The 72,089-nt window shown below is 44.6% G+C and overlaps 2 protein-coding genes across 3 annotated transcripts; one reads left to right on the plus strand and one right to left on the minus strand.

The window, feature by feature from the left end:
• Positions 1 to 27,318: 27,318 nt before the first annotated feature.
• On the minus strand, positions 27,319 to 39,417 carry HNRNPUL2 (heterogeneous nuclear ribonucleoprotein U like 2). 2 transcript variants are annotated; one of them, XM_040409625.1, is made up of 14 exons: positions 38,807 to 39,417; positions 38,386 to 38,518; positions 37,869 to 37,939; positions 36,410 to 36,549; positions 34,774 to 34,864; positions 34,578 to 34,690; positions 33,161 to 33,424; positions 32,295 to 32,417; positions 31,820 to 31,948; positions 31,569 to 31,737; positions 31,300 to 31,485; positions 31,115 to 31,227; positions 30,851 to 30,937; positions 27,319 to 27,777 (listed from the first exon to the last, which is right to left on the minus strand). In XM_040409625.1, exons 1-14 carry the CDS (start codon positions 39,207 to 39,209, stop codon positions 27,709 to 27,711), a joined length of 2,091 nt encoding a protein of 696 aa, XP_040265559.1. In that variant the 5' UTR covers positions 39,210 to 39,417; the 3' UTR covers positions 27,319 to 27,708. The 2 variants fall into 2 exon arrangements, with proteins under 2 accessions (XP_040265559.1, XP_040265561.1); XM_040409627.1 differs by having other exon boundaries at positions 30,851 to 30,938; positions 31,119 to 31,227; positions 38,807 to 39,411.
• Positions 39,418 to 39,944: 527 nt separating this feature from the next.
• On the plus strand, positions 39,945 to 57,313 carry TTC9C (tetratricopeptide repeat domain 9C). The gene is made up of 4 exons (XM_040409657.1): positions 39,945 to 40,027; positions 53,243 to 53,489; positions 53,574 to 53,756; positions 56,936 to 57,313. The coding sequence occupies exons 1-4, from the start codon at positions 40,016 to 40,018 to the stop codon at positions 57,028 to 57,030; spliced, it is 537 nt and encodes a 178-aa protein (XP_040265591.1). The 5' UTR covers positions 39,945 to 40,015; the 3' UTR covers positions 57,031 to 57,313.
• Positions 57,314 to 72,089: the final 14,776 nt, after the last annotated feature.

Here is a 72,089-nt window from a genome sequence, read left to right on the forward strand (position 1 = left end):
AAAGAGCTTAGTGGTGAGCTGGCAAAACCGTTAACAGATTTATTTAACCAATCATTAGTAACAGGAGTCGTCCCGGAAGATTGGAAATTGGCAAATGTCGTGCCCATTCACAAGAAAGGTAGTAGGGAGGAATCGAGCAACTATAGACCAGTGAGTCTGACATCAATAGTAGGCAAATTAATGGAAACCCTATTAAAGGATAGGATTGTGGAACATCTAAAATCCCATGGATTGCAAGATGAAAAACAACATGGGTTTACTTCAGGGAGATCATGTCAAACAAATCTTATAGATTTTTTTTTGACTGGGTGAATAAAATAATAGACGGTGGAGGTGCAGTAGACATCGCATATCTAGATTTTAGTAAGGCTTTTGACACTGTCCCACATAGAAGACTTATCAATAAACTGCAGTCATTGAGCATGGACTCCCATATTGTTGAGTGGATTAGGCAGTGGCTGAGTGACAGACAACAGAGGGTTGTAGTCAATGGAGAACATTCAAAACAAGGTAATGTTACCAGTGGGGTTCCACAGGGATCTGTACTGGGACCGATTTTGTTTAATATCTTCATAAGTGATATTGCAAAAGGCCTCGCTGGTAAGGTTTGTCTTTTTGCTGATGACACAAAGATATGTAACAGGGTTGATGTTCCTGGAGGGAAACGCCAAATGGAAAAGGATTTAGGAAAACTAGAAGAATGGTCAGAACTCTGGAAACTGAAATTTAATGTGGATAAGTGCAAGATAATGCACCTGGGGCGTAAAAACCCAAGGGCAGAATATAGAATATTTGACACAGTCCTGACCTCAGTATCTGAGGAAAGGGATTTAGGAGTAATTATTTCAGAAGACTTAAAGGTGGGAAGACAATGTAATAGAGCAGCACGAAATGCCAGCAGAATGCTTGGATGTATAGGGAGAGGTATAAGCAGTAGAAAGAGTGAAGTGCTTATGCCGCTGTACAGAACACTGGTGAGACCTCACTTGGAGTATTGTGCGCAGTACTGGAGGCCATATCTCCAGAAGGATATAGATACTCTAGAGAGAGTTCAGAGAAGAGCTACTAAACTAGTACATGGATTGCAGGATAAAACTTACCAGGAAAGGTTAAAGGACCTTAATATGTATAGCTTGGAAGAAAGAAGAGACAGAGGGGATATGATAGAAACTTTTAAATACATAAAGGGAATCAACTTGGTAAAGGAAGAGAGCATATTTAAAAGAAGAAAAACTACCACAAGAGGACACAGTTTTAAATTAGAGGGGCAAAGGTTTAAAAGTAATATAAGGAAGTATTACTTTACTGAGAGAGTAGTGGATGCATGGAATAGCCTTCCTGCAGAAGTGGTAGCTGCAAATACAGTGAAGGGGTTTAAGCACGCATGGGATAGGCATAAGGCCATCCTTCATATAAGATAGGGCCGGGGGCTATCCATAGTATTCAGTATATTGAGCAGACTAGATGGGCCAAATGGTTCTTATCTGCCGACACATTCTATGTTTCTATGTTTCTATGTTTGAAGAACCTAGATATCAGGGGATGAGAGATTAATTTGTTCTCTGTCATGATATTGATGGCAGTCATCTGGGATTTCAAGGTATTTGGTTTCAAGCCCTTGTCAAATCCTTTCTGAAGGAACTGAAGAATTATAGATGTATCGACTTCATCATAATTATTTTCAGACAACCACGCTCTAAATTTCTTTAAAACTTTGGCATATCTCAAATTGGTAGAATGCTTGCGGGAATTCAGTAGCGTATCAATAACTGCATCAGGAAAACCCCTTCCTTCTAATCTAGTTCTCTCAACATCCAGGCCGTGAGATGAAGCCTGTCCAGATTCTGATGATATAGTCCCCACTAGAGGAGCAAATCGGGGGCTTTCAGAAGTTTCCAAAAATTCCCTCTGGATAGCTGAAGAAGAAGAGGAAACCAAGACCTCCGGGGCCAAAATGGTGCGATCAGTATAGCTCTCGGCTTCTCTACTACAATCTTTTGTAGGATCTTCAAGATGAGAGGAACTGGTGGAAATATGTACACAAACTGATGACTCCAAGACATTGAAAATGCATCCACCACTGTCGGCCGGTCGCACCTGTTCAGGGAACAGAACTTCTGCAGCTTCCTGTTTTGTCTGGATGCCATCAAGTCCCAGGTTGGAGAGCCCCATCTGGTTATTACTTAATTGAAGTAGAGTGAATTCAGTTCCCATTCTGCTGGATTCATCGTTGTCCGATGCAACAGCCTCTTATATGAATCGCTCTCAACTCCAAAAGATGTGATTCGGCCCAGATGAATATTTGCTTGCATAATCTTATCAAGGATAGGCTCCGCGTTCCTCCTTGTTTGTTTAGATAAAACACAGTGGCGAGATTGTCTGACCGAATTAATACAGATCTCCCCTCTAGGAGAGGTTGAAAATGGCACAGCGACTTCAGTACTGTCTTCATTTCTTTGAAGTTTGAAGACTGCTGCAGATCCTGGTGCGACCACTTCCCTTGGATTCATTTGTTCTGCACATAGGCCCCCAGCCTTTGGCTGACGCATCGGTTGTTATCATTATCGGGGGAACATATTGAAATGACCTTCCGTTGGTCAGATTTTTGGTTTGTAACCACCAGTTCAGACTGAGGATTACTGCCGGTTTCAGGCTGAATCTTCCCTCCAGGTTGTGATGATTGGCACGCTTCGCTTGAATCATACTTAACTGGAGGTCTCGCATGCGGTTTTTCGCCCCATGGCACTGCATCTATAGTAGAAGTCAGATGGCCCACGATTTTCATTACTCTGCGGACAGATGGCTTGTGTATGGACATTAAAGACCTTACTTCCTGTCTCAGAGTCTGAATCTTCTCTGGTGGAAGAAAAATTTTCATGCAACGGGTGTCTATTAACAACCCCAGGAACTTCTTTGACATCGTCGGAGAGAGCTGGGATTTTCCCCCAATTCACCAGGAAACCGAGGGACTGGAGAAGAGCTATGACTGTGTGGAGATGAGCTTCCAGCTGCCCCTGCGAAGCTGCCACAATTAGCCAGTCGTCCAAATACGGATATACTTGAATGGCTTGAAGACGTAGATTCACTGCTGCCACCACAGAAATCTTGGTAAATATCCGGGGTGCGGACGTTAGGCCGAAAGGCAATGCTTTGAATTGTAGGTGCATAATTCTTCCTGCTTTGCAAACTGCCACCCTCAGGAACCGTCTTTAGGTAGCTTTTATGGGCACATGTAGGTAGGCATCTTCTAAATCCAGGGAGGCCATAACCTGGTTTTGTTGGAGTGTAGATGTGACGGATCTTATGGACTCCATTTTGAAATGGATCTTCTTTAGATAGTGGTTTAGGTATCTGAGGTCTATAATAAGGCGCCACCTTCCGTCTGCTTTTGGGACCGGAAACAATCGGGAGTAGACTCCTTGTTTTTCCTGACCCCTTGGTACTAGTTCCAAGGCTCCTTTTTTCAGGAATTGTTCCACAAAGTGACTGATTCGAGGATCTTCTTTTTGATAAAGAAATCTGTCTCTTGGGTAATGTTGAAACTCTAGAGAATATCCGTCTCTTATTACGTCCAGAGTCCACTTGTCCGTGGTGATCTTTTCACAGTTCTCATAGAAGTGAGACAGACGTCCTCCTACTGACTTACTTCTGGCGTCAGAAACCTGATTTAGGGTTCTTATTGATGTCTCCTTTCCCTCTTGTTCCTTCAGATGAACCAGGACGGACTTTTCTATCTGTTCTGCCTCTACCGGATCGTCCGCGAAAACTTCCGCTATGACAGGATTGTCTTCTAATGGGGCGAAATTTTTTAGCACGATCCTTAGTCTTGAACTGAGGAAAATTCAAGGCTTTTTCTTCCGAATTTGTTTCCAACAGTTTGTCCAGTTGTAAACCGAACAGCTTCCCTGGTTCAAAGGGTAAGGAGCAGAGATTACTCTTTGATGCGGCATCTCCTGCCCATAATTTCAGCCACAAGGTTCTTCTTATAGAATTTGAGAGCGCCATGTCCTTAGCCAGGAGTCTCAGCGAGTCCACCAGGAAGTCACACAAAAATTCAGCTGCCAGCTTAAGGGATGGTTGCTGCTGCAGTAGGTCTTCTCTGGAGACTCCTTCTTCCATGTCTCTTCCCAAATGACTCAGCCAGACTCTGAGTGCTCGAGCTACCGGAACTGCGGCCATTGCTGCTTTATTTAAGGCGGCTAGGTAAGTATGAAGTCTTTTTAGCAGATTATCTGCTTTTTTTATCCATAGGATCTTTTAGTATCGTGGACCTCTTAGCTAACCTGGTTACAGCAGGATCAACCCTGGCCGGGGATTCCCAGCTTGAAGACTCGGTGGGATCAATTCTATAGACGGAACGGAATCTAGAACCCAGGTCCATTTTCTTCAGAGGATATTTGCATTCTTTTATTGGAATATGGATTCCAGGACTGGGTGGCTTGGGACTACACAGGCTTTTTTCTTTGGAAAATAAAAAAGACTCTCTTTGTCTTGCTCTGCAACTGGGTCTTTTTTAGTTTCCATAACACCTTTAACGTCCTTGATTAGGCGGTTAGCATCTCTTTTATCAAAAAGGAAATTCTCTTCTATATTAGAAACTTCCTAATCAGACTCTGATGAAAGTTCTCCTTCAGATCGTAGTGAGTCGTCAGAGGTGGACGAGGGAGAAGGATCATGCCTTCTTTTTGACGTTTTCTCTTTCCTTTTTGTCTGTCTCAAAAAATACTTAACCACTTAAGGACCACAGGTTTATACCCCCCTAAAGACCAGGTCCTTTTTTACAAATCGGCACTCCACAACTTTAGCGGTTTATTGCTCGGTCATGCAACTTACCACTCAAATGAATTTTACCTCCTTTTCTTCTCACTAATAGAGCTTTCATTTGGTGGTATTTCATTGCTGCTGACATTTTTACTTTTTTTGTTATTAATCGAAATTTAACGATTTTTTTGCAAAAAAATGACATTTTTCACTTTCAGTTGTAAAATTTTGCAAAAAAAACGACATCCATATATAAATTTTGCTCTAAATTTATTGTTCTAAATGTCTTTGATAAAAAAAAAATGTTTGGGTAAAAAAAAAATGGTTTGGGTAAAAGTTATAGCGTTTACAAACTATAGTACAAAAATGTGAATTTCCGCTTTTTGAAGCAGCTCTGACTTTCTGAGCACCTGTCATGTTTCCTGAGGTCCTACAATGCCCAGACAGTACAAACACCCCACAAATGACCCCATTTCGGAAAGTAGACACCCTAAGGTATTCGCTGATTGGCATAGTGAGTTCATAGAACTTTTTATTTTTTGTCACAAGTTAGCGGAAAATGATGATTTTTTATTTTTATTTTTTTCTTACAAAGTCTCATATTCCACTAACTTGTGACAAAAAATAAAAACTTCCATGAACTCACTATTCCCATCAGCGAATACCTTGGGATGTCTTCTTTCCAAAATGGGGTCACTTGTGGGGTAGTTATACTGCCCTGGCATTCTAGGGGCCCAAATGTGTGGTAAGGAGTTTGAAATCAAATTCTGTAAAAAATGACCAGTGAAATCCGAAAGGTGCTCTTTGGAATATGGGCCCCTTTGCCCACCTAGGCTGCAAAAAAGTGTCACACATCTGGTATCTCCGTATTCAGGAGAAGTTGGGGAATGTGTTTTGGGGTGTCATTTTACATATACCCATGCTGGGTGAGAGAAATATCTTGGCAAAAGACAACTTTTCCCATTTTTTTATACAAAGTTGGCATTTGACCAAGATATTTCTCTCACCCAGCATGGGTATATGTAAAATGACACCCCAAAACACATTCCCCAACTTCTCCTGAGTACGACGATACCAGATGTGTGACACTTTTTTGCAGCCTAGATGCGCAAAGGTGCCCAAATTCCTTTTAGGAGGGCATTTTTAGACATTTGGATACCAGACTTCTTCTCACGCTTTGGGGCCCCTAGAATGCCAGGGCAGTATAAATACCCCACATGTGACCCCATTTTGGAAAGAAGACACCCCAAGGTATTCAATGAGGGGCATGGCGAGTTCATAGAAATTTTTTTTTTTTGGCACAAGTTAGCGGAAATTGATATTTTTTATTTTTTTCTCACAAAGTCTCCCTTTCCGCTAACTTGGGACAAAAATTTCAATCTTTCATGGACTCAATATGCCCCTCACGGAATACCTTGGGGTGTCTTCTTTCCGAAATGGGGTCACATGTGGGGTATTTATACTGCCCTGGCATTCTAGGGGCCCTAAAGCGTGAGAAGAAGTCTGGAATATAAATGTCTAAAAATTTTTACGCATTTGGATTCCGTGAGGGGTATGGTGAGTTCATGTGAGATTTAATTTTTTGACACAAGTTAGTGGAATATGAGACTTTGTAAGAAAAAAAAATTATAATTCCGCTAACTTGGGCCAAAAAAATGTCTGAATGGAGCCCTACAGGGGGGTGATCAATGACAGGGGGGGTGATCAATGACAGGGGGGTGATCAGAGAGTCTATATGGGGTGATCACCCCCCTGTAAGGCTCCATTCAGATGTCCGTATGTGTTTTGCGGATCCGATCCATGTATCCGTGGATCCGTAAAAATCATACGGACATCTGAATGCAGCCTGACAGGGGGGTGATCAATGACAGGGGAGTGATCAGGGAGTCTATATGGGGTGATCTCCAGGGAGACGCCTGTATGTGTTTTGCGGATCCGATCCATCTATCAGTGGATCCGTAAAAATCATGTGGACATCTGAATGGAGCTTTACAGGGGGTTGATCAATGACAGGGGTGTAATCAATGACAGGGGGGTGATCAGGGAGTCTATATGGGGTGATCACCACAGTCATTGATCCCGCCCCTGTAAGGCTCCATTCAGACGTCCGTATGCGTTTTGCGGATCAGATCCTTCTATCAGTGGATCCGTAAAAATCATGCGGACATCTGAATGGAGCTTTACAGGGGGTTGATCAATGACAGGGGTGTAATCAATGACAGGGGGGTGATCAGGGAGTCTATATGGGGTGATCACCACAGTCATTGATCACGCCCCTGTAAGGCTCCATTCAGACGTCTGTATGCGTTTTGCGGATCCGATCCATCTATCAGTGGATCCGTAAAAATCATGCGGACATCTGAATGGAGCTTTACAGGGGGTTGATCAATGACAGGGGTCTAATCAATGACAGGGGGGTGATCAGGGAGTCTATATGGGGTGATCACCACAGTCATTGATCACGCCCCTGTAAGGCTCCATTCAGACGTCCGTATGCGTTTTGCGGATCCGATCCATCTATCAGTGGATCCGTAAAAATCATGCGGACGTCTGAATGGAGCTTTACAGGGGTGTGATCAATGACAGGGGGGTGATGAGGGAGTCTATATGGGGTGATCACCACAGTCATTGATCACGCCCCTGTAAGGCTCCATTCAGACGTCTGTATGCGTTTTGCGGATCCGATCCATCTATCAGTGGATCCGTAAAAATCATGCGGACATCTGAATGGAGCTTTACAGGGGGTTGATCAATGACAGGGGTGTAATCAATGACAAGGGGGTGATCAGGGAGTCTATATGGGGTGATCACCACAGTCCTTGATCACGCCCCTGTAAGGCTCCATTCAGACGTCTGTATGCGTTTTGCGGATCCGATCCATCTATCAGTGGATCCGTAAAAATCATGCGGACATCTGAATGGAGCTTTACAGGGGGTTGATCAATGACAGGGGTCTAATCAATGACAGGGGGGTGATCAGGGAGTCTATATGGGGTGATCACCACAGTCATTGATCACGCCCCTGTAAGGCTCCATTCAGACGTCTGTATGCTTTTTGCGGATCCGATCCATCTATCAGTGGATCCGTAAAAATCATGCGGACATCTGAATGGAGCTTTACAGGGGGTTGATCAATGACGGGTGTAATCAATGACAGGGGGGTGATCAGGGAGTCTATATGGGGTGATCACCACAGTCATTGATCACGCCCCTGTAAGGCTCCATTCAGACGTCTGTATGCGTTTTGCGGATCCGATCCATCTATCAGTGGATCCGTAAAAATCATGCGGACATCTGAATGGAGCTTTACAGGGGGTTGATCAATGACAGGGGTCTAATCAATGACAGGGGGGTGATCAGGGAGTCTATATGGGGTGATCACCACAGTCATTGATCACGCCCCTGTAAGGCTCCATTCAGACGTCCGTATGCGTTTTGCGGATCCGATCCATCTATCAGTGGATCCGTAAAAATCATGCGGACATCTGAATGGAGCTTTACAGGGGGTTGATCAATGACAGGGGGGGGGTAATCAATGACAGGGGGGTGATCAGGGAGTCTATATGGGGTGATCACCACAGTCATTGATCACGCCCTGTAAGGCTCCATTCAGACGTCCGTATGCGTTTTGCGGATCCGATCCATCTATCAGTGGATCCGTAAAAATCATGCGGACATCTGAATGGAGCTTTACAGGGGGTTGATCAATGACAGGGGTGTAATCAATGACAGGGGGGTGATCAGGGAGTCTATATGGGGTGATCACCACAGTCATTGATCACGCCCCTGTAAGGCTCCATTCAGACGTCCGTATGCGTTTTGCGGATCCGATCCATCTATCAGTGGATCCGTAAAAATCATGCGGACATCTGAATGGAGCTTGACAGGGGGGTAATCAATGACAGGGGGGTGATCAGGGAGTCTATATGGGGTGATCAGGGGTGATCAAGGGTGAATAAGGGGTTAATAAGTGACAGGGGGGGGGTGTAATGTAGTGGTGCTTGGTGCAACATATTACTGAGCTGCCTGTGTCCTCTGGTGGTCGATCCAAACAAAGGGGACCACCAGAGGACCAGGTAGCAGGTATATTAGACGCTGTTATCAAAACAGCGTCTAATATACCTGTTAGGGGTTAAAAAAATCACATCTCCAGCCTGCCAGCGAACGATCGCCGCTGGCAGGCTGGAGATTCACTCTCTTACCTTCCGTTCCTGTGAGCGCGCGCGCCTGTGTGCGCGCGTTCACAGGAAATCTCGGCTCACGCGAGATGACGCCAATCGGCGTTAGTGTGACCTGGGAGCGCCGCAGAAATGACGCCTTTCGGCGTTAGCGCGGCGGGAAGTGGTTAAAAAGTCCCATTAACCTCTTAGTTTCTGCGTCAGATAACTCTTCAGGCTGAGTACAGGAGACACAGACATTAGATTGCGAGTCGTCTGGCAAGGGCTGAATACATTCCTCTTTGATCCCGCAGAAGACCTCTGAGAATGGATAGAACCAGCAGCATTACAGCTCTCACACTGGTCATCTGGATGTTCATCGGACAGGGGCTGTTCACAGGATAGGCAGAATCTGTGCTTGTGCTTTTTAGATTTTTTCCCCCCTGAGCTAGACCTAGTGGACATCTGAAAACATCAAGAGGCATAATTAGTAAATAAAATGGTGACCCAAATAACACAGGAGCCCCCTGACACAATACCTTTAAGACTGCAGGAGCTCGGCTGCCAGGCACTACAAGGCACCCTGCTCCAGCCTGCATCCACATTTAAATACCTGGATTTGGCGCCAAACGCTGTCCGGTCCCAGGTTGATGACGTCAGACGCTCCTGCGTCTGCGCTACATGCGGAAGTGCGGCGGCGGCGGCCTCTTGTATTGCAGGAGCGGCATGGAGAATAATCCGGCTTGTGGCGCATGAAGATGACGTCAGAAGCTCCTGCGTCTGCGTTCCACTTGCGTGTCACCCTCGGAATCTGGCCCTCCATGCCTGCCCGCACACCGAGGATGCAGGAGAGTGTCAGCGCCAAGGAAACACCACATGGCACCGCTGAACACTTGGCCTGGAGCCTGGGAAACCCCACGGCATATGTGGCCATCCACTTGATAAGGTGGGCAACTTCTCAGAATGAGGACAAATAAAAAATACAAGGAGCAGTTGTATTTAGTACCTATTTATAGCCATGTTTATCAGCTAGTTGTTAATTGTTTAATCTAGGTGGGCGGTCCTACAGACTGATGAGGCCAACATTTAACCCATTCTGTGCTGCCGAGGACGAAAAGTAATACTTCCTGATATTACTTTTAAACCTTTGCCCCTCTAATTTAAAACTATGTCCTCTTGTAGCAGTTTTTCTTCTTTTAAATATTCTCTCCTCTTTTACCTTGTTGATTCCCTTTATGTACACTGCTCAAAAAAACAAAGGGAACACTTAAACAACACAATGTAACTCCAAGTCAATCACACTTCTGTGAAATCAAACTGTCCACTTAGGAAGCAACACTGAGTGACAATCAATTTCACATGCTGTTGTGCAAATGGGATAGTCAACAGGTGGAAATTATAGGCAATTAGCAAGACACCCCCAATAAAGGAGTGGTTCTGCAGGTGGTGACCACAGACCACTTCTCAGTTCCTATGCTTCCTGGCTGATGTTTTGGTCACTTTTGAATGCTGGCGGTGCTTTCACTCTAGTGGTAGCATGAGGCGGAGTCTACAACCCACACAAGTGGCTCAGGTAGTGCAGCTTATCCAGGATGGCACATCAATGCGAGCTGTGGCAAGAAGGTTTGCTGTGTCTGTCAGCGTAGTGTCCAGAGCATGGAGGCGCTACCAGGAGACAGGCCAGTACATCAGGAGACGTGGAGGAGGCCGTAGGAGGGCAACAACCCAGCAGCAGGACTGCTACCTCTGCCTTTGTGCAAGGAGGAACAGGAGGAGCACTGCCAGAGCCCTGCAAAATGACCTCCAGCAGGCCACAAATGTGCATATGTCTGCTCAAACAGTCAGAAACAGACTCCATGAGGGTGATATGAGGGCCCGACGTCCACAGGTGGGGGTTGTGCTTACAGCCCAACACCGTGCAGGACGTTTGGCATTTGCCAGAGAACACCAAGATTGGCAAATTCGCCACTGGTGCCCTGTGCTCTTCACAGATGAAAGCAGGTTCACACTGAGCACATGTGACAGACTTGACAGAGTCTGGAGACGCTGTGGAGAACGTTCTGCTGCCTGCAACATCCTCCAGCATGACCGGTTTGGCATTGGGTCAGTAATGGTGTGGGGTGGCATTTCTTTGGAGGGCCGCACAGCCCTCCATGTGCTCGCCAGAGGTAGCCTGACTGCCATTAGGTACCGAGATGAGATCCTCAGACCCCTTGTGAGACCATATGCTGGTGCGGTTGGCCCTGGGTTCCTCCTAATGCAAGACAATGCTAGACCTCATGTGGCTGAGTGTGTCAGCAGTTCCTGGAAGACGAAGGCATTGATGCTATGGACTGGCCCGCCCGTTCCCCAGACCTGAATCCAATTGAGCACATCTGGGACATCATGTCTCGCTCTATCCACCAACGTCACGTTGCACCACAGACTGTCCAGGAGTTGGCAGATGCTTTAGTCCAGGTCTGGGAGGAGATCCCTCAGGAGACCCTCCGCCACCTCATCAGGAGCATGCACAGGCGTTGTAGGGAGGTCATACAGGCACGTGGAGGCTACACAGAGTGGAGTCAGACCAGCAACGGAAGTCTGCGGCCAAGAGGAAACACCTGGCCTGTTATGATTGCAACACGCCTCTTGACGAGAGTTGCCCCTATTCCAGGTGCGACAGCTGCCGTTCTGGCACCGCTACAGAACCGTCTATGCAGGATATGTACCAGTGGGCTAAGACGTACGTGGACGACTCCATCAAGGGTGTCGTACGCCTTCTAAATGAGAGGTTACCGGTTCCCTCTCAGACTCCAATGGAAGTTGTTGCCCCCACTGACAGACCTATGCCCCTTTCTGTGGGGTCATCTTCCTCGGATGAGGAGGAATCAACTTCATGTTTCTTTCCACCCGAAAAGACACAGAAGCTACTAAAGTCCATCAGGTCGGGGGACCATGATGTCGACATAGGGGAGTCTTCCGATCCCGCCTGCCGGACTCAGCGGGTCTTTAAGGCAGATGAGACCCTTCTTTCTGTGATGCGCAAGAATGGAAAAAGCCAGAAATAGGCCCAGTCCTCACCCGGAAATTTAAGTTAATGTTTCCGATGGCTAAACCCTTAGTGGAATTATGGGGTTCCATACCTAAGGTGGACATGGCGATAGCCAAACTGTCCAGGCGCACTCTGGTTCCTGCAGACGATGGGTCTAGTCTGCAGGACCCTCTAGATAGGAGGGCAGAGTGCACCCTAAGAAGGGGTTACTCGGCGGCCGCAGCTTCGGCCTCAACCTCCATTGCGGCCACAGAGGTCTCTTCTTTCCTTAGAGCCAGGCTGAACCAAATCCAAACGGATGTCGACCAGAGTGTCTCCCGAGACGACATCCTGGCCGCTTTCAAATCCGTCAATCTGGCCATGGATTTCCTGTGCGACACGTCCCAGCTACAGCTGAAATTGGCAGCCAAAACAATGGCTCTGGTGTCAGCTGCTAGGAGACCTCTGTGGCTAAAGCCCTGGAATGCCGACAATGCTTCCAAATATAACCTCTGTGGGCTTCCTTTCGAACCAAACCGCTTATTCGGTTCAGAACTAGACTCCATTATGGAGGGTCTCTCGGATAAAAAGGGAAAAAGTCTCCCCCAACAGCCCTTTCGGGGCAGGGGTAGACAAGCTCGCAGGGGCCGACCAGGACAGCAGGCTGGACGTAGAGACTGGGGGGGGGGGGCAGTCTAGAAAGTTCTCTAAAACCCACCAGGGAGGCAAAGCCCTCCTGACTATGGGCCTCTCAGAGGCTCTTGGATAAACCCTGCTACCCCTGTTGTTACGCCTCTAGATTTTCCCGTACCCCTCCCTGTAGGGGGCGTCTTTCCTTTTTCAAACACGTATGGGCCCAGGAAATCTCAGATCCCTGGGTCCAAAGCATAGTAGCTACGGGCTATTTCATAGACCTCGTTTCTCTCACCCCAGAAAAATTCATCGCCACGCGCAGTTTTTTGCTGGCCAGACAAAGAATCCTAGAGTCCTATATCCAGGACTACATTTCCAAGGGAGCCCTGGAGGAGGTACCGGCAGGGGAGAGGGGTCTAGGGATTTATTCTCCAGTATTCCTGGTACCCAAAAAGACAGGAGAGCTCCGGATGATCATAGATTTGAGATTCCTCAATCGTTTCGTAAGGAGAACCAGGTTCCGTATGGAAACCATAAGGTCAGTCAGCCACCTCCTCAGTCCTGGGGACGTGATGTCTACTCTGGACCTCAAGGATGCTTACCTCCACATCCCGATCCATCCCTTCTCACGGAAATTTCTCAGGATCGCGGTCCAGATTTCAGGAGTGCGCAGGCACTATCAATTTGCCGCCCTCCCCTTCGGAATCTCATCTGCTCTCCTTATCTTCACCAAGGTGGTAGTATCGGTGGTAGCAGCTCTGAGACTCCAGGGACTGACCATTGTCCCTTACCTGGACGATTGGCTCCATCTAGCCTCTTCAGTCCCTTTACTTTCCCATCATCTTCGTGTCGCAATTTCCTTTCTGCTCCGCTTAGGCTGGATTATCAACTGGCAGAAGTCGAACGTGAGCCCTTCAACTTCTATCCATTATCTAGGATTCGTAGTCGACTCTCTGGAGATGTCCTTCCAGTTGACACCAGAAAGAGGAGCGCGGATTCAGGACCTGGCAAGGTTCCTTTACGTACCACGACGAGTCTCCATACGGACCCTCATGAAGATGTTGGGGCTCATGTCAGCGGCTGCGGATGCAGTCCCTTGGGCTTTATGGCACCTCCGACCTCTTCAGTCGGAGGTCTTAAACAAATGGAACGGCAGCCCGGCAGGGCTAGATTCCCTGTGCTCCCTATCCAACCAAACCCGGAATTCCCTCAGATGGTGGTTCCATCTACCAGCAGGGAAGTCTATGACCCAACCAGTTTGGCTCATATTGACTATGGACGTGTCCCTTGTAGGCTGGGGCGCCCATTTAGACGGATCCCCAGTTCGGGGATCTTGGTCTCCTCGGGAGCGGCATCTTTCCTCAAATCTCCGCGAGATGCGTGCTATCCGGCTAGCCCTCCTTCACTTCGCCCCTCAGATTCGGGGCAAAGCTGTGAAAGTCCAGTCAGACAACATAACTGCCGTGCTTTACATAAACAAGCAGGGAGGCACAAGATCCTTACCCCTTCTTTCAGAAATTGGGGTAATTCTACGGTGGGCAGAGCTGAACCTATCCCATCTATCTGCCACTCATATTCAAGGCTCCCTCAACTTCATTTCGGATCGCCTAAGTCGCGGCTTACCGACCATGGAGTGGTCACTGCACCCGGAGATCTTCAAGCAGCTAGTCCTCAAATGGGGTATGCCAGAAGTGGATCTTATGGCAACCAGGTTCAATGCCAAGGTACAGAGGTTCTGTTCCCTATACAGGGAGGACAACCCCCTGGCGATAGATGCTCTGACAATACTGTGGAGGTTCAGGCTGGCTTACATCTTCCCTCCCTTTTCCATGATTCCGAGGGTATTGATGAAAATCCGTCAGGATCAGGCCTCGGTAATAGCCATCATACCATTTTGGCCCAGGAGATCCTGGTTTACCCAGCTCATTCAGATGAGTCGGGGACAATATTGGAAACTCCCCCCGGAGCAGACCCTGGTGTCGTGGGACACGCATCTCTGCCCAGATTCAGCCTGGAGGTTGATCAGTCCCTTCCCAGAGTGGATGGGCTCTCTGAGTCGGTCCTGAGAACTTTGTCGCATTCTAGAGCAGAGTCTACCAAAAAGGCCTACTCCCGGATCATGAGGATCTTCACCTCATGGTGTAGTTCCAACCAGGTGGCGTCTGCAGATCCGCCCCTCTCTGCGATCTTACAATTCCTCCAGGATGGGTTGGAAAGAGGTCTCTCCCCTTCTACCCTGAAGGTCCAAGTTTTTGCCATCTCGGCCTGTCTCAACAGGCCATATTCTCGGGACCCGCTCATCAAACGCTTCCTTAAGGGAGCAGAAAGATTGAAGCCTACGATACTGAAACCCATTCCCCAATGGGACTTATCAGTAGTTCTCAAGGGGTTAGCATCTCCCCCCTTTGAACCTTTGGAGGAGGCAAGCTTTAAATTTCTAACACTCAAGGTGGTCTTTCTTCTGGCTATTACCTCAGCCAAAAGAATTTCGGAGCTACAAGCTTTCTCTGCTTTAGATCATTTTCTTACAGGACAGAGTCCTTTTAAAATTTCTACCTTATTTTAGACCTAAGGTTCCATCTTTTCAAAATATCAATCCGGTAATTTCTCTACCTGTATTATTCTCTGCCTCCTCCTCTGATGTTCCAGTCCGACATCCACTGGACATATCGAGATGCCTCCAGATCTATGTGGATAGATCCAGAGAATTCAGGATAGATGAGAACCTCTTCATCCTGTTTGCCGGTAAGTCTAAAGGCTGCAAGGCGTCTAAAACTACTATTAGTCGCTGGATCAAGGAAGCCATTAGGGAAGCTTTCACCTCCCAATTCTTAGATCCTCCGGAGTTTGTGAGGGCCCATTCTACTAGGGCCGTAGCTACCTCTGTCGCGGAGAGAAGTCTTCTCCCCCTAGAGTTGATCTGTAAGGCGGCTTTCTGGAGCTCTGAATCAACCTTCATCTCTCATTATAGAATAGATGCTAAGGTAGCAGAGTTTTCGGCTTTTGGGCAGACAGTTCTTACTTCTGTCGGGCATGAGGACCCTCCCTAGGGGATTCTTCTTGCTATCTCCCCATCTGTGCTGCTGGTGGGACGTAAGGGAATCGTTAATTTCTAACGATAATTTGTTTTCCCTTAGTCCCAACAGCAGCACACAAATTTTCCCGCCCTAAGTACCTTTTCTTGGTATATTAAGGTTCAGATAGCCATACGGCTAATGAGTTCCCGTTTAAGGTCTATTTTAAAATATAACATTTATTAAATATTCATTTAAAATTAACGGGAAAAAGAAAAGAAAAGTATTTAAAAGTTCAAATGCTCTGGTGCTTGGTAACAGTAATTGCTCTATTTTCTTATGTCCACTGCTTGTATTGGCAGTCTCAATCTTTGATATATATACAAATCTATCCTGAGGAGTTGATCTAGCTGCATTTCCCTGCTTCAGTTAAGCAGGAGTATGGCGAGATAGATCACTCTCAGTCCCGCATCATTATGGATAGAGTATAGGTAACTCTATCCCTTGTTCCTCTTGAGGATAGAATGTAACTATTTGTCACGGCTAACCCAGTGTCTGCAGCTCACCGGGGCCGGACTACAAGCACACCGCACTGATCTAAAACCTAAGATTGCAGCTCCCCCGACATGTTTCACCACAGATGTGGCGTCTTCAGGGGCTATGGAGCTACTAACAACACGATCGTCCTCTGATTTGCCCTTTATATATCACATGGGTGGGTCGTTAACTTACCCTATCACCAGTGATTCGCCGGGGATCTGTTGTTAGTCACAATGGTTGGCCAATAGGAGTCCAAATGATACACCGTCAGTGTCAAACTGACCAGTGCCTGTCAACAGTGTGCGCTTGCGTGTCGACTTGTAGCCTTAAATCCTCTTTTCATTCCAGGACCTGTCTCGCTGGGGTAGGCTCTCCGTACGGCTGCTAAGTATAGGCGCATGCGCAGCACTCACAACATCGCCTCCCCGATTACCAAGTATAGGCGCAAGCACATTACTGTCAGATCGCTTCGCCACAGGTTATCCCTACTGCGCATGCCCACACACTTTGTTCGTGAGTTGCTAGGATCCACGATACGAGTGTCTATGCGCATGCGTCCACACTGTCATTTCCAAGACCTCCCCATCCTCTCCACTTATTTCGTCAGGTTAGAGTTGAGGCGCATGCGTGTATACTCCAATTATTTTCTGAGGTGTTCCTCCTACGCATGCTCAACCAGTTAGTCTATCAGTTTGCCAGATTCTCTCAAGACCATATTTTGGGTGCATTCAGTGTCTCTATTATAAGGAATTGACAAGGTTAATCTCACCTTCTATATTCTTATTCCATATCATAACCTTCTAATTCTCTCCACATTATATTGGAGGGATACGATTATTGGCACTTATTATCCATTTTATTAGCATAGGGACTTGGGAGAATTTCGGCATATAGATGTAAATTTATGCAGCTTTTCCTAAATTATTGCCTTATTATCCATTTGTTTCTGAAGGATTAGGAGGGCTGCAACATATAGATATAGACTGGTACTATTTTCCTGGATAGGGAAATGGAGGGTGGAGGAGAGGTGCCCGGGTGGAGGACATGGGGATATTATATACTATATTAGAATGTTATATATTCATAAAGGATATGACAATCATCCTGTTCAATAGATCTATTATCACTGTTATTTTGACTGTTGCGTTTTATGTCCTTCAAGGTATACTAATCCCCTCAGTCTTCAAAACTATTCTTGCTGCCGTACTTAGGAAAATACACCTACTCCGAATCCAGATCCTAGATCTATCTATTTACTATATACTTTATTTATGGTAAGTGCACACTGTACTCTGAGATCCTAGAAATAATATTAACCATTATGGTAATTGGCCTAACTGTTTTTCTCTAAAACTTCCTTTTATTCCCTGTATTTAATTTATTCATATGTATATACAGGTACTTTAGTCTACTAGGTTTCCTTTTTCTATACAAATATAATTTTAATGCTAGATAAATGCCGTGAATGAAAACCCCTCATTCGGACCGTGAGGACTCATCGTATTTAATCTGTCAATCCAACAGGCCTCACATTGTAGCAGTTTTTTATCTAAGTTCCCTCCTCTTGGTCCCATGGATACCTTTTCTATTCCCCAGAATCTTAGTATCGAACTCTGGTTTCCATGTATGTATTTAACATGTCTGGCCAGAGGGGTGTCTTTATCTGTTTCAATGGTACTTAGATGTCCTGAGATTCTGCGTCTCAGCTCTTGTATGGTTTAACCCACATACAATTTCGGGCATGGGCAGGCAGCTATGTAGACAACTCCTTGTGTTCTGCATGTTATGAATTGTCTAATTTCATATTCTTTCTTGTCTCCAGGGTTAATGAACTTCTTAATACGAGGTATATATTTACAAAAGGAGCAGTTCCCACATGGTGATGACCCCTTATACTTCTCCTGTTTACTGGTAAGTTGAGTTTTTTCTTCCATTAGGTGACTATGGACCAACTGGTCCTTTAAATTCGGACCTCTTCTATATGTTATAGATGGATACGGGGTGAGAACCATCCCTAGATCTCTATCAGATCGTATTATATGCCAATATTTTTTTATTATACGGCATATCTCATCATTATACCCATCATAGGTTCCAATGCACCTAATTACCTCACTTTTTTTATGGATTGTTGTTTTCAATAGATCTTCCCTATTTAGGCTTTTAGCTCTGTTATAAGCTTTTTTCAGGGGTCTAGTCGGGTAACCTCTCCTTTTAAACCTCTGGAATAATTGCTCACTCTCTCTCCCAAAGGCCATTTCATCCGAGCAGTTCCTGCGTGCCCTCAGATATTGGCCAGTTGGTATTCCTCTTTTCAAGGGGAGTGGGTGGCAACTATTCCAATGCAGATAACTGTTTGTTGCAGTTACTTTCCTATGGACCTCAGTGACAAGATGACCATCTTCTGATTTTTTTATTTTGAGATCAAGAAATACTATCTCCTCATTCTGAACCTCAAAAGTGTACCTCATCCCTATATTATTTGTATTAAGTCTCTGAGTGAATTCCTGAAACAGAACGTGACCGCCATCCCATAATATGAGAATGTCGTCAATATATCTGCCCCAAAATAAAATGTGGCAGACATATGACGACATTTCATCCGTGAATACAAAATTATTTTCCCACCACCCTAAAAATAAATTTGCATACGTCGGGGCACATGACGTCCCCATCGCAGTCCCATTTATTTGGTGATAGAAGTGTTCCTGAAACATAAAATAATTGTGCTCCAAAATAAATCTAAGTGCTAATAAAACAAACTCATTATGTTTTTGGAAATTTTTACTTTTTGTATTGAGATAATATTCCACCGCGTGTATTCCTAAGGAGTGCTGAATATTACTATAAAGTGATTCAACATCTAGACTAGCTAGAATGGTGTTAGGGGTAACCGTGATATCATTGATTTTTAAAAATAAATCTTTGGTGTCCCTAATATATGAGGGCAAGGCGGTCACAAAAGGTCTCATTATTTGATCAACGTATTCACTCAGAGCTTGTGTCAGGTTTTCGTTCCCTGAAACTATCGGTCTCCCAGGGATGGGTTTCTTATTCTTGTGCACCTTTGGTAAGGCATAGAATGTGGAGATAGTAGGATTTTTATTAAACAGGTACTGGTATTCATCTTTGGAGATAATATTTGCCTGCAGTGCCTCTGTGAGGAGATTTTTTAATTCACTCGTATATTCTTTTGTAGGATCATGAGGCAAAACTTTATAAGTTTTTCTATCTCTCAGAAGTCTCAAGACCATCTCGACATAGTCATTTTTGTCTTGTATGACTATGTTACCCCCCTTATCACTCGGTTTTATTATTATGTTTCCACTTTTCTTAAGGGTCTCCAAGGCTTCATGTTCCTGATTACTCAAATTTGAGTTTATATGACCCTTCCTCATTTTTAGGGATTTTATATCTTGGGTCACCAGATGTACAAAAGTTTCTATCTCTTGGAATTGTGTAAAATTTGGAGTGATCCTCGATTTTGGTTTTAGAGTCGAGAAAGGGGGATCCGGGAAAATCTGATACCCTTCACTCTCTTTCAATAAATCTTCTAAGGTCTCTACACATCTTCTTTCATTCTCAAAAGTCTTACGTACATCATTTTGTTCTTGTTTATGTACTTTGTGTAGGGCTAACTTCCGGGCGAAAAGGTTTATGTCCTTGATCCAAAGAAACTTGTCGCACTGGGGGACTGGCGCAAAGGTAAGACCCCTACTTAAGAGTGTCTGTTGTGAGGTTGTAATCATATGGGTTGATAGATTTATAATCTGTTTTTCGTCTGAACCCATTTCAGATATTGTTTCAGTTACTTGCTGTAACCCCATTTTTCCCTGTCCCTCAGCTGAACCCCTTGTTGTCCTAAAAAAAAGGGGGGCAATAGGGGGGGGGTTTTCTCCCTCGCACCCATATTGATCTGAGGCAAAGAGGTAGTGGTCTGGCATGGTATACCAAGGGGTTGATAGACCGTCTGGTTCTGACCCATGTTCACCCCCTGAGACAAACCAAAGGAAAATGGTTGTGAAGATAGTGATGGGTAGGTTAGCATGGGATTTGTATTTGTGTTGACCATTGAGGTACTCGGATTTGCTGTAGTCTGTTTCCTTATTGCTCCTTCCAAACATGGTTGGAAGGATTCTCGTCTCTCTAAAGGTTGTTTTTTTGGCGGATATTGTCTTTTTTTAGTTTTACGTTTGATACCCTTAGCTCGATTTCCCTGTGTGCTTGAGCTATAGTTTGAACCCTCTGTACCTGAGGTCTCTGTTTCAGAGTTCTCAAAATATCTGCGTTGTGGGATCCTACTTGTCCCCCTATTTCTCCAGATGTATACTCTGTCCGTCTCAAAATCGGTACGGTCCCTGATGTATTTCCTATGCTTTCTTTCTTTAATTTCGTGTTGTAATTGTTCTATATTTTTCTTTATTTTCTGTTCAAGATCCTGAGTATTCTGATTCATTTATTTTGGAGCACAATTATTTTATATTTCAGGAACACTTCTATCACCAAATAAATGGGACTGCGATGGGGACGTCATGTGCCCCGACGTATGCAAATTTATTTTTAGGGTGGTGGGAAAATAATTTTGTATTCACGGATGAAATGTCGTCATATGTCTGCCACATTTTATTTTGGGGCAGATATATTGACGACATTCTCATATTATGGGATGGCGGTCACGTTCTGTTTCAGGAATTCACTCAGAGACTTAATACAAATAATATAGGGATGAGGAACACGTTTGAGGTTCAGAATGAGGAGATAGTATTTCTTGATCTCAAAATAAAAAAAATCAGAAGATGGTCATCTTGTCACTGAGGTCCATAGGAAAGTAACTGCAACAAACAGTTATCTGCATTGGAATAGTTGCCACCCACTCCCCTTGAAAAGAGGAATACCAACTGGCCAATATCTGAGGGCACGCAGGAACTGCTCGGATGAAATGGCCTTTGGGAGAGAGAGTGAGCAATTATTCCAGAGGTTTAAAAGGAGAGGTTACCCGACTAGACCCCTGAAAAAAGCTTATAACAGAGCTAAAAGCCTAAATAGGGAAGATCTATTGAAAACAACAATCCATAAAAAAGTGAGGTAATTAGGTGCATTGGAACCTATGATGGGTATAATGATGAGATATGCCGTATAATAAAAAAATATTGGCATATAATACGATCTGATAGAGATCTAGGGATGGTTCTCACCCCGTATCCATCTATAACATATAGAAGAGGTCCGAATTTAAAGGACCAGTTGGTCCATAGTCACCTAATGGAAGAAAAAACTCAACTTACCAGTAAACAGGAGAAGTATAAGGGGTCATCACCATGTGGGAACTGCTCCTTTTGTAAATATATACCTCGTATTAAGAAGTTCATTAACCCTGGAGACAAGAAAGAATATGAAATTAGACAATTCATAGCATGCAGAACACAAGGAGTTGTCTACATAGCTGCCTGCCCATGCCCGAAATTGTATGTGGGTTAAACCATACAAGAGCTGAGACGCAGAATCTCAGGACATCTAAGTACCATTGAAACAGATAAAGACACCCCTCTGGCCAGACATGTTAAATACATACATGGAAACCAGAGTTCGATACTAAGATTCTGGGGAATAGAAAGGGTATCCATGGGACCAAGAGGAGGGAACTTAGATAAAAAACTGCTACAATGTGAGGCCCGTTGGATTGACAGATTAAATACGATGAGTCCTCACGGACTGAATGAGGGGTTTTCATTCACGGCATTCATCTAGCATTAAAATTATATTTGTATAGAAAAAGGAAACCTAGTAGACTAAAGTACCTGTATATACATATGAATAAATTAAATACAGGGAATAAAAGGAAGTTTTAGAGAAAAACAGTTAGGCCAATTACCATAATGGTTAATATTATTTCTAGGATCTCAGAGTACAGTGTGCACTTACCATAAATAAAGTATATAGTAAATAGATAGATCTAGGATCTGGATTCGGAGTAGGTGTATTTTCCTAAGTACGGCAGCAAGAATAGTTTTGAAGACTGAGGGGATTAGTATACCTTGAAGGACATAAAACGCAACAGTCAAAATAACAGTGATAATAGATCCCTTGAACAGGATGATTGTGATATCCTTTATGAATATATAACATTCTAATATAGTATATAATATCCCCATGTCCTCCACCCGGGCACCTCTCCTCCACCCTCCATTTCCCTATCCAGGAAAATAGTACCAGTCTATATCTATATGTTGCAGCCCTCCTAATCCTTCAGAAACAAATGGATAATAAGGCAATAATTTAGGAAAAGCTGCATAAATTTACATCTATATGCCGAAATTCTCCCAAGTCCCTATGCTAATAAAATGGATAATAAGTGCCAATAATCGTATCCCTCCAATATAATGTGGAGAGAATTAGAAGGTGATGATATGGAATAAGAATATAGAAGGTGAGATTAACCTTGTCAATTCCTTATAATAGAGACACTGAATGCACCCAAAATATGGTCTTGAGAGAATCTGGCAAACTGATAGACTAACTGGTTGAGCATGCGTAGGAGGAACACCTCAGAAAATAATTGGAGTATACACGCATGCGCCTCAACTCTAACCTGACAAAATAAGTGGAGAGGATGGGGAGGTCTTGGAAATGACAGTGTGGACGCATGCGCATAGACACTCGTATCGTGGATCCTAGCAACTCACGAACAAAGTGTGTGGGCATGCGCAGTAGGGATAACCTGTGGCGAAGCGATCTGACAGTAATGCGCTTGCGCCTATACTTGGTAATCGGGGAGGCGATGTTGTGAGTGCTGCGCATGCGCCTATACTTAGCAGCCGTACGGAGAGCCTACCCCAGCGAGACAGGTCCTGGAATGAAAAGAGGATTTAAGGCTACAAGTCGACACGCAAGCGCACACTGTAGACAGGCACTGGTCAGTTTGACACTGACGGTGTATCATTTGGACTCCTATTGGCCAACCATTGTGACTAACAACAGATCCCCGGCGAATCACTGGTGATAGGGTAAGTTAACGACCCACCCATGTGATATATAAAGGGCAAATCAGAGGACGATCGTGTTGTTAGTAGCTCCATAGCCCCTGAAGACGCCACATCTGTGGTGAAACATGTCGGGGGAGCTGCAATCTTAGGTTTTAGATCAGTGCGGTGTGCTTGTAGTCCGGCCCCGGTGAGCTGCAGACACTGGGTTAGCCGTGACAAATAGTTACATTCTATCCTCAAGAGGAACAAGGGATAGAGTTACCTATACTCTATCCATAATGATGCGGGACTGAGAGTGATCTATCTCGCCATACTCCTGCTTAACTGAAGCAGGGAAATTCAGCTAGATCAACTCCTCATGATAGATTTGTATATATATCAAAGATTGAGACTGCCAATACAAGCAGTGGACATAAGAAAATAGAGCAATTACTGTTACCAAGCACCAGAGCATTTGAACTTTTAAATACTTTTCTTTTTCCCGTTAATTTTAAATGAATATTTAATAAATGTTATATTTTAAAATAGACCTTAAACGGGAACTCATTAGCCGTATGGCTATCTGAACCTTAATAATTTAAATCCCGGGTCCGAAGGGTCCCTGAAAGGAAATTTTCTTGGTATAAACACGGTGGGCTGGGGGGCGAACCCCTCCCTTTAAGGGAGCTGGAGTTCTTCTATTGGTTATTCTTTGGGCTCATTAAAAATTCCGCAGTTAACCCCATCTGTGCTGCTGTTGGGACTAAGGGAAAACAAATTATCGTTAGAAATTTACGATTACTAAAGTCAAGATAAGCTATTATTTTAAAGTCTAGATAAGCTATTATTTTAGTTTAAAGGGTTTCTGTCATGAGAAATAACGTTATGTAGCTGACTGACATTAGCGATGTGCTAATGTCAGCAGTACATAACAGTATGCTTTATAACTCCCTGCCTGCCGCCGTTCTCTTAAAATAAAGACTTTTAAAATATGCTAATGAGCCTCTAGGTGCTATTAGGGCGTTGCTTCAGCACCTAGAGGCTGGGTCTACGCACCGTTTGGCACGCCCAGGTCCAGTTGATTGACTTTCGAGTTCTCCTCAGTGTCCCGTACATCCCGCGCCGTCCCTTTTAGTAGGAAGCCAGCAGCAGGAGCGCGTCCTTCACTCACTGCGCCTGCACCGAATACTAAAAGGGACGGCGCAGGCGCAGGATTTACAGGACTCGAAAGTCAATTAACTGGACCTGGGCGTGCCAAATGGTGCGTAGACCGAGCCTCTAGGTGCTGAAGCAACGCCCTAATAGCACCTAGAGGCTCATAAGCATATTTTAAAAGTCTTTATTTTAAGAGAACGGCGGCAGGCAGGGAGTTATAAAGCATACTGTTATGTACTGCTGACAATAGCACATCGCTAATGTCAGTCAGCTACATAACATTATATCTTATGACAGAAACCCTTTAAAGAAAGTGTTTGGGTTTGCCCACGTAGCTGCTCTGCATATCTGCTCCACTGATGCAGAGGAATTTTCTGCCCAGGAGGCTGATACTGCTCAAGTAGAGTGAGCCTACAGACCTGCGGGGGAGTTAAGTTCTTTTGAGAATAACAAAATTCAATAGTACTTCTTATCCATCATGCGATAGTAATCTTACTTGCTGCTGACCCTTTATGATGACCCTTGTTTTAAAGAAGGTGATCAGAGTTTCTGAATTTTTCCGAGGTTTCCAGGTAAGCCAAAATGCATCGTCTAACACCCAGATTGTGGAACTTCTGAAGAAGGATTTGGGCAAAAAGATGAAAAGGATACCTCCTGTTGATGGTGAAACTTGAATACCAGTTTTGGAAGAAACAAAAGGAGTGTGTCGTAGAATAATTCTATCATCCAGAAACCTGAGGTTTACAAGAAAAAGGAAGGTGGTTTTGAAAGTTAGAAGTTTCAGTGGGATATCCTTTAATGATCCGAATGGAGAATCCATAATTGGGCGCCGGAGCGCTATTAAAAAAAAAAACAAAATAAAAAACAGGCAGGGTACCCCGCAGGTACAGATATTTCTCACTACAAACCCATGAAAAGGTCCTCTTTAAGGCACATACCTGGCCTTTGAGGGTGCTTGGTCTGAGCCCCTTATCAAGTCCCAAAAGGAGACATTCTAATAAAAAAAGGCATAACGATCCGTCTTCTGATACCACTTATCACCTGCAAACTCTAAAAAGCCCTTCAAGTTCTTAGATAGATTCTGGAGGTAGGGTCTATTTTTTAGTGGAAATCACAAGTTCACCATATGTAAAGTGCCTCAAGCACATTAAGGTTTATAAAAAAATAAATAAAAAAAACAGCAGGCAAAAGTATGGGAGGAGGCTTACTAGGCTGAATCAGGATCCACAGGTTTGCAGAGCATGTCACTGGAGTCAGAAGTAGCTGACATGATCCACGCGTCAGGTAGAAGACACCTCCCTGATTAATATCCACCCGGCCTCAGATGTCATCTAAATGGCAGAAGTGATGTATCGGAGGCTGGGGAACGGCATTCTTGTGTCAAGAGAATCCAGGCCTGTATGGATATATGTGTACCAGATCCGTTAGGCGCAACAGCTTTGAATACAGAGCAGATGCTCGGGGCTGCTTTCACTGAAGGGCTTATGCCAAAGGAACGGGGCAGAGACCTCCTAAACTCCCGTCCTCCCAAATAGGAGCAGATGACAGGCGATAGTGAAGAACATTCCTGGAACAAGCAGGAGCAGCTTACACGTGATCCCGAGGACAGGAAACAACTGAAGCAGGTAAAAGGAAGGGGGCCTTTTAAACTTATGCTTCCATGTTGTTTCCTGTCCCAGGGAGGCGGGGACACCCTCTTGTGAGTGCCATTGTGGAAGTGCCAGGAAAAAGGAACATTTTGGTGACTTACACCTGTATTACACCAGGCAATTGGTGTGCCGATCATCGCCAACAAGCGTTCGTAGGACTGTTCGTTATCGATGATCTGCCTGTGTTACACAGCTTCCAATTACCCGATGAACTCCTTCATCAATCACAATCTTTAAGCAGGTTTAGAAGTAGTTCGTCGGCAGATTGTGCTGTCTAATCACAGTCTGCACACAATGATTCAGTATGGAGACGAGCGATGGTATTGGCAATCACTCATCCCCATACTGTGGAGTAGATCGATGCATGTAATAGCAGCATTCTCCTCCACTAACCAGCAGGTGATTGTTAGGGAGAAATGCTTCCTTCCTGACAATTGTCTGCCTGATCACAATGTAATCCAGCCCTAAATTTAAAAACCTTGGCCTCAACACCTCCCCCATGTCAGAGATAAGGAACAGATGTCCTTTTCCGAAAATGTAATGAAATAACTCCTAAGATAACAATCTGCCATGGACAATCAATTAACAGAATAGGAATGCAAATCCACACCATATAAACATGCAAGTTGCTCCACTGAAGTGGTGTTTGGTACTGTATGTTCTGCTGGAAACCTGTTTCAACCTGGTTTTCCTAATGATGCAGTTTTACTTTAGGTACAAAAATTCACACAACTAGTTGTACAGAGGTTTCATAAAGCTCCATATAAAATGGATCTAAATGAGATCCATTGGGGGAAGTCTATACAGTGGTATATGGACTATGTGTCATATATATATATAAAAATAAAAAAAAGTGCGCAAAACTAAGTACCACAAGGAAGTAGTAAATGCTGTAAGTCAAGCACAAGGATTCTGTACCAGATATGAACAGTATATGCAGTGTAGAAGCCATTCAGGCAGTGGCAGATCAGTCCACACCAAATTAAAAGGGTTTTCCCAGATTTTTTTAAAGTTTGGCAACTATGTTAAAAGAAATACCCTTATGCCATTTTTAAAATGTCCGGTGCCCACTGGTCCTACTGTGAGTCACATTCAATGTCCACATGACCACTCTTGACGACTGGCCTCAGTGGTCATACGCCGCTATGCAGGCAAGACTGTTTTTGTGCACCAAGTTTTTAAAATCTTGGAAATCCCCCTTAACTAGAGCACTGAAGAGCCATAGTGTTAAAGCAAGAAGAACCAGTTATAAAAATGCAAACAGCACATCTGACTCCATAGGGGCACACAGACAATGGTTATCAACAAATTACAGTGGGTTTATTTTCTAGTTATACTACATTAATAACATTGAATCCAGAGCAGTGTGAAAAGAGCAGGTGTTGGGCAGCATACAGATGTGGGTACCCCCTACCCCACAACAAAACTGAGCAGAAATGACATCACACAAATTTTATTTCTTAAAAATGTTTCTTGGCATAAAAATTAAAAAGGTTACAGGGTTATAATGAGACGGAAGTAAAAATTACTGCATATTACTCCCAGCTAAGCAGGAGGATGCAGGGCAGGACGGAGCCCTCTGTTTGGACATTCACACAGGTGTCTGTCACAAGATGTCCTAGGAGGGACATTTCTGCAACACCTCACAAGGTTTTCTAAGCTTGACAAAAAACACACACACGTTGAAAGGAGATCAAGTTCATGACCCTTTACATGCGCTGCACTTTCTTCACAAAAGGTTTTTTGCTTTTTGTTTTAATGTAGAAAAAAAAAAGAAAAATATACAATCCAAGCCCCCCGTGCTGCCTTCCCCTGCGTCATGAATTTTCACCGATATCCACGATATCCGCCATAGTAATCCCAGTATTGTGATCTGTCATTGTAGTTCTGCCACTGCTGAAAGAGGAACATTAACATAATGTTAAGACATCATACCCAAAAAGGTAAGCTGAAGTATACCACAGTGATTGTATACAGGCAATGCAAAACACATTTGTGGTGAAACCAACCAATATATAAAAGCCTACAGAAATCCAAGTGATGATATACAGATGCCAAATGGCAGCCATCAGAATTGGGATCATGGAGTACAGCCACTAGATCTCAAGCTAACTGGTGTTAAATAGATTTTAGATTGGTGGAGATCAAGCTGCTACAGAAATTAAGAGCAAAACCATACAAGCTACCATCAAATCAAAGTTTTCCTCTGTTTAAAGGGAATGGGTCAATGAATTTTCTTTTGACAGTTAAAACCAGATAGTGACACACACCATTTTTCCAATTTATTTTCTGATTGTGGAATTTTTTTCTATTTCTTGAACATGATTAGAGACCACCATCTTGCCCGAGGATGGCTTTACAGCAGTCACATGGGCCATTGACAATGGGCGGGAGTGAACCTCATTGACTTTATGGGAAAGTTTTTGTTTGGTTTTTAGACATGATCCATCTGTGCAGAGGTCATTGTACACGGAAAGAATAGATAAGCTTTGACAATCACCTATTGTGAATGGTGGAACCTGTGACGGATTCTATTCCTGCCTGTGATGAGCAGATAACTGCTGTAAAGTGATCTGTACAGACCAAGAAATGGCACCTATTAGACTTAGTGGCCACTCCCAACACACCTGTTTAATAACTTCATGCATTCCCCATGTAATAACTCTAACATCTATTCTTATGTCTGCATATTGTGACACTTATTATTTCTACTAGAAGTTATGAATTATAGTTATTACATGGGGAATGCATAATGCTAATAAAAACACACGTCAGGAGGTCCTCTAAGGTTTTCGTTTAAAAGTTTTCACATGGAAAGTTAAAAATTACTTTAAAAACGAATTAATCTAAAAATGTGATTTAAATAAGTAGTTTTCTGATAACACATTCCCTTTAACACCTTAAGGACCAGGCCATTTTTTGCAAATCTGACATGTGTCACTTTATGGGTGAATAACTTTAAAACGCTTTTACTTATCCAGGTCATTCGTCACATATTGTACTTCACGATAGTGGTAAAAAATAATTACCAAATTTGGAAAAATTTGCAAACTTCAATTTCTCTACTTTTATAATAGATACTAATGCCTCAAAAAATTTTTATATATATATATATATATAATATATATATATATATATATATATATATATATATATATATACACATACACATACACATACATACATACATTCCCCACATGTCTACTTCATGTTTGGATCATTTTTGGGAATGCCATTTTATTTTTTGGGGACGTTACAAGGTTTAGAAGCAAATCTTGAAATTTCAGAAAAATTTCTAAAAACCCACTTTTTCAGGACCAGTTCAGGTCTGAAGTCACTTTGTGAGGCTTACATAAAAGAAACCACCCAAAAATTACCCCATTTTACAAACTACACCCTCAAGGTATTCAAAACTGATTTTACTAACTTTGTTAACCCTTTAGGTGTTCCACAAGAATTAATGGAAAAGAGAATTTCAAAATTTCACTTTTTTGGCAGATTTTCCATTTGAAATAAATTTTTTCCAGTTACAAAGCAAGGGTTAACAGCCAAATAAAACTATTTATGGCCATGATTCTGTAGTTTACAGAAACACCCCATATGTGGTCGTAAACTGCTGTACGGGCACACGGCAGGGCACAGAAGGAAAGGAATGCCATATGGTTTTTGGAAGGCAGATTTTGCTGGACTGGTTTTTTGACACCATGTCCCATTTGAAGCCCCCCTGATGCACCCCTAGAGTAGAAACTCCCAAAAAAAAAAAAAAAGTGACCCCATTTTGGAAACTACAGGATAGGGTGGCAGTTTTGTTGGTATTTTAGGGTACATATGATTTATAAATGATAAATGTTTGTGTCTTTATATTCTGAGCCATAGTTTTTTTTTTTTTTGGGCGATTGGCTTAGGGGCTAATTTTTTTGCTGGATGAGGTGACGGTTAGATTGGTACTATTTTGGGGGGGGGGGGGCACACGCTTTTCTGATCACTTGGTGTTGCACTTTGTGATGTAAGGTGACAAAAATAGCTTTTTTTACAGTTTATTTTTTATGGTATTTATCGGACAGGGTGGATCATGTGATATATTTATAGAGCCGGTCATTACGGACGCGGCAATACCTATATGTGTGTTTGTTTCAGTTTTTTATTATAAAATAAGGGGAAAGGGGTGGGTTTTTTTTTCTTTACTTTATTTTTGATGTTCACTTTTGGGGGTCTGATCCACTCTGCAATGCATTACAATACATTTGTAGTACACAAACAGGTTGCCAAGGCATTGGGCAGCCTCTGCACGGCATCGGACTGCCTTCTGAGACAGAGTCCCCGTCACAGCAGTGCGGGGACTCGATGGGCTCCCTTAATCACAAACCCCTTGTATGCTGCGGTAGGGGGGAGGGGAGTGTCACAGGACCCTCCTCGGCATTGACCCAGGGTGCCTGCTGATTGATTTCAGCAGGCACCCAGTTCTGATCACACGCCCTGTGTCCATAAGTACCATGACCTCAGGGTGTACCTGTGTCCGTAAATGGTTAAGACCGATTTCTACAACCGTATAAAATTATGCAAAATATTTGCATTACTTCTCCTCTACTTTCCACTTTAAGCACACAAACGTAACTTACATCTGTGTACAATTTGAGTATACTGCGGAAACAACTGTCCACACAGCAATATGAACCTCACTGCCATATTGACAATTGGCAGTGCTACATTCATATGAAGCAGCTCTTCGCCTGAGGTTTCTATATGCATTCAGACATAAGTATTTGAATTCCTTTTACCAAAACCACTGTTGGAATTCAGGTGACAATACAGAAATGGTTTGTCCCCCAAAAAAATGGCACTCCATTCTATGAGCCATGCCTGTATTGCTGGCCCATATGACCCATAGACAATAGTTAAATGTAATTTTAATGTTATGCTAATTACTGCAGAAAAAGGCTCTAGCACCATTCTGATTGGACGAACTTACCCCTCCCCTGTTTTGTGGTCTGTAGTTCGGTTGTCCATAGTATCTATTTTGCTGGTCAGAATAACGATCATAGTAATTCTGGTAACCCTGGAAGTGTCATGGAGAGGAAAAAAAATAAAAAAATTGAGAAATACATGTGTAAGCTTCACATAATAGACTTTGCCAAATAGGTCTACCACATGAAGTGTTTTGAAGGCAGGCAGAGCCCACCAGTCTACAGACTTACAAATATAAATGAATGCACATTCATATGCAGTTACCTACCCCTCCTCTTTGGGGTCCCCAGTATTGCCGTGGTGGCTGCTGGTGATAGGGTTGTGGCCTGGAGTGGTGCATGTACATACGATTGTTGAAGTTCCTTTGTTGCTGGAAGTTCCCTAAGAAAAGCAAAATGACCCATTAAGAAAAGTCACTGTGTAATGTATTACCTCAAGTGACGCATGACTTACCGCCTCCTCGTCCTCGTTCTGTGCGAGCCCGCTTCGGCATGCGATTTCCCCTCTTGTCATTGGTAGGTAGCTTCTGACGTGCTTCTTTCTTAGCTTCAGCTACCAAAGAATCAGCTTCTTCCTGAGCAAGCTCCGCATAGACAACATCCTCTAGAAATTCACTCTTTGTAGGTATCACGAAGTTAGCTGAAAAAAAATAACAAAATAATGTAAGAACTTATGCAATGTCTAAATGTGGCCCCAGAGTCGCTGTTCTATTCAGCAGCTACCTTTCATTTCCAGGAGCACATAGTCAGGAACAATCTCTTCCTCCTTCTCCTTGCGAGACTCCAACCTTTTCTTCCATTCATCATCTTTCAGGACCAGGACAACGGCTTTACGCTGAAACCCCTTAAAACAGTGCATCTTCCTGCGCTGAGCTGAGCTATAGACTGTGCACTGCAAGACAGAACATTGTTAGGATAGAAGCCACAAGTCAAGCACCCTATATATCTGAAACCAAGCATTACTATTCTCTCACCTGATCAATTATGTAATTCCCATGTCTGCGTGCAGCCACCGGTATCAGTCTGATTAGGCATTTGGTTGCCAACTGCACAAGATTATCTTTAGCTTTTTGGTCTTGCTCTGGGGCATCCGGACCAGATGTCTGCAAAGAAAGAGGGCAGACGGGCTGATTACTTTAACATTTTACAGCAGGAAACTGATAATATTCATCGTGTAGATGCAGTATATAAGAACATGGAGCTCATGCTGGAAAAAGATATTTAACCCCTATTTGAAACCATTGTTAATTTAAAGTAGTATGCATCAATGAATCCTCTTATCTAGCATTTTATGTGCATACATATACATTTTAAGGGTGTCTCCATTAAGTGCTTATATGAAATACAGCTATTAAATATAACTGAAAGGCACTGGAGATTATGTACACACAGTTATGGGTTTTTCCAGAGCTGCATATAAATTGAGTTTCACTTAATTTCTTCACATACCTTTAATTGAGAGATTAATGCTTCTGTAGAAAGATGCTGGAATCGCTTTTCTGGGTTGTCTTCACAATGCTTTTTGGCCCAAGTGGTTTTACCAGTGCCTGGGAGACCAATCATCAGTAAAACCTGGAAAACAGGAAAATATTTTTTTTTAATATATCAGGGCATCTGCAGACTATTGTTTTCTGTCTTAAGGTGGATTTAGACAAATCAATAATCGTGCAGATAATCGGGAAGGACCATTCCTGCGAACGCTCATTCCAGATAATCTGACCATCTAAATGTGCCCGAAGAACGAGCAAAACGCTTGTTCATTGGGCGATCAGGTCATTTGTGCAGGTACCACCAATCATCGTTTCTGGGCAGCAGACCGTGCTGTCTAAACAGTGATCTGCTGCTCAGAAACAATGGTTCTGTATGGTGAAGGAGATCGCTGCAGGTCTCCCTCAGTAAGCACTCGACTGTCAGAAAGGAATGCTTCCATCCGAACAATCCCTGCCACATCTAAACCCACCTGTACACCGAATTAGTCAAGGAGCTGCTCTGACTGCTCAATGTGTAGTCCATATCTATGAACTCAAGAGCTCAAACACTCAACTAAATTTATCAAACTGATAAGTATATGGCTCAAATATCCATTTATAAACTGTTAGAGGAGTTCAGAGATGAGGGCTACACATGGAGCAAAGCCACTCAACAGTTTATGCCCTAGCATAAGTGTAAAACAAAGCAATAGTCCTGCAGACACATTGATGAAAATTTGTATAAAATCACTTTAAGCCCAAATTGAGTAAAACCGCCTTCTAGCTTTAGAACAGACACATGAACCTACGCATGGCTGTCTGATATTACTCTGTTGCACTGCGTACCTGACACTCTTCTGCAGTTTTAGGTGGAATAGGTGTCCTTGTCAGGTCCTCAGACTGGAATTCTTTTAGAAACGAGAAGCCATCTGGTGGTTGATGCCAGGGTTCCTCTTTTTGTCCAAAATTAACCTGGAAAGTGCAGCCTTTGCACAAAATACGGGGCAGTAGTGCTTGCTCCCCCAAAGAACTTTTAGCCACAATAAAAGCCTGACCCAAATCAGTGCCATTCTTAGAGAAGGATATCTCCACTGGGTCAGCTTCAAGGTTCTGTACAAAAGAGAAAGGCAAGATAAATCAGTACACAGGCTCAACTTGTCTCCAGATTTTTGGTCACTTTACACTAAATTTGTTTCATTCATATATCTTAAAGGGGCTGTCCAGCCGTTAATATTGATGACCTATCGTCAGGATAGGTCATCGATATCTGATCAGCAGGGGTCATAGCCCCCCGCCAATCAGCTGTTTGACGAGGAGGCAGCTCTTCATGCTAGCACCGCATCCTCTTCATTACCACTACGGGGGTGTAATGTAATTACAAGTTCCTGCTCAATTCACTTGAATGGAGGTGTATTACAATGCACTTCCCAGATACATCTCTCTCTGTGCCTATTCCCATTGGACGTGCATAGTTATTAAAACAATGTTACAACACTAGTAAGTGCACAGGAAACACAGTATTTATAATTTAACCAGTTTCACAATGCTGCCAACTCAAACTGCAAGGGTTAATGTGAATGTCCACCTTTAAACCCCACCTCATGTAAAATGGATTACATAAACTACATCTCACATTGGGTTTTTTTAATGCAGCTGTAGTGTATTTCCCTCCATTAATGTAACCAGGTTTTCTGTACAAGTTTCTGTAGTTTCATCTTGATATTGCCTCTATATCCCAGCAAGTGGAGTAAAGTCTCCACAAAAACGAGCACGAAACAATAAGAATACCACAAATACCAGATCAAGTAGAGCGCTTTAAAGAGGACCTTTCACTACAATAAAAAAAATCTAAACTAAGCATACAGACATGGAGAGCGGCGTCCAGGGATCTCCCTGCACTTACTATTCTCCCGGTATAGGCTCCGGTATCTTCAGATTTTTGGCTCAACAGGGAGGCGTCTGCATCTCCCAGGCTGGAGTGCTGGCCAATCGCAGCGCTCAGCTCATAGCCTGAGAGGTTTTTTTCTCCCAGGCTTTGAGCTGAGCGCTGCGATTGGCCAGCACTCCAGCCTGGGAGAAGGAGACGCCGGCAGGCTCCTCCCAGTTGAGCCAAAAATCTGAAGATACCGGGAGAACGGAGCGGCGCCCAGGGATAATAGTAAGTGCAGAGAGATCCCTGGGCGCCGCTCTCCATGTCTGTATGCTTAGTTTAGGTTTTTTTATTGTAATGAAAGGTCCTCTTTAAGTTAAAACATGAACTTACAGCCAGGCAGCCAATCACATCATTCACTTCAAATGATTCCCCATAGGAATCAAAGTGTGCACTGGTGACCTTGAGCCCACGGGAGTCATAACCAAAGGACAAGTCATCTTCACCTGTAAGATATAAGAAGTATAAGAGGGGCAACACAGCTGCGTGACATTCAGCAATAAGACAGAGGGAAGTATGCCATGATTACCTAGCTGAGGAGCGGAGCGGCTCACAGACCAGCCCACGCGAACTAAAGGGGATTCTGTACTGCCCTCCTTCACAGGGAGATTCTCAGTCACCTGCAGAATAAAGATCAAACATGGGTTTCAGGCTTAACTGTAAGCAATGAGCGAGACCATTCAGAGCTGCTTTTAGGGAAATTTGCTAATAGTTCACAGGGAAAATAAAGAATTATACAATTCCCACTGAAATCAATGGGCTGTCAACGTAATGAATGACATATGCCCTCCAGAGTGGGAGAAGCTCTTCTCTTTGGCTGTACTGATATGGGTCCGGAATGTGGGGGGAACACTATTAACCTTTAAAGGTTTTCAAACTAAAGCAACCCCTTTAAAGTCTACATGCAATCACTAACATGAAGCTTCACCTCTAATTATCACTTACTTCATAGGGCAGGGGTCAGCAACCTTTGCTATTCCAGCTGTTGTGAAACTACAATTCCCAGCATTCTCCATTTGTTTCTATGAGAGTTCTTAGAAGAGCACAGCAAGTACGCATCTGTTTCCCTCAGGCCCAGTGACGTCACGACTAGTATCACTGGCCTGGGCTAAGCTCTGTTCACTTGAATGGAGCTTAGCCACACCCAGGCTATTGATACTAGTCGTGACGTCACTGGGCCCGAGGGAAACAGCAAGACGACCGCGGCGCTACTGCCAGCGCCGCTGCCTTCTCAAAAAGCTGATCGGCAGGGGTCCCGGGTGTGGGACCCTCGCCGATCAGATGATCTATCCAGAGGATAGGTCATCAGTTTAAAAGAACTGCAGAACCCCTTTAGTCGGCAGTGCAGCTTTGGAATTTACAGTGTGTCAACTGATGCTGTGGATCTCCATTGAGACTTTACCCTTTACAATGGAGAAGATGAATTGCACAGCAATGAACTGTATGTACATGAAGTTTTTGATGCAACAATTTGTAACCGAGTAGCTGCTCTGGACTGGGGAGAAACTAGTGTTAATCAAGGTAATTAGGAACACAAAGGCTAGATTACCCCCCACCCACCGATTACCGGTACGTTCCCTCCGGTTCTGAGGCCCTCGTGTATTCATGTTACAATTGAGGCATCCATTCAAACCATCATTTCACCTGATAAATGTTTTGCTCATTCATTGGGTGATCTGTGGCAACGAGCTGTTGTCTCAATTGGGATTTGCAAACCTGCTTTTAGTTATGGTTTGATTAGCCAAGGTGCTGCCTCATTAACACATGAATACATTGTGCTAATTGGTAAATGCACATCCAAATAGTCTCATTAACATACAAATACAGAACAGGCCAGGCTGTGATAGGAATCACAATGTCAAAGAGACCAACACCTGGACACCGTATGCACTGAACAGGCACATATGAAAAGATCTGCAACACGTCTCCACGTGCGTTAACATGACACATTGGATACCTTTCTCCCAATCCTCCCACACATATGCATGCTCATGAAGAAGAAAACCACGACCTCCTACACACCGTATACTTATGTCTGCTGACATAAGTGGTCGGAGGAGTCAGGAGGTCCCATACACAGATTGGGCTTAGACGACAGATGTAGTGTATGGCCCGCTTGAGCGTCACTTCAACAAAAGCAATCATATAAAATAAAAAAATCTTACCTTGACTTCAAAATAGGCCTTTCCCTTTGTCACGCCGTGAGTTGCTCGAGACCCTGACCACAGAGAAGGGAATTTCTCAGAAAACAGAGGTCTCCCACCAAAGCGGTCCTTATCCATTTTAAACTGTAGATCACAGGTAGCTGAAACAGATAAAGGAGGAGATTAATTATTAACAGTATTAGGTCGGGTTCACACGTCCCGATGTTACAGCCGATTATCGGGGAAAAAGTGCTTGCTCGACTGTTCGCTCAGTGGAGAAGAAGTGCTGCGTTTACATGCAGCAATCTCCTTCACGTATGAGGCCGAGAGATCGCTATTGCTTGTCCCCATACAGAATCATCGTTTCCGGGCAACAGAGGCTGTTTAGACCGTGCGATCTGCTGCCCAGATATGAAGATTGACGTGCCTGCATGTCTGCATGAACAGCAGGATCACCTGATGTTCGAGTGTTTCGCTCGTTCATTGGGTGGCCGGCAACACATTTAGATGGCCAGATCGTTCCCGATAATCTGCCTGAAAATGGGGTTGTGTAAAACTACACTGGACAGCCGGAGGATGCAAACTTAGCAATGTCTCATGCTCTGATGAACAGGTCTACCAAAAAAATCATGACATTAAAGTGGTTGTCAAAGAATTAAAAAAGATGTCCGACAATCCCCAGAACAATCTGAAATATTATACTTAGCCGTTCTCCGGCGCCATGACCTGACATGCACCGGCACATCATTGCGGCAGCAGGAGAGCCGGTGTAACGTTACATTAGCCTACTTCGTGAGATTTCGCTACCTTGTAACTTTCGGTCGCACCGGAAATGATGTTAGGAGGCGAGCCGGAGTTGTGCCGATCTGCGAATGCGCCGGACAGCCTCAAGAGTACGGAAAAATTATGGCCCAGTGAGCAAGCGCGGCTAACTACAGAACATCCATCCGATCTCCGCGCCTGAGCAGTGTGGGGGTAGGGAGATCTGATGGCCATTTTTTCTGTTAAATAAATATATATTTATATTTAACAGAAAAAATGGCCATCAGATCTCCCTACCCCCACACTGCGCAGAGATCGGATGGATGTTCTGTAGTTAGCCGCGCTTGCGCACTGGGCCGTAATTTTTCCCTACTCTAAGGATGATGACTCTCCTGCGCATGCGCAGTGTCCCGGTGTCCAGCTGAACTCCGCTGTGAGATTTCCCTAAACAGTCGTTTTGCGCATGCGCAGATCGGCACAACTCAGACACGCCTCCTCACGTCATTTCCGGTGTGACTGGAAGTTAGGAGGTAGGGAAATCTCACAAAGTAGGGTAATGTAACGTTACACCGGCAGTGCCGAGAACGGAGCTGAAGAAAGAGGCGAGCAAAACTTTAACTTCAGACTATTTAGGGGCTCAAACATCCCTGTTAAACACCTCTTGGTTGGCCACACGTGTCATCACGACATGTCAGATGTAGCAAGTAGAAGGTCTTACATTTATCGAGGCATAGCACGCTGTCCTCCACTTCATCTGCAGCCTCCTCAGTGGGTACGGGGGATTTGGACCTAGAAAGGGATTTATAACCAAAGCTTTAACAAATCACAAAAATACCCATTACCTCACCAAATCCTTACAGGGACCCTCACCCCCACCCAAATTGGTCAGCAAAGAAAAGCCTGTGAAAATTGTGACACGCAGCGGACACATTACCTGCCTCACCAAGTCATTCAAATACTACATTTCCCCTCAAGAAAGTTGCTAGGTATAATGGATGTTCTCATAGCCCAAACTAGTAAATGCTGGGTGACTACTACTATAGGTCCACTGAGAAGTCCCGGAGCTCTCTCAGACCGCTCATCTAGGCCGACCTGCTGATAATCTCAGGGAGGGGGGGCGGTATGAGCGGATATTTACGGAAGGGTCTAAAACTAATATGGTATTTATTGCCCCCATCAACCAATCACAGCGCAGCTTCCATTTCTTCAGGAGATATCATATTAGGTGAACATACCGACTATAATAGCCTTCCTCTTTGTATTCATGGAATGTGCGCCCCCGCTGCTCCTCCTCTCGCACCCTCTTCACACCCTGGCGGGCTGCCCCGGGGTTGTTGGACTGCTTTTCCTTCTTGTCTTTGGGTCCATCTACAAATGATAAAAAGAAGAAGCATATTTAAACAGAAAACCTATCACTTGAGGGTTACTGCGGCGGCAGCTCCTGCACAAAGACCACCCAATGTCGGGCCTGTATACACAAAGAACCAGCCTGCAGCACCACGGACGCCCGCTGGGGGGCAGAGTGTGGCCAGCATGGGGGTCCAGGTAAATAAGGCGGCACATGTGTCCTGCTGACCGGACGGCTCCTCGAAGCGACCGTTTTCCCAGAATGCACCGCCACGTCGCCCCTGCGCCATATGCCGGCTGAGCCCTTACCTCCCGCCTTGTCTCCGGCCTGCTTCTTCGCGGCTCCATTCAGGTTTCCCGCGGCCTCTCCAGCAGGTGGAGCCACCGCGTCGGCCGCCAAAGCGGCGCACTCTTCCTCGTTGCCGGGCTGGTTGTGCGCGGCCTCGTCCTCCTCATCCTCCAGCTGCTCTTCGGCTGTTGCAGCGTCCTCGTCGTCTTCCCCCTCCCCGAGATCGAGGGCTCGCTCTAACTCCGTCTCCTCCTCCATGCTGCCCGGCGCCCTCTCCTCCTCTCCGCCCAGCAACTCGGAGTCCAGCGCTTCCTGCAGCCGATCGCTCAGCTCAGCCTTCAGTCCCTTGCAATCCAGGCCCCTACGCTGCAGCTCAGCTCGCAGCTCCGTCACTTTCATCCTGCGCGGGTCCAGGCCGCTCATGATGCCGCTGATCACAGATAAAGACACAGGGCGGATGTGCTCTAAACGCACAGGAAGTGGAATGGGCTCCAGAGATCACACCCAGGAAGTGGGCGGTAAAGCTGGCGGAAGTGGGCCTAGCGTGCTGCTCCGCTACACGTCTCCATAGCTGTAGTCTCCCGGGGCTGCTGCTGTCTAGGGCGAACTCTTCAACCTCGGTGCCGTTAACGGAGAATTAACCGATATTGGGTCGTGGGGGCGGCCCCTAAACGTTTTGTCAACGGATTGGTTAAACCGTGCGGTTTATGCTAATCAGTTAAACGTGTCGTAATTAGTGAATCTGGGAGATGCTCCGCCCTCAGAGCGTTGAAACAGGGAGTGGCCCCTCCCCCCGGAGTACAATAGTTAGACCTGGCGGGCATTGGCTCTCTGATTGTCAGGTGACCGTTCCCGCCCTTTTTCATGGTCTTTGATTGACGGCAGGGGCGCAGTGACGTGGCGCAGTCTGATTTGTCGGGTCTGTGGCGTTACTCCAATTGCGCGGCGTTTGGTAATTTCATAAATGTGGAATCATTAAAGAGGCAGAGAGCTGTGCACGCGTGTGAGGGCGAATCCCCTGCGCCTAGAGCCGCAGTGGTATCGCTATCTGCTGCATGCACCGCAATCCATACAGGGCGGCGCGCGCTTTCTCAGTCTGCCGCCGCCGCGTTTTATTGATGCGTGGTGGAGGCTGTGTGAGATATCAATAAAGTTATTTAAATATGGTGTCACGTGACTAGCTGCCGGCTCAAAGTGAAGCTGGAGCAGCATGTTTGTGGGAGAGGACTATGGCTGAGCAGGTAGAGTGCAGAACACGGCCGGTCAGCTGCGGTACCTGACCGGTTTTATCTATCCAGCTGCTCGCCGTCATGAGGAAGTAGGTGACAGCCCCTCCATCATTAGTCCGTGTAGGCCCAGCTGTAGTTCAGGAGGAGGGTCCGTCCTGTGCTCCATACAAGTCAACGTTGGGGCAGTTATATCTCTGTGTTGCCCATAGCAACCAAGCACAGCTTGCATGTTTAAAAGCCCTTTGCTTGGTTGTTATTGGTAACAGACAGTTTGGTAAATCTCCACATCCGGGGGCCAGTTCTGAGCAGTCAGTGTAGAACCCATGCATCAGGGCTGCCACCCGGCCACACATTCCTGACAGTCTGTAAGAATACAGCACTGTTTTCCAGTGTCCATGGGGTTTTTGTGGCCGTTGGGACTTGAGCAGATGATTGTGATTATCATCATTTTCTGGCTCACACTAATGACTGCTAAGGCTTGTTTCACACATGTGTTATGTGGGCCTGCCAGATCCGTCACTGCCGGTCCCATTAACTGTAATGGGGACCAGCAGAGATCTGGTCGCAACTCGGTAAATACACTGAGAATCGACCAGTTCTCCGCCGATCCCTATTATAGTTAATGGGGCCGACGGTGCCGGATCCAGACAGAAGAGGATTTTGAGAGATTTAGGCCCCTGTCAGGAGTGCAGAGCAGGGGTTCATTCACGGCAAAAGGGGGTTCATGTCACCCAGCAATACAACAGAGGATTTTGAGAGATTTAGGCCCCAGTCACCCAGGCACAGCAGGGGTTCATTCACGGCAAAAGGGGGTTCATGTCACCCAGCAATAGAACAGGATTTTGAGAGATTTAGGCCCCTGTCAGCAATACAGAGCAGGGGTTCAACCTTAATCAGTCACGGTCTCATTTATCAGAACTGTCTAATGGGAAAGCTGTTGCCCATAGCAACCAATCAGAGCTCACCTTTCATTTTTTTTAGGACACTTTAAGAAATAAAAGGTGAGCTCTGATTGGTTCTGTGGGCAACAGTTTTCTGTTAGACAGTTCTGATAAATTAGACCCATTGTGGTTTATCAATCTGTCCATAAAAAATATTAAGATTTATCAAAACTGGTGCTAAAGAAAACTCTTAGCTGCTCATAGCAACCAATAATCTTTATTTATATAGCGCCAACATATTCCCCAGCGTTTTACAATTGGGGTTCATGTACAAACAGTCATAAATAACATAGCAACAGACAATTCAATACTTAGTTTCGATTTTTTATTCTAGTGAAAGGTCCTCTTTAAAGAAAAATTTGGAGGCCTCTGCAGCAGCCTTTAAAGAGGACCTTTCACAAGTTTAAAAACTAACTACACTCACCTAAAGAATTATTAGGAACACCATACTAATACGGTGTTGGACCCCCTTTTGCCTTCAGAACTGCCTTAATTCTACGTGGCATTGATTCAACAAGGTGCTGATAGCATTCTTTAGAAATGTTGGCCCATATTGATAGGATAGCATCTTGCAGTTGATGGAGATTTGAGGGATGCACATCCAGGGCACGAAGCTCCCGTTCCACCACATCCCAAAGATGCTCTATTGGGTTGAGATCTGGTGACTGTGGGGGCCATTTTAGTACAGTGAACTAATTGTCATGTTCAAGAAACCAATTTGAAATGATTCAAGCTTTGTGACATGGTGCATTATCCTGCTGGAAGTAGCCATCAGAGGATGGGTACATGGTGGTCATGAAGGGATGGACATGGTCAGAAACAATGCTCAGGTAGCCCGTGGCATTTAAACGATGCCCAATTGGCACTAAGGGCCCAGAAAACATCCCCCACACCATTACACCACCACCACCAGCCTGCACAGTGGTAACAAGGCATGATGGATACATGTTCTCATTCTGTTTATGCCAAATTCGGACTCTACCATTTGAATGTCTCAACAGAAATCGAGACTCATCAGACCAGGCAACATTTTTCCAGTCTTCAACAGTCCAATTTTGGTGAGCTCGTGCAAATTGTAGCCTCTTTTTCCTATTTGTAGTGGAGATGAGTGGTACCCGGTGGGGTCTTCTGCTGTTGTAGCCCATCCGCCTCAAGGTTGTGCGTGTTGTGGCTTCACAAATGCTTTGCTGCATACCTCGGTTGTAACGAGTGGTTATTTCAGTCAACGTTGCTCTTCTATCAGCTTGAATCAGTCGGCCCATTCTCCTCTGACCTCTAGCATCCACAAGGCATTTTTGCCCACAGGACTGCCGCATACTGGATGTTTTTCCCTTTTCACACCATTCTTTGTAAACCCTAGAAATGGTTGTGCGTGAAAATCCCAGTAACTGAGCAGATTGTGAAATACTCAGACCGGCCCGTCTGGCACCAACAACTATGCCACGCTCAAAATTGCTTAAATCACCTTTCTTTCCCATTCTGACATTCAGTTTGGAGTTCAGGAGATTGTCTTGACCAGGACCACCCCCCTAAATGCATTGAAGCAACTGCCATATGATTGGTTGACTAGATAATTGCATTAATGAGAAATAGAACAGGTGTTCCTAATAATTCTTTAGGTGAGTGTATATCAGTTGGCAGAGCGGCGCCCAGGGGTCCCCCTGCACTTACTAGTATGTCTGGGCGCCGCTCCGTTCGCCCGGTATAGGCTCCGGTGTGTGCAGCTCCCTCTGTTGTACAGGGCAGAGTTTTTGTATTAGGGTTGTCTCTTGCTGCAGCGCTGGCCAATCGTAGTGCACAGCTCATAGCCTGGGAGTCTCAGGCTATGCTGCTACCTCTGTCGCTAGGTCCCTAAAGGTGTGGATGGGAGAGTTAGAGGCCCACATTAAAGGGAGTACCCCTAGGGAGCAGTTGCTTACCTCCTTCCCCATTATAAACAATGCACTAGATTTTTTTGGCTAATGCCTCTGCGGATTCCTTAAGATTCTCCGCCAGGGCTTCGGCCTTATCCAACTCTGCCCGTAGGGCATAGTATGAGACTGGACTTTCTCCCTACAGGTTTACAAAGACATTCCTTCCTTTTCTCCCTTAATTCAGCAGGATTTCCTCACAAATTGATATTTTATGATATATCAGGATAATTGACATTTATCTTATGGTATACTAGGACATTGTATACTAGGATACGTTATCAACTTTTTCCACCAGACATCACAACCTGAGACTGTATTTTTCCAACAGGTTCTTTTACAGATTTTTAGGACTTTTATCCCCCTTCTTTTTCCAACAGGATTTTATGCAATTGATCTGCTGCTATTACAATTTGCTCTTTTACATTGATATTACATATATGTATTTTTTATAATTTTGATATATTTTTCTGAATATCATACCAGTTTTTACTACATCAGGCGTATTTAGCCACCCCATAATAAATATATTCATCCATACAACACAAATGTTTTGAGTGCCATCCCTCTACTTTCTCTTACTTTATCCCTACCACAAGCGTTGGGTACGCTTTGTCTGGATTGAGCACCTTATTCCATCTTTTTGGGTCATAGAGAGCCGCCTTATTCTTATACTATTTGGCTAAAAGGCTGGAATGGGGACGCTTCCTCTAAGCTAAGCTTTGCGCTATCCCATGTCAAGGTGAGTTTTTGTTTGGCCCAGTACTTGACTACCTTTTAGATAAGAGGAAAAAGAAGGGTTCTGCTTCGGCGCGAAATCACCGCTGGAGACGATCTTAATAGATGTATTCTTCTTAATTAATAGAAACGACGCGTTTCGGGGATTAGGATTTCCGCTTCATCAGGTTTCACAATAATACAATAAATATAATGCACAGGCTAGTATTTATAGATGAAACATATAAAAAAAAACGCCAAAAGGATGTACCTGGGTGACACCCCCTGGAGGAGGAGCCGCCCTCAGGTGTCATCCAGGTTACATACAAGTTACAAACTGGATTCTTCAAATCAAACACTGAGGGGCTATTCATATCATCTGTACACATGATCGCTTATGGAATTAATAGAAAGTGAGTTTTATTCATAATAATACAGCTCAAAAGATTCTTCTATATGTATAAGCCTTTCGGTCATGTGATCGCAGAGGTAAGCGATCACATGACCCGGGGGACCGGAAGTAACAGCATCCTCAAGTGATCGCCTCCTTCCCCATGTAGAAAGAAAAGCAGGGGGAGAGGCCAGTCGCCACAAGACCTGGTTTGTGAATGGGCGCATGCTCGGTCTTCAACTCTGTGCCGGCGGCTGTAGTTTGTGGGAACGTCCACAGGTGACGTAGGGTGTCACGTGATCACATCTGTGCGGTCACATGATCCCTTGTCCTGGGATGCTAATAGTCAAGAGGCGTAGCCCATAGGATCGAATTCAGGATTGTCCTCATATGGTTTGTCCAGATATGGTTAGTTAGTGCATATCTGTATACAGTTACATATATGTACATTGTCTGCATAAAATGACATAATAAAAAATATATATAAAAATAAGATTTTTCCTAAAAAGATTATTTTAGGGGATGATAAAAATCCATATATAAAAAAATCATGTAAAAATCCACGGAGAACGTATTCTGTAGAATATATATACAGTACAGACCAAAAGTTTGGACACACCTTCTCATTTAAAGAGTTTTCTTTATTTTCATGACTATGAAGGCATCAAAACTATGAATTAACACATGTGGAATTATATACATAACAAACAAGTGTGAAACAACTGAAAATATGTCATATTCTAGGTTCTTTAAAGTAGCCACCTTTTGCTTTGATTACTGCTTTGCACACTCTTGGCATTCTCTTGATGAGCTTCAAGAGGTAGTCCCCTGAAATGGTCTTCCAACAGTCTTGAAGGAGTTCCCAGAGATGCTTAGCACTTGTTGGCCCTTTTGCCTTCACTCTGCGGTCCAGCTCACCCCAAACCATCTAGATTGGGTTCAGGTCCGGTGACTGTGGAGGCCAGGTCATCTGGCGCAGCACCCCATCTCAATATATGTCTGTATCCTAGTACAGACACAATCTGCTTTATAGATTGATTTCGAAGGCCTCATTCAGGCCATAGGGATTGAGGCTATTGAGTTAAAATCCAATACATCTCACGTCGTCTGATGTATTGGACGTCTTTTTGGAAATGCATTGGAATTTGTTCAATGGGTGTTACAGAAAACCCGACAGCATTGCCTTCATGGTGTACGGCCGCATTTCTGGACACGCTGTGCTTCATATATTTCTTATATTGGAACGATGTTTGTTAAATCTGTTGCGCAGAGTCTGGATGGTACGGCCTACGTATTGTAGGTGGCATGGGCACTCGAGCAAATAAATTACATGATTTGAGTTACAGGATAAATGGTGTTGGATTAAGAAGGAGTCTCCATTGGTTCGACTGTGAAAAGACTATCTTTGGTAAATACTAATGCAACATAAGCATCTTTGGTGGCCGCATTTGAAGCTGCCTGTGGGGGCCCTAGTGTCCTGGTCCTGATCGTTAGTAGGAGATGTTGCTGATCTTAATTTGCTGGGCACCAGAATGTTTTTCAGAGTTTTCGCTCTTCTATAGGTGAAACGGGGCATCTCTGGAATGATTTGGCTGAGTATCTGATCCCTTTTCAGGATGTGCCAGTGTTTTCCTAATGTAGCTTTTATAGCATTATGGTTCTGATTGTATGTTATGAAATTAAAGCAATAGGAAGTGGTATCAGCGTTCACCCCTATTTTCTGAGCTGGGGCTAGACATTCTAATTGTGTGAGTTTGGATGCTATTTCTCTGGTGCCCATAATGATATTGCTTGGATACCCCTTCTGGTTAAACCTAGATGTAAGGGTATCGAATTGTGAAGTGAAGTCCGTATCTAGTGTGCAGTTACGCCGAAGTCGTTTGAACTGACTAAATGGAACATTCGACTTGCGTTTCCTATAATGTGTACTGCCAAAATCAAGATAGCTGTTGCTAGGCTACCTTTTTGAAAAAGGTACGGGTTTTGATTTTGTTATCTTGGATAAAAATCTCTATGTCGAGGAATTCTACTTTCTTCTTGTCATATGTTCCTATGAAAGAGATGCCCCAGTTGGTGTTAAGGTGGGAAATGAAATCTTCTATTGTAGACTGCTCGCCATCCCAGATGAAGATAAGATCATCAATATATCTTTTAAAATAGATGATGTTTTTGGGCCAGAACTTTGATTGGTATATAAAACATTCTTCAAACACTCCCATGAACAAATTTGCAAAGCTCGGTGCGAAACGCGTCCCCATCGCGGTCCCCCGTACCTGTTTATAGATCTGGTCTAGAAATGTAAAGACCTTGTGGGTGAGGATGAATTCCATACCTTTTTAATGATGAAGGTTTTCTGTTGTAAAGGCATTTCCTGGTCATTGTTTAGGAAGGTGGATACACATTTGAGCCCTAAATCATGAGATATATTTGTGTATTAGGGCTGATACATCTAAGGTCAGCCAATAATAGCAGTTTTTCCATTTTATATCTTTTATAGATGTTATTAGGGATGTGGAATCTTTTTTAGATGTGATTTTAAATTAGGGTACTTTCACACTTGCGGCAGGACGGATCCGACAGGCTGTTCACCATGTCGGATCCGTCCTGCGGCTATTTCGCCGTGCCACCGGACCGCCGCTCCGTCCCCATTGACTATAATGGGGACGGGGGTGGAGCTCCGGTGGTGCACGGCGAAAGCCGCCGGACTAAAAAGCCTGACATGCAGTAATTTTAGTCTGGCGGCCTTTCACCGTGCACCGCCGTGCTGCGCCGGAGCTCCGCCCCCTTCCCCATTATAGTCAATGGGGACGGAGCGGCAGTCCGGCGAAATAGCCGCAGGACGGATCCGACATGGTGAACAGCTTGTTGGATCCGTCCTGCCGCAAGTGTGAAAGTAGCCTTAAGGACATATTTTTGAAGATGTATGTCGATATAGTGGGAGAGATTCCTAGTGAGAGAGGACACCCCAGAGATAATGGGTCTACCGGGGGGATTTTTTAGGTCCTTGTGAATTTTGGGGAGGTGATAAAAGGTAGCAAGAGTTGCCTCTTTTACAAGGATATATTATTTTTCCTTTTTATCTAAGACTGTTTCCGCTGATTTTATTAGTCTCTCAAACTCGTCTTTGTCTTGACTTGATGGGTCGTTGTGGAGCGGTAAATAATAATTTTTATCTGAAAGTATATTAACAGCTTCCTTTATATACTCCTCTCTGTTCTGAATTATGATCCCACCTCCTTTGTCCGCATTTCTTATTATTATACTCGTGTTAGTTTGTAAATTTTTGATGGCTGCTTTCTCGAACGGTTTAAGATTGTGTTTCTTGTGGGGGGGGGGGGGGGGTGGCTTCTTGGTTTATTTGTCTAAAATCATTGGAAACTAGGAAGTAGGGTTGGACGATATCAAAAATATTCCCACGATAGCAATATTAAGAAATTTATCGGGATAACGATGTATATCGCGATAAATGCCCATTTAGAAGAAAAAAACACTTGGGGCCACAAGGAGAAGTTCCACTGTATGTATGGGGGCAGCCACAAGGAGTCGTTCCACTGTATGGGGGCAGCCACAAGGAGACGTTCCACTGTATGGGGGCAGCCACAAGGAGACGTTCCACTGTATGGGGGCAGCCACAAGGAGATGTTCCACTGTATGGGGGCAGCCACAAGGAGACGTTCCACTGTATGGGGGCAGCCACAAGGAGACGTTCCACTGTATGGGGGTAGCCAGGCAGCCACAAGGAGACGTTAATTGTTATACTTTTATATGTCATTTTTCACCATTTCGGGTATCTGTAACTAGTCGACTGACTTCTAGTAACAACAAAAACATTACAGGGTTAATTCTGTACCAGAACGAGTGGTTTATAGTAGGGATGTCCCAATACCATTTTTTTTTTAGACCGAGTACCGATACTCTTATTTAAGTACTCACCGATACCAATTATAACAATTAAATAACACATTTATTTTGTGACCACTGACCAACCAAAAGTCCAAAAAACAGCCCCCAGCCTCTGATCAGCCCCCCAGCCTCTCATGTGCCCCCCAGCCTCTCCCTCTTATCAGCCCCCTCTGGTAACTCAACCCCCGCCCCCCCAGTATTAATCATTGGTGGCAGTGGCCACAGGGTCCCCCTCCCATCATTGCTGGCAGTGGCCAGTTCCGATCGGAGTCCCAGCAGTGTAATGCTGGGGCTCCGATCGGTTACCATGGCAGCCAAGACGCTACTGAAGTCCTGGCTGCCATGGTATGTTAGTGAGCAGCATTATACTCACGTGCGCTGTGGCCGCCGGGCGCTCCTTCTTCTGTCTGTGCGGCGCATTGAGGGGTTAATTGCGCGGATCACAGCGTCCTCTCAGAGGTCGGGTGCTGGGAATGCGAGTCACAGAATTCCTTCCCCCACGCCGAACTGCTAAGAGCGCCGCCGTAAGCGGCCAGCAGGTATCGTGCAAATGTCCCCGAGTACAAGTACTCTGCAAATGTCCAGTATCGGTTCATGCTGGGGCGGGCGGACGCAGATTTAGAAGCGGTCAGCGCACATGACCGCTTCTATGACGTCACAAAATACTGCGGTGATTAGGAAACCCATATCGCAGTTTTTTTAATACCGCGGTATATCGTGATACCGGTATATCGCCCAACCCTACTAGAAAGTAGAACGTATCCAAGAAGTTGCCCTTATGGTGGATAGGGAAGAAACTAGACGGTGGTTTGAGACCTGATGGAATAGCTCAGTGTCTGTTGCCCCTTCAGAAGGCCTTATAAATCAAGTCCAGTGTCCAACACATTCACTCGCACCCGTCTGTCACCCTAAGAGAGGCCATGTCTGTGTTGGTCCTCATGACGGCTGCGATTCCAGGAGTAATATGGGCCCCATATCTTTTAAGAATTCTACAACTTCAGATTTTACAGGAATGGGACAGATTTATACTCTCGCTGGACTCAGAGATATCTCTATCTCCTCGGACTCTGAGCCCCTTGAGGTGGTGGATGAATTTAGAGAATCTTCAAAAAGGAGTTCCATGGATCAGAGAAGCGGTTGTTCCTTTGACTACACATGCGAGTCCATCCGGTTGGGGAGTACCTTCTGTTGCAGGGGAGCTGGGACAGCAGAGCCTTATCCCAGTCTCACAATTTCGGGGAATTAAATGCGATCAAGTTATCCCTGGAACAGAGTCTTCCAGTTATCAGGGGCAGAAATGTACCTCCCTGCCGATTGATATAGGCTACGGCTGTTGTGTTGTCCGAGTAGATCTTTACAAGAGCTCAGGGCTTCATGTCCCTTACCCATCAGATATTCAGTCTGGCAGAGGCTTCTCTATCTTCTTTCTGCGGTGCATCTCAAGGGCTCGGACAATGTGAAAGCGGACTTCTTCAGTCGTCACCACCTAAGCCAGGGTGAGTGGTCCCTAGATCAGAGGGTTTTCAACCAGGTCACAGCATTATGGGGGATTCCGGAGATAGATCTTTTTGCCACCAGATCAAACAGAAAGGTAGAAGTTTTCTATTCCCTATCTCCAGGGGAACATCCGAAAGCGGTGGACACATTGTCTCAATTTTAGAGACAGGGACATCTCTATGCCTTTCCCCCCCTAAACATGTTACCGAGGGTTCTCAAAAAGATCAGAGAGGAGGAGGCCACTGTAATAGTTATAGCCTCCTTCTGGCCGAGAAGAGTTTGGTTCTCCTGGCACCGCAGGATGTCAATTCTGGAGTCTCAGTAGCTTCTGTCTCAAGGTCCAGTCTTTCACCCAGAAGTAAAAAATCTACATCTGACTGCTTGGCTCTTAAGAGGGAGATTTTAAAAAGTAGTCATTCTGAAGAGGTAGTTAACACTCTGTTGGCCAGTCGGAAGAGGGTACTTCTGAGATCTACCTTAGAGTTTGGAGGGCCTTTTTTAGATTCGCCAATAGACCAGTGGATATGCTAGAGGTTCCTGACATTCCGCTAGTGCTAGAATTCTTGCAGGAAGGTTGGAAGAAAAAACTCAAGCCTAGTACTTTAAAAGTCCAGATATCGGCATTAAGTGCCTTGTTTGAGTTTAGACTAGCAGTTCATCCCTGGATCAAGATTTTTGTTACAGCTATCTGCAGGTTATCACCAGTCTCTAAGGTCAAAACCTCTCCTTGGGATTTAAACTTGGTACTCTCTGCACTCTCTTCTGACCCCTTTGAGCCGATTGATCGTATCTCCCCTAAGATGCTTTCCCTAAAGCTTGCTTTTCTGCTTTCCATTACCTCGGCTAAAAGGGTTAGTGAGATCAGTGCACTCTCTGCTGATTCCCCCCCCCCCCCCCTATTTCTTGGAGGATCGGGTAGTGATTTCTCCTGATCCTTCTTTTTTACCAAAAGTCTCTTCTCATTTTCACCGCTTTCCGGAGATAGTGCTACCTTCCTTCTGTGCCTCTCCTAAGAATGAGAGAGAATCAGAGTTCCATTGCCTAGACGTTAGGAGGTGTATTTTACAATATCTGAAGGTTACTCAGCCTTGGAGAGCCTCCTCTCGTCTGCTGCTTTTGTTTCAGGGAGCTAAGAAGGGTTCTGCTGACTCTTCTCAGATCATTGCTAGGTGGATCAGACAGGCCATTGCCTTAGCTTACTCTTCTAAGGGACTAGTTCCGCCCTCGGGGTTTGGGGCTCACTGTACAAGCTCAGTCTCCACATCATGGGCAGAGAGAGCTTCAGCTTCAATTGAGCAGATTTGTAGAGCAGCTACCTGGAGTTCTCCTCATACTTTTTTTTAGGCATTATAGGCTACAGCTACCCTCTAATGAGGGTCTTTCCTTTGGCCGTAAGGTGCTGCAGGCTGTAGTCCCGCCCTAGAAAGAATTCTTGCCTATTCTTCAGGGGTGCTGTCATAGGTGAAAGAGAAATATTGGATTACACTTACCGTTAATCGTTTTTTTTTTTTTTAGCCTATGACAGCACCCAGTTAATTCCCATCCCCCCCAAAAAGAGGGAAGTATTTACGGAAAAAAAAAATATATATAAGTAAAATATATCACAGTAGGGTGGCTCACCTGTATAATGTATGGAATGGTTGCACTGATCTTAGTGACTCACCCTATCACTTACGTAAAAATTCAATGAAAAATGAGAGATCGGCACTCCACTATTGTAATCACTCTGAGAGACCATTTATTTATAAGCTGAGTACATATTAACACATACTGGTAAAAATATATAAACTTAAAAACTAAAAATGGCCAATAAATCCACAAGAGTCGTAAGAAGGCCTCTTTCAGATGGGCGTTGCGGGAAAAGGTGCGGGAACATGCACGATTTTTCCGCGCGAGTGCAAAACATTATAATGCGTTTTGCACTCGCGTGAGAAAAATCGCGCATGTTTGGTACCCAAACCCGAACTTCTTCACAGAAGTTCGGGCTTGGGATCGGTGTTCTGTAGATTGTATTATATTTAAGGGAAAATAATAGCATTCTGAATACAGAATGCATAGTAAAATAGCGCTGGAGGGGTTAAAAAATATTTTTTTAACTCCCCTTAATCCACTTGATCGCGCAGCCGGCATCTCCTTCTGTCTTCATCTTAGCTGTGTGCAGCAACAGGACCTGTGGTGACGTCACTCCGGTCATCACATGATCCATCACCATGGTAAAAGATCATGTGATGGATCATGTGATGACCGGAGTGACGTCACCACAGGTCCTGGATTAAGGTGAGTTAAATATATATATTTCTTTTTTTTAACCCCTCCAGCGCTATTTTACTATGCATTCTGTATTCAGAATGCTATTATTTTCCCATGTTATAAGGGGAAATAATAATGATCAGGTCTCCATCCCGATCGTCTCCTAGCAACCGTGCGTGAAAATCGCACCGCATCCGTGGATGCTTGCGATTTTTTCACGCAACCCCATTCACTTCTATGGGGACTGCGTTGCGTGAAAAACGCAGCATATAGAGCATGCTGCGATTTTCACGCAACGCACAAGTGATGCGTGAAAATCACCACTCATGTGAACAGCCCCATAGAAATGAATGGGTCCGGATTCAGTGCGGGTGCAATGCGTTCAACTCGCGCATCGCATCCGCGCGGAATACTCGCCCGTGTGAAAGGGGCCTAAGAGGGACACAATTATTAATCAATAAATTAAAACCGATCCCAAAATATCCCTGCAGTTCATTAAAAAAAAAAGTTAAGATGTTATGTTTCTTAGTTCTTGAGAAAGGACTGGAGGTGGAGGGGAGGACCCCTCTTTTAAAAAGGCGTTCTGGTTCCTGTTTCCTGTCCAGAGGAGGAGCCAGTCTCTCCAGGGGTGCTGTCATACGCTCAAATAAAATTGATTACCGGTAAGTGTAATCCAATATTTTCATGGGACAATTCCTTTAACCCCTTAATGCATTTTGCCGTATATGTACGCCAGGGAAAGCAGTGCCAGACCGCATTCCGCTGTAAATGCATGGCGGGCTGATCGGGCGGTGCAGGAGCTGCGCCCGATCCGCCGCAGGGGTCCAGCATTTACTGATAGCCGGACCCCTGCTGTATGCGCCGCCATCGGTGAAAACACAGATGCCGGCACATTAACCCTTGATGTCCGTGCAGGGATAGAACTGCCATCGGATCCCCGCGCTGCTTCCTTAGGCATCGTGGCTGCCTTCCGTGACAGCCTGTGAGATCCAGCCCCCTGGATCTCACAGGCAAGCTAGCTGAAGTGTATTACACTGTGTAATACACTTTCAGCCACTGCATCACAATACAGAAGTATTGTGATGCATTGTAAAGGGGATCAGACCCCCAAAAGTTGAAGTCCCAGAGTGGGACAAAAAACAAAAGTTAAAAAAGAAGTAAAAAAAAAAAAGTTGTTAAAGTTTCAAGTGAAAATAAAAAAAAAGCATCCTTTTCCTTAAATAAAGTTAAAAAAAAAAAGACATATTGGGTATCGCTGAGTCCGTATCAACCGTCTCTATAAAAATATCACATGACCTAACTCCTCAGGTGAACACCGTCAAAAAACATGGGACCAACACGGATGCCTTCAGCTGCCAAGCGCACATGTAACTGGTCAGCCAGTTTCACAAGTTCAAATCTGCTGACAGATGCCATGTAAGAATAGCCCCACTATACCAGCAGTTTCCTAGCTGGAGGGAACCTGAATAAGGATGTGCGCGTCATACAAGGATTGTTTGTTTCAGGAGCTTTTAAAATGTATTTTTTTTCTTTTTCAATACTAGATTTATTGCAATGTACGCAAATGAATAGTATTTCTATGCCCTTTTTTATTCTTTCTTTATTATTTGTTCCCTAGGATGGAACTGTTGAACAGCGTCTCTCACAGGCAAGTTTATTCAAGTCTCAGGGCAACACGTGCTACTCTGAACAGCGCATCCGTGAGGCTGTGGGTCTGTATCACCGTGCCCTCCTCCAGCTTCGTAGCCTAGACCCTCATTTACTTAATCCTCTGCCTGGACTGGGCCCTCCTTCAGCTGAACTTACACCTCAGCAGATGGAGACGCTGAAAAATCTTCAAGCAGACTGTTATAATAATTTAGCAGGTACCATATCAAACTGAGACAAAAACTGACAAGCATGAAAGATGCAATATCCCCCCATTCTTAAGCAGTCTTTCTGTATTTCAGCATGTCTCCTGCAGAATCAACCACCAAAATATGAACGTGTTTATGAATACAGTCTACAGACTCTAAAAATACAGGCGGATAATGTGAAGGCGTTATACCGTGCTGGTGTCTCCAGCTATCACCTGAAAGACTATACAACAGCCCACAGCTATTTAACAAAAGCTGCTAACCATCTACCCAAAGGTAGGATTCTGCCGCTGTTTCTTTATATATTGGCTATCGGGGGCAAATTGGCCCTACAGGGAAATTTCCCCATGGGCTGATGGCCAGGTTGCCACCTGAGCCCTGCTCACAATTGTAGCGCTGTCCTCAGAAGAGTGATACAGTTTAATATTGCAGAAGGGCATGGGAGCCAGTGGCTCCCTGCCCTATTGTTCACCTTTATAGGCCACTATATGAGGCAGCGTATACATGGGGGAAGGACACAGTTGTCTCAGACCGGTGGCCTGCATCTGAGGTGGAGACTTGGAACGGACTCGGGTATAGTTATTTTTTTTCTTCTTCTTTCCTTGGCCATTTGGGAAGCATACTACAGGGGGCACTATAGTGGTTATTACTAGGGGAAGTGCAGGCAGCATGCTGAAGGTAGTGCTGGCTTGGTGCTGTGACCTGCATCTCACCTCCTAAGTCCCCTGCTCCATAACTTAATTAGAGACAGTTAGAACAGGAGGACAGAAGGTGGCAGCTGTTGATGGCCACCACAGAGGGACGGCTTCTGGGAAGGTATTTTGTGCTGCACTGTGGTATTGCTGACACCTCTAACTTTAAGGCCCCTTTCACGAAGGGCGAGTATTCCGCGCGGATGCGATGCGTGAGTTGAACGCATTGCACACGCACTGAATACCGACCCATTCATTTCTATGGGGCTGTTCACATGAGCGGTGATTTTCACGCATCACTTGTGCATTGCGTGAAAATCGCAGCATGCTCTATATTGTGCGTTTTTCACGCAATGCAGGCCCCATAGAAGTGAATGGGGTTCCGTGAAAATCGCAAGCATCCAGAAGCGGATGCGGTGCGATTTTCACGCACGGTTGCTAGGAGACTATCGGGATGGAGACCCGATCATTATTTTCCCTTATAACATGGTTATAAGGGAAAATAATAGCATTCTAAATACAGAATGCATAGTAAACTAGCGCTGGAGGGGTTAAAAAAATAAAAAAAATTTAACTCACCTTAATCCACTTGTTCGCGCAGCCGGCATCTGTTCTGTCTTTAACTGTGAGCAATAGGACCTTTGATGACGTCACTACGCTCATCACATGATCCATCACCATGGTGATGGATCATGTGATGAACGCAGTGACATCATCAAAGGTCCTATTGCTCACACTTAAAGACAGAAGGAGATGCCGGCTGCGCGAACAAGTGGATTAAGGTGAGTTAAATATATATTTTTTTTAACCCCTCCAGCGCTATTGTACTAAGCATTCTGTATTCAGAATGCTATTATTTTCCCTTATAACCATGTTATAAGGGAAAATAATACAATCTACAGAACCCCGATCCCAAGCCCGAACTTCTGTGAAGAAGTTCGGGTTTGGGTACCAAACATGCGCGATTTTTCTCACACGAGTGCAAAACGCATTACAATGTTTTTCACTCGCGCGGAAAAATCGCGGGTGTTCCCGTAACGCACCCGCACATTTTCCCACAAAGCCCGTGTGAAAGGGGCCTAAGACTTATTTTCCAGGACCACGTTAAGGTCCCAGTCCTGCTGGCTATAGAAGAGCACATTCAAATGAATAGACATCTATGTAATGTGTGTCTGAATCAAGTCCCTCAGAGTGCATCCACCTACTGATATGCATGTCTGTTTCTTGACTTTGAATGTTTTGTGCAGGTTTTTTCTTCCCACACTCGTGTGAGCATGTTGATCGTATAGAAATAAGATTAGAAATCATTCACACAACAGTATTTTATATTACTGTTTTTAAGCCAGAAGCAGTGGAAGCTACACGAGGCGCAAAGCTTTCCATTATACTTTTTCTTTGCAGGTTCTGTTCCTGGTTTTGGCTTACAATACTGGCCTATTGAAGGAGGCCAGTCTGGGACGGAGTGATGTGAGCGCAATCTGTGCAGCACTGGGAAATAGGCCGATGTCATATAAGTTACAGAACTGATATAGTTGGGTGTAAAGAAAATTAGATTTGTTATTCTCCTATTTTTCATGTACTCCTATAGCTTCAGTTTGGCCTCCTGAGGTCTGTTTCATATCAGATCTTTTGTATACACTATATACTGTACAAAACAGTAGACCGTACATTGTATTCCAATTCAAAATGTGGATGTGTTAAATGTTTAAAGAAACACTTTTTTTTTTTTTTTGGTTACCCCCATTTGTAAACTACACAATGAATAGGATACTGCATTGAAGCACATCCATTCACAGCCGCCGGTGCATCATGTGACTTGCGGTCTGAGAACCAGAGTCCTACAGTGTCTACTATGTCAGCCGAAGTCTCTGTTCAAGACTCAATGTGAGTCCAGAGTGCTTTGGTAATAAATGCAATGACTGACATTAAGCTCTTTACGCTGCTATTGTGGTGTAAGAAAAAGTCAGATTATGGCACACGCCATGTGTGCACCATATTTTGCAACTTTTTGAGCATTTCTGCACTTTTTTTGAAGCGCCAATAAAAGGGGGCATGGCTTTTTGCCGCCCGGAAAATGTACTATAACTTTCACCAGAAAGTGGCGGGAGTTATAGCTGAAGTCTATGCCAGCCTGTAGCTGGCGTGGACTTCAATATCTGCGCCTGATTTGTTTAGAGGCTCCTTCCACTGTGTAGTGGCTGTGCTGGCCTACTGCAGCTCCGCTACCATTGACGTGAATGGGAGGGCAGAAACAACTGTGCTAATGTTTCACCAACATCAAGTGAATGGGAGTTGGGTTGCAGTAGGTCAGCACGGCCACTACACAGTGGACACAGCCTTCTGTTTTCAGCTGATCCATGGGCATGCTGAGTGTTTGACGCCCCCCCACCGAACTGCTATTGATGACCTATCTGGAGGTTCAAAACCCCTTAGTGACCACGCACATTTTTTTTAAATTGCATTTCAAGAGCTATGACTTTTTAGTTTTTTCATCAATGTACTTGTATGAGGTCTTACTTTATGCAGGACAAGTTCTAGTTTTTATTGCACCATTTTGGGTACATGTAAAGCCAGCTGTTTAGCTAAAACCCATATGTTTGTTAGTGAAAAGGCATATTAGTGGTCACTAAGGGGTTAAATATTGTTTATATACCGAATATTTATTCTGTACTAGTTACAAGAAATGTCATTATTTCACAGTTTCCTTTTTTTGCACTGAAAAGCAAATTTAAAAAAAAAAATTTCCATCATTTTGTTTCATAGATACAAACATCAGACATTATCTACACCTGGCAGACTCCGCCATCAGTGCTTCCCGGGCAAAGGAGAAACAGCGATATCAGGGCATGTTCGACTAGTGCTTTGTAAATTTATGAATGCTCTTTCTAACGAAAGTGAAATAAATGTAAAAATGTTTCTTAATCTTCTTCCAATGGGTAACGTCTGGGGTATTTCTTTCAGAGGTTTGTCCATTTTCCTTCCTTCTCAGTAGCTTCTTATGTATTGTGGATATTGTTACTTGCAGTATGAACCGTCATACTGTGCACTATGCACTGTATACCAGGAGTGCTCTCCTACTTTTTGTAAAGGTGAGCTCACCTGTGTCTGCAAACCACATGAGCAAGCAAGCCAGTTTTTTTCCCTATTATTTATTAAAATTGATTGCCAATTGCTTGCTTATTGCTGAGCCTCATGCACAGGACAGTATCCATTTTGTGGTCCGCAAATCACGGATCTGCAGAATACTGATACCGGCGATGTGCTGTCTGCAATGTTCTCACTGCCATCAGTAGAAATGCCTATTATTGTTCACAAAGCGGACATCTTCTATAATAGGCGGATCTGCCACATGGACCCAAACTACGGTTGTGTGCATGAGGCCTAAATGGCAGTGTGATTTTGTAGGGAAACCTACAAGGCTGTGCAGCCATTAACAATAATTAATAATAGAAAACATCTGCACCTTGCCTGCAATGTCTTATCCTAACCTAAATAATTCCTCATATTACAAACCCCAATATGTCTAATGCAAGGCACATGGGGTTAAAGTGGGGCAAATAAGGATTATGTGAATTACTGACGTGAGGCACGATTGGGTTGTTAATTTTAAGGACAATTGGTAGCTAAATTGATTAAATTAATAAGTACTGTTTTGAGACACATAGGGGTACTAAATTAGTAATCCCATGTGACTGAAATTAGTAATATCCATATCTAATATAGTGCACGCAGACAGAGTTGGGCACAGACAATTTGGGAATGTAAAGGTAGTTAACCCATAGGATACCAGCGCCGTAACTGTACGGTGCTGCAGACTGTGTCTGAAATCCCAGCGATGTACACCCGGTCCCTGACTGAACGAAATCGCTCAGAGACCGGGGTATGATGGCTGCTCTGCACGGCATGCAGCCATCTTTACCAATGGCATAGGGAGGTATTTCCCTCCCCCTGCAGCCCCGATCGCTGCCATTGGCCCGTTTATGCAGACCGGCCCATCACAGCTCCAGATCATTTTTTTAACCATTTATGGAGCTGTAGGGGGTTATACAGGGGTGACCGGTGCTGAACTAGTCAGCACCTGTCTCCCCTGAGGTCAGGTAAGGGACACCAGTGTTTGGGGTCTCCTGCCTGCGCTGCGATTGGCTGGAACAACTCTCCAGCCAATGGCAGCGCTATATCAGCACAGAAAAGGGCTGAACCTCTTTGCAGGCAGCTATTCTAGATGGTGACTGCGTGCACAGAGGTTCTGTGCTGCTTGCTGGGAATTGTGGTGCACCACCACAGGGATCAAAGCTTTTCCTTCTGAAAGAAGAAAAGAACAACATCTGGAACTGCTGCAGTGATTTATATATATATATATATATATATATATATATATATATATACTGCTCAAAAAAATAAAGGGAACACTTAAACAACACAATGTAACTCCAAGTCAATCACACTTCTGTGAAATCAAACTGTCCACTTAGGAAGCAACACTGAGTGACAATCAATTTCACATGCTGTTGTGCAAATGGGATAAACAACAGGTGGAAATTATAGGCAATTAGCAAGACACCCCCAATAAAGGAGTGGTTCTGCAGGTGGTAACCACAGACCACTTCTCAGTTCCTATGCTTCCTGGCTGATGTTTTGGTCACTTTTGAATGCTGCCGGTGCTTTCACTCTAGTGGTAGCATGAGACGGAGTCTACAACCCACACAAGTGGCTCAGGTAGTGCAGCTTATCCAGGATGGCACATCAATGCGAGCTGTGCCAAGAAGGTTTGCTGTGTCTGTCAGCGTAGTGTCCAGAGCATGGAGGTGCTACCAGGAGACAGGCCAGTACATCAGGAGACGTGGAGGAGGCCATAGGAGGGCAACAACCCAGCAGCAGGACCGCTACCTCCGCCTTTGTGCAAGGAGGAACAGGAGGAGCACTGCCAGAGCCCTGCAAAATGACCTCCAGCAGGCCACAAACGGTCAGAAACAGACTCCATGAGGGTGATATGAGGGCCCGACGTCCACAGGTGGGGGTTGTGCTTACAGCCCAACACCGTGCAGGACGTTTGGCATTTGCCAGAGAACTCGCCACTGGCACCCTGTGCTCTTCACAGATGAAAGCAGGTTCACACTGAGCACATGTGACAGACGTGACAGAGTCTGGAGACGCCGTGGAGAACGTTCTGCTGCCTGCAACATCCTCCAGCATGACCGGTTTGGCATTGGGTCAGTAATGGTGTGGAGTGGCATTTCTTTGGAGGGCCGCACAGCCCTCCATGTGCTCGCCAGAGGTAGCCTGACTGCCATTAGGTACCGAGATGAGATCCTCAGACCCCTTGTGAGACCATATGCTGGTGTGGTTGGCCCTGGGTTCCTCCTAATGCAAGACAATGCTAGACCTCATGTGGCTGGAGTGTGTCAGCAGTTCCTGCAAGACGAAGGCATTGATGCTATGGACTGGCCCGCCCGTTCCCCAGACCTGAATCCAATTGAGCACATCTGGGACATCATGTCTCGCTCTATCCACCAACGTCACGTTGCACCACAGACTGTCCTGGAGTTGGCAGATGCTTTAGTCCAGGTCTGGGAGGAGATCCCTCAGGAGACCGTCCGCCACCTCATCAGGAGCATGCACAGGCGTTGTAGGGAGGTCATACAGGCACGTGGAGGCCACACACACTACTGAGCCTCATTTTGACTTGTTTTAAGGACATTACATCAAAGTTGGATCAGCCTGTAGTGTGTTTTTCCACTTTCATTTTGAGTGTGACTCCAAATCCAGACCTCCATGGGTTAAGAAATTTGATTTCCATTTTTTTTATTTTTGTGTGATTTTGTTGTCAGCACATTCAGCTATGTAAAGAACAAAGTATTTCAGAAAAATATTTAATTAATTCAGATCTAGGATGTGTTATTTTTGTGTTCCCTTTATTTTTTTGAGCAGTGTATGTGTATATATATATATATATATTATATATATATTTTTTTTTTTTTTTTTTTTTTTTTCTCCTTTGCAGCAGTTCCAGATCCCTTAACCGCCCCCCTCCCTGTCCTTATTGCGGATGCCATTTGCTCCGTCTGCTTTTTTTTTTTCCAGCTCTGCATCACCTTTTCTGCGTGTGAGCTGTGACCGCCAAGTGCTGTTCAGTGCATATGAATGGGTTAACAAAAAATATTTTGCACATAAAAATCACAAACCAAAGACAGAAATTTTAATATGAAAAATCAAAAAAGTTAATAGAAGCATTTTACATCATATATTTAACACCACAGATATGCAACACAGATTAACTAAATGATTAATCAAGTAATGTGAAGTACTTTATCTGCTACTCCTTATTCCAGAGCCTTTTGATAAACAACATTCTTCGTTTTTCCTTCCAGTGCAAAGATGAACAGATTTTTGGCAGTTTCAACTCTTGAACAGGCCACGTAAAGCTGACCATGAGAAAAGCATGGAGATAGCAAATCGATTCCTGTTACTTTCAAGGATTGTCCCTGAGCCTTGTTGATCGACATTGCAAATGGCAGACAAACTGGAAACTGGAGGCGTTTAAAATCAAAAGACAAATCAGATGGAATGAGTGGAATTGTTGGCTCCAAGGAGTTGAGTAACTCTGTTGGATAGAATAATGCTTGAGCAGTTTCTGTCACTGTATTCACTGATGTGTAGGTCCTGCACACACCTGGAAGGAGACTTAGAATTTGAAGATTGATCTTGTTGACGCTATCCTTTTTAGGAGCCAGAATAGCCCTTTCACACAGCCAGCCAGACTTTCTGAAGTGGAGTTGAATGTTTGGAAAAACCTTTGCTTTTAGATCCTCAATGGATGTCACGATATGGCAAAAGTTGCTTGGAGACTTAATCTGTCCAGTGGTTGAGTTTACTGGTGCCTTGCCAGGCAGCAGCTGGCTCGAGAACAGTCCAGCAAAAATATTGGCTGTCATGTGGACCCTCATGTTTGTGTTTAGCCACATTTTCTTCACTTGTCTCCAAAGGTACGATGCTTTAAGGCAGGCATTGAGTTCATCTGCAGGGGTTGATCTTGGAATAACAGGTAGTGTTTGACAAAAGTCACCTTCCAAAACAACAACTACTTCCATGATAGACTTGTTGCCACGCACATCTTGTAGCAGTCTGTCCACTGCTTCCAGAGCCCTCTTGTGTGACATGGTGCATTCATCCCAAATGATGGCACCGCACTTTTGAAGCAGTTTGGCCTGTCCTGATCCCTTGGCAATGTTACACACTGGGCTGTCTCTGTGAGCCAGGTTAAGAGGTAGCTTGAATGTGGAATGTGCTGTTCTGCCACCAGTTAAAAGTGCAGCTGCAAGTGCAGTCTTTTGTTGTTGACAACATTTTGCCAGGAGCAAGTTAATTAAAAATGTTTTTCCTGTTCCACCTGGAGCCTCAAGGAAGACAATTCCACCTTTGTTGGTTCCAGTGAAACTTAAAATTTGGTTGTAGGTGTCTCTCTGGTTTGGTACCAACAGTGGCTCGTTGTGAGAGACAAATGCTGTCATTTCATAAATTTAGTTTGTTTCTACGTAAATATCCCTGCACCTTTGGTTAGATTCATGATCTCTTAATGGAGTAGGCAAGCCAAGAAGCTGTAATGCTTTTCCGGACATTGCCATGCTCTGGTCTTCAAGGAGAATTAAGGATTTGTTGAAAAAATTTTCAGTGAAGTTAATAAGTTGCTGAGGATTTTCCCTTCTAACCTGCATGAGGATGTCCTCACTGAGATCAGTTTTGTACTTTGTCCAAATCTCAAGAGGATTTGAAATGTTACAGGTTGTTAGAAGAATAGCAAAGAGGTGTCTTAGTCGATTTGGGGTTTGTGTGGCTGCTACTTCACTGAGAATCATGTCCCAGTGTCCATCATTTTCCAGAACTCCTTGTCTTTGGCAAGCTTCCCGGAATGTTTCAAGGCATGGCCTCCGACAGTCTTCAGGTCAGAAAATGATGTTGGGCCCTTGACATCATGAAGTAATATGGGCAGGTAGAAGCACTCTGCATTTGACGGATAAACAGTGTAGACGCGACCAAGAGTATCATTTGCTTTGACCCCTGGATAGCTTTTAACATCAAGCCTCCGTTTCCTCCGTTCCAGTGTTTTTCTTTATGCGTTCTAAGTGTGGTACTTCGGTAGATCTTAGTAGAGAATTGTTTTTGCAAATGGATCTTGTTGACCCTGTTCAAAAAATGCCAATAGGGTGGTCTTAGGTGTTGTTAGGAGATGCTGGTACAGGTTTGCTGGGTCAAAGTAAATGCTCTGTCCATTTTCCAAGTGAACAATGAGATGCACAACTGGTTAGTGCTCATGAATGGAGAACCCTAGTATTCTCCAAACATCTTCATTGCTGCTGATGTACCTGCCCTTCTGGAATGCCTGCACTTCATCAAGAATAGGTCCATTTTTCTGGAGTTCAAAAACTGCTTGATCACTTCCCTTGTGGACATATTTTCATATGTACTTGATTGATTTCACAGAGTGGCAAGATTAAACGTTGATGTGGGCCTGGAAAATTTTTGAGAGCAAAGAATTGTAAGGCACTACCCACTTGTTGTCAATTTTTATCTCTTGGAGTGATGTTCCAACACGCATTTTGAGCTTTGCTGTGAAACCACCATCCCCTGCTTTTCTTCTTCGATATACTGGATATCCATCTTGTCCTGTCCTGTTTCTTGGACCAGGTTTCATCGGTAATTCTTTGAACACCTGCCATCAACCATACAGGGATAATTTTTGTTGAGGTTCCCACAGGGACCATGGATCATGTTCTTGGTGATGGTGTCAAACAGCAATGGGTCATTCTGAGGGTCTGGCAATTTGGCACTGATGATATTGTCAATTTCGGTGGGCCGTATTTTTTGCTTCAGCCAGATCAAGATATGGGCATGAGGAAGGCTTCTTTTTTGCCATTCGACTGAATACATCCAGCACTGTGTCTCACCATAAAGGTGTGCTTTTGTGATCAGATGAATCATTTTTGTGAGTTTCCTTTTGAAAACCTAATCAATGATGTAATGGCGATTCACTGTTTTCTGGCCTGCCAACAGGTGCCTCCCAAAGGATTGCAAGTGAAGGTAATAAAAAGATCTGGACGACCATACTTTCTTACATAAGTCATTGCATCCTGCGTGTATTCATGCATGTGTCGTGGGCTTCCAGTGACAGTTGATGGAAGAAGAACCATTTTACCCAACTCGTTTGGATCAGCATCTCTAAGGTGAATGTATTCCTCGGCTCTGAGCTTCTTTTGATTTAGTCGGATATACAGAAGATGCTCACTCTCGATCTTTGCGTACCTGTCAACAATGAATTGGTGGCAGAGGTGTCTGCATTTCAGGATGTGATTTTCCTCTGCAACTCTTGTCATGATCCTATAGGCATAGAAGTCAATGGCAGACACTTTTTCCCAGAAGGGTTGTCTGTTGCAGGATCTGTCTGAGGTATTTCAAAGTGATAGCCATCCTGTCCCTGCCAAAAAAGAATTGGATATTGCAGTGCATCATAGGATCTGTGAGTTTCTGCCACCCATTGGAAAGTGTTGTTCCTTTTCTGAAGCACAATGTCACGGCTTTGAAACTCATTACCCACAGTCAGGGTGGCTCATCAAATGTGGGGGCATTGAAACACCGCTGATGCTCACTTTGTGGTGTTTTGTCAGCTCTAATCACAACTTTGTAATTGTCACTTGGCATGCATTCAAGTGCAGTCTTGAAAAGTTTAACATACGGATTGTTTGAGTGAAGGAACTGCTGCGAGTTAGTGACAATATCAAGGCGAGTGTTTGGAATTAAAGAGCATCTCTGCTGAGCCTCTGCTTCTGAATTTCCCATGAAGTAGAGTTGAAAACATCGAGGTTCTTCTTCTTGTAATGGAAGCAGTGAGCCAATTGAGTGGTAAATCTGTCCTTGAACTTTGAACATTGACATAAATCCTGTTGTAAAAATTTCTCATGTTGCTCCAAATGATGTCATTTGGAAGCAGGAGTTGAACTTGATGTTGTCCAGGAAATGCTTTGATGTTGTAGTGGTGCCTATCATCAGAGACTTCAGGGGATCTGGTGGTGACAGTAGAGGTGGAAGTTTTACCTTGCCATTTGCACAGCATAAGGGTCCATTCACATATCCGCATCCGTTCCGCATTTTGCAGAACAGGTGCGGCCCATTCATTTTCATTGGGGCCCGGAATGTGCTGTCCGCATTTGCGGATCCGCACTTCCGTTCCACAAAAAAATAGAACATGTCCTATTCTTGTCTGCAATTGCAGACAAGAAAAGGCATTTTCTTTGAGAGTGCTGGCGATGTCCCCAAGAAAAGTGACCTAAAGGTTCATCTTTCCACTTGAGGGCATTGCAGTACATGCAGACCACATCCATTTTCCCTATGTTAAGTATTGGATTCGGCCTCTTGCACACAATCGTATAGCTTTTTCAGTATTTTGCGGTCCGCAAAAAACGGATCCACAAAAAACACGGATGACGTCCGTGTGCATTGCGTTTTTTTGCGGGAACAAAACAGCTGGCCCCTGATAGAACAGTACTATCTTTGTCCGTTATGCGGACAATAATTGGACATGTTCTATCTTTGAAAGGAAATACGGAAACGGAATGCCGTTTATTTTAGCGGACCCATTGAAATGAATGTTTCCGTATATGGAACGCAAAAAATGGAACGTAAATGGTAAAAAAAAACGTTTGTGTGCAAGAGCCCTTAGGCTACTTTCACACTTGCGTTTGGTATGGATCCGTCATGGATCTGCACAAACACATCCGTTCAGATAATACAACCGCATGCATCCGTTCAGAACGGATCCGTTTGTATTATCTTTAACATAGCCAAAACGTCTTAAACACCATTGAAAGACAATGGGGGACGGATCCGTTTTCTATTGTGCCAGATTGTGTCAGTCAAAACGTTTGGCTCAGTTTCATCAGACGGACACCAAAATGCTGCTTGCAGCGTTTTGATGTCCGCCTCCAAAGCGGAATGGAGGCGGAACGGAGCCAAACTGAGCCAAAATGATGCATTCTGAGCGGATCCTTATCCATTCAGAATGCATTAAGGGCAAAACTGATCCGTTTTGAACCGCTTGTGAGAGTCCTGAACGGATATCGCAAACAGAAACGAAAACGCCTGTGTGAAAGTAGCCTTATCCTGATAGTTGATGTCTGAGTGTTAGCAAAAGGCAGAGGGCCAGATTTATCATTAGCTCAGGTCAGAATAATGGAGTGAAAAAGTCCCAAAAAAGTCCCAAACGCTAAAACTGCGCACAAATTTGCGACTTTTTTCTGCTCTGCACTATGCTCGCCAGTTTTCTGAAAGTGGGCGTGTTTTCTTATGTAAATGAATCTCTAGACAGATTTACTATTGGGACTATTTAAAAAAGTCGCAAAAAAGTCCCAATTTCACTCCAGTGAGGACCATGCTTATCTTCTGAGACTTTTTAATAGAACATGCGACTTTTTCATAAAAACGTGCGACTTTTTCGTAAAGATGTGCGACTTTTGTAAAGCTGCTTACTGACAAAAAAAAAACTGCTACCGTCAAACCACATTTATTACAGTCTTAAAGGGCCGATCATAAATCTGACTTGGCTAAAACTGACTTTAGCCATATGTGAAAGTGGAGTGAGCTGTCAGAGTAATGATAAATCTGGCCCATAGTCTATGATGTTCTCCGAGTCACAGGAGACGGCTGTGCAAAATTTCATGATTGTAAATGCGACGGTGCGGATTCCTTTAGCGGACAAACATACAAACATACATACATACATACATACATACATACATACACTCAGCTTTATATATTAGATAAGTTAATTTTAGCCAGTGTTCACTTTTTTAACACTGTAGTGAATATTTTATAGTACAGTTTTTGCATGCACGATCTGTGTCCGTGCTGCAGAACACCAATCAGTACTGTGCTCATTTGCATCTGCTCATTTTTGAGGGTTTTAGTTATTTGCGACCACAGAGCACCGATAAGTAGTGTCCATTACTGATCGCGTCTGCTCTGTTTTCACCACAAGTTTTTGTTTTGTTTTTTGTGCACTTTTTTTAAAACTTTTTTTTTCTATTAAATTTAATTTCCAATTTATTACAAACCCCTTCACGTGTGACTACCACATACACGCCCCTGACAATAAATAAAGGTTTGCATATTTCACATGTCTCACCTCAATAAAATGAAAATGGCCCGTCCATCCCAATGAGTATAATCTGCTGAAGAGGCATATGCCATCCTTGCCTCCGATACTGAGTCTGCCAGTGAGGGAGAAGAGGATGCCACATTCCTCTACCCCCCCTCCCTCATCATCATCATCATCATCATCATCTAGAAGGCGCTTCAGAACAACAGTTGCGGCAGCCCCCACCAGTGGCGTTGCGGACCGCACCGGGTGACACCAGCAGGGTAGGGCCGGCATTTACGAACCATTTGTATTGCCGTCCTCAGGAGAGGGAAAGATGTCTGGGATTCGAACCCACGACCTTCTGTATCAGAGGCAAAGCATCTAACCACACGGCCATAAGAAGAGGCTTGCTACTGACTGAAAATATATGAGACTTGTACTGTTATAGCTGTACATCTATACACATGACAGATGCCCTAACACACCCAGCACTGCTATATCTCTATATGACAGCTGTCCCAGCACACTCAGCTCTGCTATATCTCTATAAATGATAGGGTGTGTTTGGGCAGCTGTCATGTGTATAGATGTAGTAGAGCTGGGTTTGCTGGAGCAGCTGTCATATATAGAGATATAGTAGAGCTGAGTGTGCTGGGACAGCTGTCATATAGAGATATAGCAGTGCTGGGTGTGTTAGGGCAGCTGTCATGTGTATAGATGTAGCAGAGCTGGGTTTGCTGGAGCAGCTGTCATATATAGAGATATAGTAGAGCTGAGTGTGCTGGTGCAGCTGTCATGTGTATTAGATGTAGCAGTGCTGGGTGTGTTTGGGCAGCTGTCATGTGTATAGATGTAGCAGAGCTGGGTTTGCTGGAGCAGCTGTCATATATAGAGATATAGTAGAGCTGGGTGTGCTGGGGCAGCTATCATTTATAGAGATATAGCAGAGCTGAGTGTGCTGGGACAGCTGTCATATAGAGATATAGCAGTGCTGGGTGTGTTAGGGCAGCTGTCATGTGTATAGATGTACAGCTATAACAGTACAAGTCTCATATTTTCAGACTGTAGCAAGGCTGTTCTTATGGCCGTGTGGTTAGATGCTTTGCCTCTGATACAGAAGGTCGTGGGTTCGAATCGCAGCAGAAGCTTTTCTGAAATACACAAGCACTGACTCCATATATGGACATACAGGGCGGGACACAGGAAGAGGCTGCATTGCATCGCTGACATGGAGGTAAGTAGAAGTGTTTATTTTATTTTTTTTAATACCCGACTGTTACTGCCATGGGGGGAGCAGGAGGCACTTGATACTGGCACATGGGGGGAGGGGGGTTGGCACCTGATACTGGCACATGGGGGGGGGGGAGATGGCATGGCACTATGATACTGGGACATGGGGGGGGGAGAGGCACTTTATACTGGCACTTTTTGGGGGGGGGGATGGAATGGCACTATGATACTGGGACATGGGGGGGAGGCATGTGATACTGGCACTTTTGGGGGGGGAGATGGCATGGCACTATGATACTGGGACATGTGGGGGGAGGAGAGAGGCACTTCATACTGGCACATTGGGGGGTAGATGGCAATATGATACTGGGACATGTGGGGGGGGGGGAGGAGAGAGGCATTTGATACTGGCACATGATGGGGGGGCATCTATGGGGACACTTACTGGCACATTATTGGGGGGCATTATGGGGGACACTAGGCCGGCAGCCTATCAGAGGCCGGACACTGAGGGGCATCTACAGGGGCACTATATATGGGGCATTTTATACTGGTACATTATGGGGGGCACTAGCAGGAAGAAGGGGGAAAGGAGCACTATGGGGGAATTCACTGGGGGTACTATATAGGGGTATTTTATACTGGGACATTATGGGGGCACTATGGGAACATTAGCTCAACTGGGGGCATTACAAGAGGGTATTTTTTGCACTGTCACATTAAAAGGAGAATTATTTCTACTAGGGGGGGGGGGGAGGGGGCATTATGGTGGGCATTATTACTCCCACATGGTATGACCCCCTAGTAGCAGCACCAGCCTCTCCCTGCTCTGCTATCCCTCTGCCCCTTCTCCAAATCCTTATTATGAAATCTTTCTCATTAGGATAAAGCACAACATCAGCTCCGCCGAGCCCCCGGCCAAGTGTGGAAGTGGCGTCCGAGATCCCCAAGGGCCAAGCCAAGTAACTGTAAGTGTTCATGTGAAATATGTTTGTTATACACATATAGCCTACACTGTGCCACACAATATACAGTATACCTCTACACTGTGCCACACAATATACAGTATACCGCTACACTGTGCCACACAAAATACAGTATACCTCTACACTGTGCCCCACAATATACAGTATACCTCTACACTGTGCCACACAATATACAGTATACCTCTACACTGTGCCCCACAATATACAGTATACCTCTACACTGTGCCACACAATATACAGTATACCTCTACACTGTGCCCCACAATATACAGTATACCTCTACACTGTGCCACACAATATACAGTATACCTCTACACTGTGCCACACAATATACAGTATACCTCTACACTGTGCCCCACAATATACAGTATACCTCTACACTGTGCCCCACAATATACAGTATACCGCTACACTGTGCCACACAGTATACCTATACACTGTGCCCCACAATGTACAGTATACCACTACACTGTGCCCCACAATGTACAGTATACCGCTACACTGTGTAGTCTGTTCTATAAGCACCATTGTTTTGTGGTGGCGGACAGAAGTGCCCCTCCCGAGACCAGGCTCTGACTGCTAGGGGGGGTCTGCTGAGCTAACGGATGCCCCCTATGGCAGTAGCACCACCATAGCCCCCATATATGGCTAAAAAATTTGCTTCGGGGAGGGGGGTGACACCATTTTCTACCGCACCGGGTGACACCAGCCCTAGCAACGCCACTGGCCCCCACCCACCCAGAGTGAGCATATATGGACCCCTCTCCCAGAAGAATATCAGCTCCAAATTCCTGAGTTTGTGGGCAGCTCAGGAATTCAGATTAATTGTGTGGGCTTCATAGAAATAGATTTTTTTAAAAATATTTTTCTCTGAAGATTTTATAAATTTGATGGTAACCCAAACAAATTTATATGCCCAGCAATTTATTTCCTAGGACACCATATGTTGGACCCCAGTAAATGCAGCAGAGATGACCTTTTGGGGGCTCTTGCTGCATATATAGGCCTTGTTAAAAAGCCAAAGATTAATCAGCAATACCATGGCCCATAATCAATACTGAAGTTTTTGCATTATAACAATTATGCACAGTGGCCACCCCAGAATGACCCAGCATTTGACCGTCTGTTCAAAATTAGGCCCGTCCTTGACCAATTTAACGCAAAGTTTTCAGAGGTGTACACACCAGAACAAAATGTTTGCATAGAAAAATCTCTATTACTTTTCAAAGGGAGGGTAACCTTCCACCAGTACCTGACCAGCAAGCTGGCATGGTATGGCATAAAAATGTATAAAATCTGTGAGAGTAGCTCTGGGTACACTCACAAGTTTTGGGTTTATGAAGGGAAATACTCCCAAATTGAACCCCCAGAATTCCCCACTCCCCCCCATCCCCCATCCTAGTAGTTAGTGGGAAGATAGTGTAGGACTTACTGCACCCACTGCTGGATAAGGGTTACCACCGTGGATAATTACTACACGAGTCTACTACTTTTTCAGTCCCCGACTTCCAGAGGTTCTGTGGTGTGCCACACAGTACGCAAAAATGAGAGAGGCCTCCGTAGATACCTTCTAGGGCAACCACTAAGAAAAGGAGACAGCCGTAATCTCAATGAGAACATGTTGGTGGTTAAGTACAAGGACAAGAGGGATGTCCTTGCACTGACCACCATTCACCGTAACACCAGCTCCCCTGCCGCTGTACAAGGTACCACAACCACTACCCCCCCCCCCCCCCAAGCCAGACTGCATCCTGGACTACAACGGGCACATGGGCAGGGTTAATCTTTCAGATCAAGTTCTGAAGCCCTACAGTGCCACATAAAAAACAATAGTGTGGTACAAAAAGCTGGCCATGCACATTGTACAGATGGCACTGTACAATGCATACGCGCTATTTAGATCTAAAGGCCAGACAAAAACATTCCTACAATTTCAAGAGGTGGTGATAAAGGCCCTAATTCTTCCAAACCAAGAAAGGGAGGTCCCCAGTACTTCTGTAAGTTACGATACCCAAGTTGTACCAGGGCAACATTTGCCTGGTCAAGTCCCCCAAACAGCGAGGAAGAGTAGGACCCAAAAAAGATGATGCAGGGTGTGTTCTAAAAGGGGTATAATGAAAGACACCATTCACCATTGCGAAACATGCCCTTAAAGGGAATCTGTCACCTATTTTGACCATATAAAACCGTTAACATAGCAATGTGCAATAAAGTACCTTCATTCCAGCATGTGTCCTCTTTCTTTTATTCAACTTTTCATTCAGATGAAAAAGCGATTTTTCTGATATGGAAATGAAGTCTCAAGGTGCCCAGAGAGGCGTTATTACTCTGCTCTAGTGCCCAGTAACGCCCCCTGCAGTGCCCAGCCCGCCTTTCTTCCAAGCCCAGCACGCCTCCTAAGAAATAAATGTACTCTCACATCGGAGCCGAATGGCGCCGCCCCCTCCACTACGTCATTTAATTTATTCACTGCACCGTCCTTGCTTCCTCCTCACTTGGCCTCCGAAATCCCGCGCAGGCGCAGTATCGCTGAGTGCCTGCGCCTGTACGATACTCCTGCTCCAGAGGGCAACAGCGCTCTGATTACGTCACTGGGCTCGGCGCATGCCCAGTGACACTATTGAGGCTGTTGCCCTCAGGAGCAGGAGTATCCTACAGGCGCAAAAGCCTCAATAGTGTCACTGGGCATGCGCCGAGCCCAGTGACTTAGTCAGAGCGCTGTTGCCCTTTGGAGCAGGAGTATCGTACAGGCGCAGGCCTGTGATTTAAGGTGAAAAGTGGCTCAGTACTGAAGGTATTAAAGGTAATGCCACCAATGTCAGATAGGTGTCTGTCCACACCTATAACTAGAACCAGTCCCCCCCAAAGCGAAGGAGAGTGCACAGTGCATGCCCGACCTGCTCTCCATGCACTTCTATTTGAGTTCAGAAAAGAGCTGAGCAAGCGAGCTTAGCTATTTCTGGAACTCCCATAGAGGTGACTAGAGAGCACACAGCGCAAACCACCTCTTCATTCACCTCTATGGGAAGTCCAAAAATAGCAGAGCTGGCGCTTGCACTGTGCTCTCTCCAGTTAATTCTATGGGAGTTCCAGAAATAGACGAGGAAGCTTGCTCAGCTATCATGAAATTCGATCTGAATTTCAGAAAAATTGTATTCGTACAGAAGTCAAATTTCCTTGCGCTTTGTGGTAACGAATCGTATTTTTTCAAAAATGGTTACTGCACATGTTAGAAAGAGGAATTAAGAAGCCTGGGAATGAGGGAGCACCCATAATGCCATGCAGGCAGCCAGTCAGCAGATAGCCAGCCCCTTTGATGTCACAGCCCTATAAAAAGCCGCCTCCTGCCCAGTTTCTGCCATTTTCCAATGAACTTGGTGCAGGGAGAGACGTTACAGGCACTAGGGACATTTTTTAGAAAAGACTTTATTAACTAAAAATTACTATTGAGCAGTTCAGGGATAGATTATTCATAGTGTAGGAAAAGGATAGTGAGGCATTATCCACACTGTTGGGAGAGAGCAGGGTTCAATAGATGATTGTAAAGCCTTGCTAATAGGACCTATTTTATTAC

Source organism: Bufo bufo, chromosome 10 (genome assembly GCF_905171765.1).
Source record: "Bufo bufo chromosome 10, aBufBuf1.1, whole genome shotgun sequence".
NCBI classification, from domain to species: Eukaryota; Metazoa; Chordata; class Amphibia; order Anura; family Bufonidae; genus Bufo; species Bufo bufo.

Excerpts from the sequence above, each read along its gene's own strand:
- HNRNPUL2 (XM_040409625.1), bottom strand. The coding sequence starts at position 39,209 with ATGAGCGGCCTGGACCCGCGCAGGATGAAAGTGACGGAGCTGCGAGCT. Across the intron at positions 34,691-34,773 it reads CCGCTCCGCTCCTCAGCTAG|GTGAAGATGACTTGTCCTTT; the intron begins GTAATCATGGCA and ends TATATCTTACAG. Across the intron at positions 31,738-31,819 it reads GGAATTACATAATTGATCAG|TGCACAGTCTATAGCTCAGC; the intron begins GTGAGAGAATAG and ends TCTGTCTTGCAG.
- TTC9C (XM_040409657.1), top strand. Across the intron at positions 53,490-53,573 it reads CTGTTATAATAATTTAGCAG|CATGTCTCCTGCAGAATCAA; the intron begins GTACCATATCAA and ends TCTGTATTTCAG. Across the intron at positions 53,757-56,935 it reads TGCTAACCATCTACCCAAAG|ATACAAACATCAGACATTAT; the intron begins GTAGGATTCTGC and ends TTTGTTTCATAG.